Below are 60,190 nucleotides of genomic sequence, written 5' to 3' on the forward strand. Positions count from 1 at the left end.
AAGAATTTATCATGCAAGCATCATCTCATACTTGTAGTAAACAGAAACGTCAGAAACAAGCTGAATACCCGAATATAGAGAAGTCTCTACTCTAATGAAAAACTATGAAAATAATGGATTTTAAGGCAAGCAGTGGTTGGCTAGATCGATTTAAAAAGCGGCACGATATCACATTTAAAACAAGTAAGGAAGGGCTAAGTTCGGGTGTCACCGAACATTTTATACTCTCGCATGATAAAGTGATAATCGAGATTTCATTATCCGTCATTTACATATTTTTCAAATACCGTATTTTTGTAAAGTTTTATTCCGCTATCATCATTGGTTCCTAATGTATATATTATACAGAGAAGGCATCAGATGGAATTCAAAATAGCGTTATATTGGAAGAAGGCGTGGTTGTGAACCGATTTCACCCATATTTCGTACATACATGTCATCAGGGTGTTAAGAAAATATTATATACCGAATTTCATTGAAATCGGTATAGTAGTTCTTGAGATATGGTTTTTGGTCCATAAGTGGCCCATTTTCAATTTTTAAAAAAAGCTTGGGTGCAGCTTCTTTCTGCCACTTCTTCCGTAAAATTTAGTGTTTCTGACGTTTTTTGTTAGTCGGTTAACGCACTTTTAGTGATTTTCAACATAACCTTTGTATGGGAGGTGGGCGTGGTTATTATCCGATTTCTTCCATTTTTGAACTGTATATGGAAATGCCTGAAGGAAACGACTCTATAGAGTTTGGTTGACATAGCTATAGTAGTTTCCGAGATATGTACAAAAAAATAACCCTCCCTAATGCGATCCTTTGTAACAAATTTCACTTTAATATCTTTATTTATGGCTTAGTTATGACACTTTATAGGTTTTCGGTTTTCGCCATTTTGTGGGCGTGGCAGTGGGCCAAGAAATATGTGTACCAAGTTTCATCATGATATCTCAATTTTTACACAAGTTACAGCTTGCACGGACGGACGGACAGACAGACATCCGGATTTCAACTCTGCTCGTCACCCTGATCACTTTGGTATATATAACCCTATATCTGACTCTTTTAATTTTAGGAATTACAAACAACCGTTATGTGAACAAAACTATAATACTCTCTTTAGCAACTTTGTTGCGAGAGTATATAAATGTGCGGCGAAAGTTCTTCTGTCAGTGAAGGCGTATGCTATGAATGGAAGAAAAAGTTGAGTGATCTGATAAAAGATTACGAACCTAAGGATATATTTAATGCTGATGAAACTGGGTTGTTTTATAAATGTTGGCCAGACCGAACCTATTGCTTTAAAAATTAAAAATGTCATGCAACCCCTTGATATGGGTATTATAAAAGATTTTAAGTCATTATACCGTAAGGAAATGATTATCATTGATGAAAAGAAAAAGTTTAATTGCACAATATTAACAGCTATGAAAATTTCTTATAAAGCTTGGAAAAATATTAGCACATTGTGTATACAAAACTGCTTCCGTGCTTTCGGTTTCATTAAAACATTAAACCAAATATGCCCTTCCCTAATGCGATCTTTTCTGCCAAATTTCACTTTAATATCTTTATTTATGGCTTAGTTATGACAGTTTATAGGTTTTCGGTTTCCGCCATTTTGTGGGCGTGGCAGTGGGCCGATTTTGCCCATCTTCGAACTTCACCTTCTTATGTATGTATACGTGTACCAAGTTTCATCATGATATCTCAATTTTTACTCAAGTTACAGCTTGCACGGACGGACGGACAGACAGACATCCGGATTTCAACTCTACTCGTCACCCTGATCACTTTGGTATATAAAACCCTATATCTGACTCTTTTAATTTTAGGAATTACAAACAACCGTTATGTGAACAAAACTATAATACTCTCTTTAGCAACTTTGTTGCGAGAGTATAAAAACTTGAAGCAATCCCAAAATAACAAATTACTTTAAAACTTGAATTTTTGTTATTTTACTTTTACGTTTCTAATCATTGGCTTAATTTTTTGTTATTTTAATTTTATGTTACTGTTTAATTCGTATTTAATATATACATAAAATGTACAAATGAATGTATGTAATTATCATGATTTGTTGAGTCCAACAATAAAGAAATATGTAAACATTATCCATATAAAAGCCCCGTTAATTTGAATTTTTCTTTGTTCGTTAAATGGCAATCTCGGTAAGTCGAACTCCCGCGTAATTCGTAAAAAATATGATCCTCGTGTCATTACGAATTATCGCGACTCGACTGTACTTAACTCTTTATTACCCATTATTTTCGCTTACAACTTTTTACTTGTGTATATCTCGAATATATGCTCTATACAAGGCACTCCAACCAGCATCGTTTGTGTCTGCTGCTCAATCTGGCAGCCCTTATATAGTTTATACCTTCGTAAAAGAATTTTAAGTGCAATACATCAACTTGAATTTAAAGTATCACGAACACATTAGGGGTATTCTCTTGCTCTTGCAAGATTGCAGATTGCAAAAATACTATACCGAAATATACAAGAGCACGAGAGCACCCATTGACGATGCTGGTCTTTAAAATTTAAATAGAAATAATAAAATCCATTTAAAACTTATCTTCCTCAACAATTTAACGACGTAATATGTCTTTATGTAAAATGGCAACTACGACAGGGTTGCAATTATAGTTTTGCGTGACATTGCACGCAAATATACATAGCTTTTGGTCTGACATATTTTACAGCCCTTGCAAATATTTTTCTGCGTGTGTTTGTTGTTGTGCCGTTGTAAATCTGCAATTCTTGCACCGTGCACCGGGTCTTACAAGAGCAAGAGAATACCCCTATTAAACACACGCAAAAAATTATTTGTAATGGCTGTAAAATATGTCAGACCAAAACCCATGTTTATTTTCGTGCAATGGCACGTAAAAATATAATTGCAACCTTGTTTTAGCTATCATTTTACATATAGACATTTACGTCGTTAAATTGTTGAGAAAGGTAAGTTTTAAATAGATTTTATAATTTATATTTAAATTATAAATGTTACAGTTTTTTTTTGTTAAGAATGAATGCAGAAGGTGCGCCAATTTACAATAGTCATTTACAATAATTTGACCGAATCAGCTGTTCAGATATTACTAGTTTTTACAATGGGTGCTCTCGTGCTCTTGCACATTTCGGTATAGGATTTTTGCATTTTGTGTCATCGTGCAATCTTTCGAGAGCAGGAGAATCCACCTATTATATTGTAGAATTTGATAGTATATACCTATTTTTAATATGTCCTCATAAGGTGTTATATTTTATATAATAATGTTATCTGAAAGTCATTGAAATTTTAAATGTTTTCAGTACCCTATAGTCTTTGTGGCATTGGTTCTACTGCTTTTCAGAGTGGTTAGGTCAAAGGCCCATCTCACTTGGAGCAGTGAGGTTATCTACGCAATAAAATTAAAAAATGTCCATGGTTTATAAATTTCATCGAAGAAAACATAAACTGTTAGGTATTTCAGTGAACAGCCAAAAATACTTGGATGTGCGCAAAATATCAAAAAGAAGCACAAAACTAAACAAAACGAATGGGGTTTTTACTATTTTCTTATCTTCATATTCTATTTAAGAAAAATTATGTGCAAGCGATCAACTAAGGAAAGGGGATCTGCAAAAATACCGTTATTTATTTTCGCTTCTGTTGCACTCGTCCTCCCAAAACCGATATTTTTTACAAAACAAAACACGGGTCTTTATGTCGCTTCTTCATTCGCGGCTGGGCTAGTTTAGATTCAAACTTATGTATGTGCAAGCCTCATTCTACTTTTATCTGCCTACAACTCATGCCTTCGCTAGTTGCTAAGTGATGAATGCGTCTTTCGCTTCCGATCCGTACAACGTGGCATTCTTACCAAATAATTAAAATTAAAAGTAGTTAATTATCTTTCTATTCTCTCGATTTAATACCTTTAACTTACTTCTTTTTCAATTAACTTCGCACAAATAAAGATATGTTCATTTTCTACTAACTATATAAATCACAATCCCTTCCCTAACGAAGCATCTCTAAAAATCTGTATTCCTAGCAAGTTGCCAAAGGGGACTGCATATTTTTATACTCTTGCAACATGTTGCTACAGAGTTTAATAGTTTTGTTCACCTAACATTGTATGTATCATCTAAAGCTAAGCGATATAGCCGTCCGTCCGTGCAAGCTGTAGCATCAGTAAAAATTCAAAGATCTTATTGAAACTTGGTATGCGGGTTGCGTAGTACGAAAAAACAATTACGAGTCCTCCGATAGGTGTAATCGGACCACTGCCTCGCCCACGAATCGCCATTAAACGAATACCTATAAAGTGCTATAACTAAGCAAAAGCCAAATTCGCTTAGGACAATTCTTATAAGAACTATTACCAACACTATGGAAATAGATGATCTCGGATGATAACTCCCCATATAAAATTACTACTAAAAGCGGGATAAATTAATAACCAAGTACGCCAGAGACATTAAATTTGACCCCCAAGGTACTAACAGAAGTTTTCAAGACCGGAGCATTTTCTTTTAGAACCATAAGAAGTGATCTAGTGACTGATGCCCAGAGCATACTAAAATTATGGAGGGAAAAATTTTCCAGCCTGATGAATGGCAGTGAAAGCATAACACCATGAGATGGTGAACCCGATTCCCCAATCGATGACGACGGAGCAGACGTTCTATTGCCCGACCATGAAGAAGTTCGAATTGCACCTCATCAATGTGGCGTTAAGCCTGGAAAATCAACAACTGACCAGATATTCACCATGCGCCAAATCTTGGAAAAGACTCGTGAGGAGTGAATCGACACAAACCGTCTGTTCGTCGATTTTAAAGCCGCCTTCGAAGACACGAAAAAGATCAGCCTCGATACCACTATGTCTGAACTTGGTATCCCAACGAATCTAATACGCCTGTATAAGCTGTCTTTGAACAACACCAAAGGCTCCGTCAGTACCGGGAAGAACCTCTCCGAACCTTTCGATATCAAGCGAGATTTCAGACAAGGAGACTCCCTATCGTTTGACTTCTTCAATCTATTGTTGAAGAAATACGAGCTGCAGAACTAAATAAAGATGGTAAAATCTTCTATAAGAGTGTGCAGCTGCTGGCATACGCCGATGGTATTGCTGGTACATCTGAATATATACATATGTAAATATATACATATTACTTATGAAATATATTTATCGATTGCAAGTAGTGTCGTAGTAGCAAAGGACGTTGCCTAAAGTTCTCAATTAGTAAAAAATCTTCAAACTAATGAATTTTTTCATTTAATTAATTTTACGAACGTATTTAATAATTCAATTAAAAACGTTTGTTTTGAGCTCCAACTGTACAAATTTTACTTTCCGTTTGGCACAGTAAAATGTAAAATTTGTTTACGGCATAGGAACATTTTTCACCCCAACCAAGAATCTCAGTATATACAGTAATAAACCTTTTCTTTGTTCACATACATATACTCACCTCCAGAAAATCTTAGGGTGTTGTGTTACACTTTTTTTGCTACTTTCATGGTAATCAGGGTGTTGTGTTAGCATTTAAACTACATATAAATTTTAAATTTTGATGACTGATACTTTAAAAGATATTAAATAATACATGTGTTTACGTTATTTAAGTGATTATATTGAATTACTAAGCATATCTGTTCAATTTTATTGGGATATTAGTTGTTGTTTAATGTTAAATCAGTTTTTTTGTGTAATTTTTAAACACGCTTCAAGTATTTCCAAATTTTTACATGCAGTAGGATACAATTCTGGGTGGTAATTTGTCGTTTGACATATACAAATTGACAACTCGTTAGCCGTTATAGGAAAACATCAATTGGAAATTGAGTTTGAAATGAAAGATATGTCGAAGTTTTTAATAAGAATACATATTAGTGTTAATAATAAAGTTTATATTAAAAATCGTAGAGCCTTTTTATTGCTGCGAAAATTCACAACCCGACATTTTAAAATACTTTTTGTAAGAATTAGAACATATTTTTCTTTAAGAATTTTTAATAGGCAGACAGCCAGCTCTCATTTTCGGCACATCAAATTTTTGTGCATTTCACATAGGTAACCACCTCCCCCTTCTAAAAGTTAGCTTCTGTATTTTAATATATTTAATAAAGTTGTAGGATTTTGGATGCATCTATTGTGAGAGCTTAGAAATCTTTATTAATTATTAAATTATTTTGTGCAATATTTTTATTTAAATTTTTATGTAAATTGTTAAGTATGTTTATTTTAAGTTGTAAAGGCCTATTAATTAATAATATTTTGCCAATTTACAAAAGTGTTTACTTTTCTGTTTACAATTTGCAAGCCATTTGACAGTTTTTCACTCTTGTTCTTCTCAACACGGAACTATGACGTTTCGTAATGGCGGTCGTCGTAATCTTGTATTCTATCATTCTTGACCCCAACTCAACACAGAAAAAAACGTTACCATTTGGCACACAGCCAATGTACTGAACATTATTAACTACCTGATTACATCTGTTTGTTTGTTTACCATTTTTTCTTCAAAAACTACATCCGCACATAAGAAATTGGGTTAGCAATTAATAAATATTAACCATACGCAAACAATACCAGAAAAAATAACGGTACCTACTAGATAACTGCATTTGAAGTGTTGCCAACGTAAGTGTACAGTTTTTTCTGCCAAAATGTGAGATATTTTAATTTTTTATCATATTCAATATATATTTATTGTTAAAATTTTATAAAAATACGAAAAGTCCAACAGAATGAATTGAATACCGACTATTAATACTTTCCAGACGAAATTTATGACGATAATTTCGATAACTAAATCCTTTGCGGTTGAAAGAAATAAAATGAAGGCGTTTTAATATTTTGATGTAAATTCAAATCAGTAAAAGTGACTTCTAAATGTTATAAAATATTTTAATTCCGTATCTTATTTTCATCCTTATTCACCATTTTTTAAAATATTCCCATTATACTATGCATATTAAATACCAAAAATACATAACAAAATTAAAATTCCTCTACATATCGTATATATAAATTTGAAACCGAGCGCTATTGCAACATGAAGAGAATTTCAAAATGAAAAGGAGTGCTGAAATGCGTAGCAGCGAATAAAAAAAACAAACAAGAACAAAAAGCATACCTCCCGAGCACGAGCGGCACGGTCCTTTCGCCATTCCTCGTCGCCTCCTCGCCCACGAAACACCGGTTTGGGTGGCAAAAGAGTTTCGCACACAGAAAAGTTCCTTCGAAGTCAAAACAAATGTATGTATGTATGTATCTCTGTACGGTAGCTTACCTATTGTTCTGTCACTTTAATTGTGTATAAAGAAGTTATCCGGTACTAAAAATAACTTTATACCCGGAATTTTAACTTTATTATTTCAAATGTTTGGCAATAATGCCAATTAAGGTAAGTACAAACATTTTATAATGCAACTCTGTGATATTTTTCAAAAGAACTTATGGAATAGGAACATAACAGTAGGGCATTTATAATATTAATACAAAATTGCAATTGTTGGTATCAAAGACAGCTTAATAATGAACTAAAATGAAAAACTATTTTATAACTTTGTAATCAACATATGTATATATATTTATATACACTTTGCTATTATAAAAAGTAATGGTGTATAAATAACAGATGGCAAAAACCTTTTTATTTTGACGGTGCCTGTGTTAGCTCTTTAAGTTTGATTTCATTTGTTTCAGTCAGCAATTCATGAATGAGTCCATTTCGCTGGGTTTACTTGTTGTCAATTAGAGTTTGACGTTTAATGTCGGTGGTGAAAAATTTCTAAAAAAAAAAGTTTCTTGCAAAATTTTTCGATTCATTTGCATTTTGGGTTTACAACATCTAATTGCGAACTGCTTGTTAAAAAACCACTATAAATTTGATGGTTTAAAGATAATTTATCATATTGAGAAATTATCGAAATCAAACCTGTCATAATGTGAAAAGCAAAAAACAATTTGTGTACTATACGTGAAATTCAAAATACAGAACTGTACAAACGACTTATAACAAAGAAATCTTAAAGAAACCACGAATTTTAATCGATCTAGGCCTATAAATAAGTGGCAAAATACTTTTGTAATAATCTTCCACCATCAACAGCTTACGTTATTGCAGACGACGTGTCCACGCCCACTGAAAAACCATAATTAAAACATGAATAAAAGCTGATTTCAATGCAATATGTACATATTTGTTATTATATTAACTCTTAACTGTGTTAGACCCAATATGTGCAGTATATTACCAAAAATTAATTATGCGATATTTAAATTAAAATAATCTGAATTCCATTTGAAGTAAGGCAACAGCATTTTCATATGTGTGTAGAAATCAAACAAGAAATTAATAGATTTTCACGGTGGAGGCAAATTGGTTGTGACTCAAAAATTCAAACGATGTCAGCAGAGCTTATTCTACAAAAATTCGAGCTGCTTCTTCAGCAACTTTAATAATTACTGTTTTTCAGATGGTGACGAAACGTGTGTCACTAGACTGACTGGTTATGGTATACTTATTAGTAGTAACTTACGTTTGATTACTTTTTTGTTACATTCATGTCATTCCAGTACTACACATTAGAAGTCGAAATCGATAGTTTTTGGATTGTTGTGAAACGTTGGTCAGTACTTAAAATTATATTGATATTAAGCATTGAGCGTTATGCTTGACAAAAGTCAAAAGAGCTCCTAAAGCTTTATTTGTTATTAATTTAAATAAAACAACAATTAAAAATAAGTGAAACTCTTTTTACTCTGAATAAATCGGAAATAAATAAATATACAAATGAGTGCAACTATGAGACAACAAGATGGGCAGGTGGGCTCGCGACCAAAGATGAATGCTTCTAGTGACTTATTGACCAAGGATGAGAACGAAGTTGTCTTCAGTTTGCTGGGCAAAAAGTGTCAGGTGAGTAGTACACACAGTTATATTTCATATATTCGTAGCTACATATGTAACAAAACTTGCACATATCACATCCGAATCATTGGATCAACCGCAGTTAAAAAAAAAACAATCAAAATATAATATAGTGAAAAAACGAAAACCTTACTAACAAATATTTATTTATTAAACTGAGGCGAATCGGCAATGTACATTTGAAAATATAGTGGTATTTAAGAAAAATTTTATTAAATCTGAGTAATAAGTAGCAATAGCTTAGTTAGTCAATAGTGAAATCAATGATAACAGTATATATTTATTTTTATCAATAATTCCTTCAATTTTAATTTTAACAAAGATTTCTTTATATGTGTTGCTTGTTTTAGCAGAAATCATAATATTTTAAATAATACATGTTAGTTATGTCTAATAAGATTTCGTTAAATATTTAGTAAAATAAATTTTGGGTAGAAAATTAACGTTAGTCCTAAACTTCGTAAAATTGGTAGTTATTTCTTATATCATCATACCTGGTGTTATCTTGAAAATATTTGAGCCGCACTGATAATATTATGTACATATTTATTGTAGATTTCAACGTATGTATGTGTAGATTAGAAAATATCAATATCTACAAACTATTTAACTCATATATTTGCATGAACGTAAGTATAAATACAATTGGTTAATTACAGAAATGCGATAAGATAAGTTATAAAATTCGCTATATTTAACTTTCCACCATCACAATCAACTAAAACTGAGTATTATGGTTTTTGTTCAAAGCATTTTATGGAAATATGAAGGAAAGTTTCAATTACACATTACTATAAAAAAACATATGAATATTTATTGTTGGAATTCTCAGAAATCATAAGACCTTAGCAAAAAATTCGAACAGCCAAAATCCAAATAAAACACCCATCTAAAGAAAAATTACTTTTTTAGTATTATTTTGGTAATAGTACGAAATGAGAGTAAGTTAAGATTTAAAATGTGTTTTTATCATAGTAATTAAAGTTTGAAATTTTTACACATAATAACACCTATCTATCTATAAAGACAATGACATATTGAAAAATAAATATTATATTGTTATCAAATTTGAATCCTAGTCATAGTATTTAGGTTGCACAATGCGGAAAATAAATAACTCAACTCATATGTTTTACGCTGCGGGGTTCACTCTGTTAATTATTACAACTGCTTAGTTCTGATGGCCGACATTGGTCTTAAAAAATCACCTGTGTAATCACGTCTACTTCTGGTCTTATCGATTTTCATACAATCTTTCTCTATCATATGGTTATACTCATATATTTATATTATCATATATTCAAGTAAATAAGCTTTATGATTTTTCATAACACCTAATAGGAATATATCCATTAATAGGCTTTGGTTTGTTATCAATCTACAGTGTACAATTTATTTATTTGTTTGTTTCTTTTGCGATGCTCATCCGATTTGTTAGTTAATAGTTGTACTAATGGATACTGTCCCACTTTTCCAAAGCTAATTCTATTATTTTGCCAAGTTGTTCTTGAAAATAAGTGCTTACTATGTATAAAATATTTTTACTCCTACAAGTACATTCGAGTTATCACTATATACCTGCATGAACAAAATTTGCGATAAAACGCACTAACGAAAACAATTAAAGTGATTATGACACTTATCAGAAAGTTGCAAACTTGTTTGTTTAGTGTGATTTTTGGCATGAAGTTAAGAAAAACATGACTAAAGTATATCATGAATATGGTTTTATTTTCTTTTCAACATTTTGAAGTAAATTACATAAATGTTAGTATACAAATGAAAAATTATTGACGAAGGTCAAGAAGTAGTTTATCCAAAAAAAAAAAAAAAAACATTTAATAATATTACAAACAAAACATCCTTTTAATTGGATTCAAAAACCATTTGTCTCCTTGATTGTGGGAAATTGTATACATAGGTTTCAAAATTCTCAAACATATTACACATTCTTGTACAAAAGCTTCAACATCCCAAATTTCAAGTTACTCAAATTTAATACATATCAACAAAGATAAAACCACCTTTTTTTGCTTTGAGAGTGTTTATTTGAGGACTCAATAAAACCAAAAAACATATATTTTGAAAGCTCTCTCAATCTAATTTTTCTAATTAGACTTACTGTCGACAAAGTATTACATAACATTTTCCATTTCGATATTTCACCAATACCTACAATGGAAAATAACATTTTCAGCCAAGGTCAAAAAACACAGTTACAAAATGCTTTGCAAACAGCAAAAAGACAATAGCAAATTTATTGATTCGACAAAATGCAGGTTAAAGTGTGGCGCCACACATAGACCGGTTGGCCTACTGCATTCACCGCATCCAAATACAAAGCGCGCATAAATAGCAACACAACAATGGGTCAAAAGGCACTTTGAGTGCCAGGTAAACAACTCATTATTGTAATGCTCACTGATATAATTAAGTTGAGAATCTTGTCTAACCTTACGTTGATGCAAGTTTATTTCTTGTGCCAAATAGTAATGCTTGGAGATTTAGGTTGGGGTACCAAGCCACGAATATTAATGATATCAATATTTAATTATATCAGATTACTTATATTGGAAGTCATGAATATTTTTAAAGAAGTCAGAAAATGTAATTTTCACTTTAACATTAAAATACTATTTTTTTTGGAATGTTGTCGTGGTTACGGTGTTTGGTCGCATAGAAATCTTACTTCGTTCTGGTAGAATTTTTCGACTTTTTACAAAATTTTTGTTTATTGCGACATCCACATCAACTTTGCAATTATTGATTAATTAACTTCTTAAAATATTAGTTATATACAACATACATACATATGTAAACTTAGAGACCAGCAAACAAAAAAAATGCCTATCTTGACTTAACCCCTTAAGTACATGTATGCTCTTTTCAAAACAGGCTCCTGCCAAACACGTTGCATATTTTATAAGAATACATAAATGGCTATAACAAGTACATATGTACATATGTATATACTTTTGCATGCACACAAGCACAAGCAGTATTATATGCATGTTTTTGGCTTGTTGTCCCTTGTATGGCATGTATGGCCGACTGTGTTATGAGGAGTGCAAGGATCGTTCATTTTGAGACGCTACTGATCTACTAGGTTATGCCAATAATATATTTATAAATAAATTTATCTATAAATTGACAAATATGACGTTTTGAAGTGAGTGGGATAATCTTCCATGCGCTAGCTAAGTATATAATATACATACAGTAGAGGCCCGCTAATCCGGACATGGCCTAATCCGGATTCCACTGTAATCCGGACAGGGTTAAAAAACTCAAAATTTCTATTATGTCCGTTGTAATCCGGACCGACATCCTCTATCCGTATTCTCTAATCCGGATCTCATGTTTATTATTCACTACATTCGCTTTTATGCTTTATTGGTTTAAATTATTTTTTGTTTTATTGGAACATGTGTATTATTTGTTATAATAAACAAACAGAAATTTATAAATATTTTTTCATAATACATAGTTCTGATATGTCTTTGGTAATCCGGATTTCCTTATATTCCGGATAGGGGCCGGTTTTAATTGATCCGGATTAGCGGGCCTCTACTGTATGTATATAACTGTCTCAAGTTAACATTAAAGTTTATAAATATTGAATCTTCGATTTTACGATTTATATCCACTTTCATTGCGAAAACAAAATGGATTTTTGGTTATTTTTTTGGAAGGGGCATGTTATTTAATATATAAATACAAAAACTGCATTTACAGATTTACATGTACTTTTATAATCGGAAATTTTATTTTGTAAAATAATGACTTCCCAAAAAATTTTAAATTATTGTCAAAACCTTATTTCTTTCATAATTTCTGGGCAAATGTATTTTAAAAGGTCGTGTGAAATTTTTAGCCATTTCAGAGAAATTTTCCACACCGACTCTGAAAACAGTGTTGCAGGAAAGTGGTGTTTAAAATTTTGGAAACCCATTAAACTAACTTTAAAAATTCTTGCAAATACGCTCATATATCTGAAACTATTTGCCGGATAATACTTTCAAATATATGTATGTACATTTGAATTACAGGAAATATATCGATGTTTTGAAATTCACAAGCTGACTTAACCCCTTAAGGTAAAAAAACACCATATAATATTATAACTTTAAAAATTTGAAATTATATTTTGGGGTTTTTAATTTCAACATGACTACTATTATGACATTAAACATATTATAACAAAGGAGCTCTTAATATTATTATATTATATTTACATAGTTTTAGTTATGAAAGTTTTTTAAGAAATTGCAATTGGACGACCAAATACTGTAAGTATACATATATACTACTATATAACAGTCTCCGGCCGGATTAAAATTTGTTTTTGCTAAGTTATAAATCTTATTTTCAGAGCTACTTATATTTTATTAGAAATCCTTTATTTTTACATACTTGCTAAAACGAATCTATTGATCACTGGGTGGTGGGCAACTTTAACACTCTTAATACGCTTTGGTTATAGCTTATTCAACACCATACACTATGCTTACAATGTTGGTGTTTTTATTTTTGTTGGGTTGCACACAAGTTCCATTGACATTGCCAAATGTTTCTCTGTACGCTGATATGATTTTTACGTGCTCACAATGTTAAAATCCGAATACATAAGAGTAACCAATAACGCTGATTGTCGCGCGCATGCGCAATCCACACCTCGAGCACTAAGTTACAAGTAAGCGCTAAAGTAGTCTTTTCATCTTTATTGGTCAATTGCAAGTGAATGTTGCCTTGTCACTTTACAACTAAGATGCATTGATATGCAAAATAAACTATTTTGTCGCATGTTCATTCGAACCATTCATATATATTAGTATGTAGTATATAAGCGATCATCCACAAAAACATACCCATATTATGTCTACCACTCTTTGCATTCCCATTACTTCTGCACGACGCTAATACCCAAAGTGGGCAAATTAAATTGAAAGTGCATAGTCAGAGTTTAGACGCGACAGTACAGTCAATCGGGAAAGATATGCGCATGACCGGCAGACACCATATTAAAATATACGGCATTCGCATAGACAGAGTTTCTAATGATCAAACAAACAAAGGTTGTCAAAACAAAGCACACTAAAATGTTTAATATTTTTTTACTCTTCTTAATGACTTTGTAATTGGCTACTTAGTGAAAATTGTGCAGAAAATGAAAGTGAAATTACGGAGTTAATCGATTTTATAATTTTTGTTATGTTGCAGACGTTAAACACAGCAGTGGTGCAGATCTACAAAACGGAGGGTTCCGCACATTCGCATTGGAAGAAGAAGCATACTGGTGTCGTGTGTTTTGTAAAAGATAGCGCGAAAAGATCGTATTTCTTACGAGCTTACTGTTTAATAAAAAACGAACAGATATGGGAACATGAGTTGTACGACGCCATGAAAATGATAAAGGCGCGACCTTTTCTTCTCACCTTCGAAGGCCAAGTAAGTCACATTAAATTAATAGACGTTAAATAACATTAGGAATGCGCATTTTATCCTTGCAAATATGCTTTAGTTTTATTTTAATATGGAAAAAATATTACTGCCAAATTGAGAATAGTAAACCGGATGCTTGTCCTAACTAAAAATTGCAAAATATTATTCCTAAATTATATGAAAAAATTCATATTTCATAGTTTTTAGGATTACATTTGAAAAAAAGTATAAATTTTCACAATCTTATTTTGAACTTCATCAAATTAAATTTTGCAATTATTTTGTATTAATACTAAAAAATAAATGAGAATTATTCCAAATTTACTAAAGAAAATTTTAAAGCCCAATCGCTTCTAATTTTAAGGCCACCACTCACTATATGTATTTGTATTGATTCATATTGACTCTGCTCTTGGAAACAGCGAAGAAAATATCAAAAAAAAATAGTTAAAAAAATATACAATAATATGCTTCTATGTACATATATCCATTAAAAAATATCATTGTGTATTAATATTGGAGTTTTTACGGAAGATAATCAAACTAATAACAAAAATTGTACTCATTTTTCACTAGGATGGGCACGTAGGTTTGAATTTTGTTTCTGAGGAGGAGTGCGATTCCTTTTATAGAGCTGTGGACACAACAATTGAGACGAGAAATCGAAAGAAATTAGGTTAGAGCTCTGCTTTACGTCAATTTTAAAATAGTTTAATATAAAAATGTCATAAATGTTTGTATTCAATATTTTATGCAGAAAAACGGAATCGTGCTAAAGCACAAGCAGCCCCAAACATTCCCCCGCCGGTTAATAGGGACTCTACGAGACCAACGCCTGCGATCAGTCAAACGACAACGGACTCTAGCGTGCAATTGCGAAACCATCCTCAAAAAATTAATTCGGTTACACTAACTCCTGGACCTAACCCGGTGGCAACATCAAAGAATTTTCTCAGCAGTAGTTTTGGTCTCTCAGGCTCATCATCCGGGAAGGACAAGAAGAGAAAAGTTACAAAGGCTGATATAAGTACACCGACAAATTTTGTGCACATAAGTCATCTCGGTTGGGATGCAGATAAGGGTTTCGATATAACGGGCAATGAGAATGACGAAGTACTCACAAGTTTCTTTGCCAAAGCTGGTGTATCTGAAAATGAGCTGAAAGATCGTGATACGCGTGCATTCATCTACGACTTTATTCAGAGTAATAATGTGTTAGCATCGGTAAAATCGGAGCGCGTTGAATCGCCAAAATCTACTGCTCCCGCTGTGCCTCCACCTGTGCCAAGCCGTCACCAGCATGTAAGTTAAAAAAAAAAACAAGAAATGGTTCCTTATATAAATAATAATATTTATGAATAATTCAATCGCGATCAGCACCAAAATGGTTCAACTGTAAGCCAAAGAACTGCACCACCACCACCGCCTCCGGCAAGACAACCGCCTCCTCCGGTGCCCACAACAGTGCCAGGTGCGACACGTGCACCAGCACCACCCACTAGACCGCCACCCATAAACGTCGCTCCACCCCCACCAGCACCACCTCAAACCATAGTGGCTGCACCAGCCACAGCAGTAAGTCTCTCAACAATTTCCCCCAAATGTATTTTGGTAATGTTTTTTTAAATTACAGCCGCCTCCTCCACCGCCACCGCCTCCACCACCACCACCGGCAATAACAGAATCACCATTAACAAATACGACTGATGCACCGGCGGTAGAAACAAAGCGACCAACAGCAACATTGCCAGTTGTACCAGACGTTCGGAGTGCGCTCCTGGAGAGCATACGTAAGGGCAAGACATTAAAGGTATTTAAAAATATTAAAGTCATTTTATATATGTAAATAACCGTTTTCATTTGAATGGTTGCAGAAAGTAGATACGACTGCACTAAGCACTGGCAGTGGGGATTCTCATAGTGATCTTATGTCCGAAATTCGCGGCGGATTTGAATTGAAGCCGTCACATGATCGCACGCCAGCTAATCGCAATAGCGATGACGCCACTGGTCCCGCCGGTAGCGATGCTCTGGCGGTCGCTTTAAGACGAGCATTGCTCGAACGGGAACGCGTCATGCAGCCGTCAGATGATGAAAACGACGATTCGTCTGGTAATGACGATGAATGGGAGGATTAAATGCTAAATTGGATAAGTAATTTGCAATAGAGTTGTGATGTAAACATCTGTACGTTAACAATGAAAGAAATTTATAAACGATGAAAAAGATTGCATTATAAAGTCCAATACTTCATTGATATTTCGTTAACTAATTAAATTCTATCTAATGTATCTATGTATACATCTGTTACAGCGATCTACCATATGCATATGTATGTGTAATTACATATTTATACCCTGAAATTATAATTTGACGTTTGTAACATCCAGAAAGAAAAGTCATAAAACCTATAAAATATACTTATGTATGGTATATGTAAACGATCAGAATGATAAACTGTATGTATGACTGTATATACGCGAAATACTCTCTCAGTACTTTAGATATCGCTCTGAAATTTTCCACACGTCTCTCCCAAAGAAGCTGCTCATTTGTCGGAATCGCCAACGTCGAAACACTATAAAATATAGCTGCCATACAAACTGCACTACAGCATATACATAACTTTCATAAAAACGAATTGATCAAAATCCAGTCTTTGTATGCAAAACTTTTGTATTTGATAAGATATATTCATGAAATTTGGTATGGATTATTGTCCTACAGTACAATTTCCGAAGAAATTGTGTAGATCGGTCCGGTATAGCATACAGCTGTCACACAAAGCCCTATAAAAATCATACTATAAATTTTATTATATCCTTGTAAAAAATGCTCCTGTGAAAGGTATTATGGCTTCGGTGCTACAGAAGTTAATGTTTTTTCTTGTTTTTGTTTAATTTATGGTTTCTGGAAATTGGTAATGCCAACAGAAATAATATATTGAATAAAGGAAAAATTATAACTAAGGTGAGCGTAAATAAAGTTTAGATATGTTTCAAATTATTATTTCTTGTAATTCTAAAATACATGACACAGCATTGGGTTTATAAGCAATAAAGGTTGCCATTGCAATAACGCGCCAGCCTATTGCTACACATTTCTTAAAAAAAAGCATTAAATTAATTGTTGACAGTATACTTACATACATAGTACAGATGTAAATTGCATATCCTTGCTCAATTAGAGGTTTAATTCTTTACCACTAAGTAGCTAATGTTAGTATAAAGATATAAAAATATTTTTATTTATGAACAAATCCAAAACAAGTGATAGACTTAGGGAATGTTACTTGGAGTAAAACAAATTTTAACTTGTATAGCATAACAAAAAGTCGACTTGAAAACTATAAACTATTGTACAAAATAAAATATATAAATGTATATTAGTAAATGTGAAACTAAATCTGAAACATAGTAAACCCAATGAAGTGGTGAAGGGAAGTATACGCGTATGTATCGTATCGTATGTTAGTTAGCAAGATGAATTTTTAGTACTTTTACAATTGGGAAAATACTTGTATACAAGAAGACCAAAAGAGAAAAGCTTTTAGGGTCTGAAATCATACGATCAGTACATGAACACTTCTTAGCATAATTCAGAATGAAGATATAGATATGTACGTAGTACATTAGTTCTGATTTAAAAGAAATGTTGAAAAGAGCAAAAGCGAAAAACTTTAAAAACATTATTAAAGCCAGTTAATTAATATTTTAAGATTCTTCTTTTCAATTTTACATTAATTACGTGCGTCTGTATTTTGCGATTTTGTTATTCCTCTAGACGTTTAACATGTCCGAAAGCACAGCTTTGAGTGACTGATTAATCAAACAAATAGCTTAAAAATAGTATTTAATTTGACTTAGGCGTTCATCGATGGTATTTGAAACTTTGAAGTAAAAAAGCAAATCCTTGAAATCTAAAAGAGTTTTATTTTAAATATAATTTTAAATACCATATATGTACATACATAGGTCATTGGTGTGCCAAAAAGTTATTCATAGATTTTTAAAAATTATAAAAAATGTAGAAATTAAGTAAATTTTGAAGCTAAGACAAAACGACTGGAGGCAAATGATCTTTACGTGGAGATCAGCTTCAATTCCGCAAGAACAATAATTACTTCCTTGCAACTACATACATACTTATATGGCACATGTGAAGTTTTTCGAAATTCAAAAAAATTATCTTTTGCGTTTATAGGTATGTATGCATTTAGTTAAAATTTGAAATTCTTACTTACATCACTTTTGCAAAGGTGCCTAGATACCCAATTAAAAAAGATGAACATTCTATTTTACTATACTGCAATTTCAACATACACACACACTTTAAATGTTTTTATTATGATATGAAATTATTTTTTGCCAATATCAGTAAAGAAATTGTGATTGTGAACTTCACTGAAACAGACCAGAATAAAACTGAGCTAATATTAATTATATTAAATAAGTATACAGAAAAATTGATTGCACCAGCTATAAAGATGCACCCTGTATACAACGTAGAGCAATTAAACTCGAACAAAACCAAAATTTATTCACACTGAGGTGCAAAGTAAAAACTAAATAAATTTAATTAAAAATAATAAAGAAGCAATACTACTAAATGTATATGTATATATACAAGCATGCACACTCATACTTACATATATGTACATACATAAAATTTATTTGCTTTTGAACTCTAGGTGTATAATTATTAAGTGAAAAAATATAAGTTACAGTTAAAAAAATATCACTTTTTCGGAAGTTTTCACTAGAATCGTTTAATTTAGCACCAATATTAACCATTATCTAATATAACTTAAGCTATGTAAGTTACTTGGTAACAAGAACGCATTTAATGCAAAAAATTAGTCATTTCTTTAGAGTGTAAAGAATTAGTTGCTATACAGCTAATAAACAAAAATCAAGTATGTATACATATTATTTTATAAATGTCAACTTATGTCATTTCTGTCATAAATTCATATTGCTGACTATTATTACATATTGAATTAAAAATAAACAGCAAAATATTGTTTTGGTGAAATATTTTTTCAAACGAAACTTCTAAGATTATTAACATATTTATTACAATTATATGTATGGTTAACCAAGTTAAAATATAATAAATAAAAAGATATTAAACTTACCAAAGATTTCTACTGTTTTGTTTTTGTTGAATTCTTAAATATACGTTAAGCCAAAGCGTACTAAACCCTAAACTCTTAAACTTTCCGCTCCCACGACGGTCGAATTTTTTCTTCCCCTACGACAACAACAATAAATCCTAAACTCTGGGCTTAAAAAGCCTTTAACAATTGTTGGCTAGAGTATTAAATTATTATTGCCCAAAAGATTGAAATTCGAAGGTCAGAACTTAGAATGTTATGCCAGTTTATTTACCTGTAAATTGTTTTATTTTATAATCTCTTTTCGGTGACCATCACTGATGCTGGGAGATAATATAGTGCCTTACTCTGTGAATGGAAGTCACCTTGTCGTGGTGCATGGGTTAAGTCGCAAGGTATACCCGATGTTCATGTAGATAGTCAGAAGCATGCGTGCGGCAACCAAGAGCTGCCACCTCCTAATCCAGGTTGTTAGTCGAAACCGTGTTGTCATACCGTACGGTCGCATTTTTTTTTCTCTCGCTAGTGCTGTTGTTGAGCATCTGCATTCTAGCGGTGTCTGTGTTATAACGCTACTTTACAGTTGTGCACTAAAAACTTGTTTACTGTTATTTTCTCGTTGTGTTTATGTCTTATTGTTAACTTGTGCTACATTCCTACATTTTTGCATACATAAGAAGTAATATTCTCACAATGCCCCCTGGAGCCAACAATCTGGATAATAGGTTTGCCCTATTATCCTCAGCCCAGAAGACTAAAAGAAAAAAGCCTGAACAATCAACGTTGGAACTATTTCCGGAACTCCCTATAACAAAGAAGGATGACCCCAAATACCTCGTCATTAAGTCGCGGGATGCCAGTAAACCTATTACATCCATCTCCTGCTTCGCGATTTATAAAGGTATTCAATCTATCAGTAAAGATATTAACAACATCTCGTCACTTCGCGATGGCAGCCTACTCCTCCTTGTAAAAAATCAAAAAATTGCTGATAAATTCCTTTTCACTAAGAATCTACCCGGTGCAGGTGCTGTTGAAGTCGCTCTTCACAGCACCCTTAACTCAGTCAAGGGCACAATTTATGCCCCCTTTATTTGCCAACTTAGCGACGATGAAATAATTGAAGGTCTCAAGGAACAAGGTGTCTCTGCAGTCCATAAGTTTAACAAAATGGTTAAAGGCGTTCGTGTACCTACTGGTGCCGTATTATTAACATTCAATAAATATACACTTCCTAACAGAATTGAAGTAGCCTGGAGAACCCTAGATGTCCGTCCGTACTACCCTAATCCTATGCGCTGCAAAACTTATCAGCTATTAGGACACACCGCTAAACACTGCGATAAATCTCCTTCCTGTGTCATTTGCAACCTTCCTCCTAACCACTCTCCACCTTCTGATTGCACCAGAGTTTACTGCGCTAACTACGCAGGTGAACACCCCTCGTCCTCAAATGCTTGCCCTAAATTTATTCAATCGAAAGAAATATTAAATATTAAAATTATACACAAATGCACCATGCGGGACGCCATTACCATGTATAAAAATCAACTTCCTTCCACCCCATCCCCCTTCTCCTTCGCCAACGTGGCAAAAATGCAAACTAACAGCGATATAAATACAAACTCAAAAAATCCTAATAAAGATAATACTTCAATATCAAAAAATTCTAACCTCAATAATAACGCAACAACAACTAAAGCTAACAACGATTCATCCTCCACCAACAATCCATTGCATCACATAGAACTTCCAGAAACTTCATAGAACTCCCCTCTTCTATACCCCCCACCCTTGAATTCTTTCCCCTCCCCATCTTTCTCTCCACTTTCTCACATCTCATCGCCCTCCTCACACACCTTATCTCCCCTGGCATCTTTTGCCATCTCTCCTCTTGCTCATAACACCTATCCAACCTCCTCCTCCCTTTCATCTCCGTCACCCTCGTTGATGGAACAATAAATTCCCATAACCTCACATTATTACTTTTTCTTTATTTTTCTATCCATGTTATCCATCCTTCAGTGGAATATCAACGGATACTTAAATAATTACATCGAACCTCAGCAATATTATTAAATGAAACTCATCTTGCCAACAATATTGTGGATCATACCCCCAAGGCATATATAGGTTATTTTTATAACCTCCCCAGCAATACCACCAGCAAACAGGGAATAGCCATTCTGATCAACAGAAAAGTACCACATAACACCCTCCCCCCTACTCCTTCAAACATCTCCTCCCTCTCCATAGAAATTCTTTCTCCTTATAAACTCAACATTACTTGTACCTATTCTCCTCCTAATGAATCTTTCACTTTAAGTGATATCTGTCATCTCTTCCCGTCTGGATCTACTCCTTTCTTACTGGCCGGTGATTTTAACGCTTGGAGCCCCCTTTGGGGGTCTTCCTCAGCTAATCCGAAAGGTCGAATTATTGAAGATGTTATACTTAGTTCTAACTGCTTTGTTCTTAATGACGGTTCTCCCACCCATTTTTCCACTCACTCTTCCTTTACACATATTGACCTATCGCTTTGTTCCCCATCCCTACTAACCAAAACCGAATGGCTCCGGATCGATGACCTACATGGTAGCGATCACTTCCCCATTCTTTCTAAAATTTCCTCTTCCCATCATGCATCCCGGTTTAAGACTAGAGTATGCTTTAAAACAGACTTGGCTGATTGAGATAAGTTTGAACATTTCTGTGAATTTCATTCCCGTCTTTTCCCCACTTCATCCAATATCCATCAGGAGTCTTCACGTATTCAAAAAATTATCCGTTCTGCAGCCAATTATTCCATACCTCAGTCCTCCTCTAAATCAGTCAAACCTGCACCTCGTTGGTGGAATAGTGAACTTTGTGCGTTTAGGCAACAAAAACAATTTGCTTGGCACAAATTCAAGCGCACTCGTTCAAATGCTAACTTAATGCAATACAAAAAATCTAATGCGATTTTTCGTCGTAAGGCGAAAGCTGCTAAAGTTCTCTGTTTTCAAAAGTTCTCTAGCGAAATCAATTCCTCTTCTAACCCAAAAAAGATCTGGGCTGACATAAGGAGACTGTCTAGTTTAACCTCCTTTTCTCCGATTTCTTTCCTCAATTCTCCTCGTGGCAATCTTCTATATCCGCAAGATATAGCCTTAGAATTTGCGCTTCACTTTTCCAACGTTTCCTCGGATTCCAGTTTTTCTCCTGAATTTTCCTCCAGCAAACTGTCCGTTCTTTCCTCCCCTTACCTACCTCCCTCGAACTTGTCTTCTTCAGCTAGGTTTTTAGATTCTGATATATATCCATTCTTGAACTCCTCTTTGCACTCTCTGTAGTTAAAGGCAAAACCCCTGGGATTGATAAAATATCCTACCATATCATTAAACACCTCCCACCCTTCCTGCTATCCCGTCTAATTAATCTTTATAATAACATCCTTCGGACAGGCAACTATCCTCTGCTTTGGAAGACCAGCGCTGTCATTCCCATTTAAAACCTGGTAAGCCTCCCTGCGAAGTCAATAGTTATCGGCCTATATCCCTCCTGCCTTGCCTAGGAAAACTAATGGAGAAAATCATTGCTATCAGGCTATCCTGGTATGCGCAATCTCACAATCTTATTCACCATAACCAGTTTGCATTTAAGAAGGGGCTGGGGACGTTAGACGCTCTTCTGCATCTTGACCAATTTGTCTCTGATGCATTATCCCACAAAAATCATGTATCGATACTTTCACTTGATTTTTTGAAAGCTTTTGATCGGATTGGTATACACGTGGTATTAAGGCAGCTTAGAAAATGGAAAGTCGGCTCACATATGTATATATAACTTTGTTAAATCTTTTCTCTCTAAACGTAAAATTAGTGTACTTGTTTCTAATGTCCGATCCTCTATACTACCTCTTGATAATGGAACACCCCAAGGTTCCCCCCTTTCAGTCATACTTTTTATTATCGCATTTGATGAAATCAGTACAATTTTATCTGTCTTCCCTAATATCAGTCACCAAATCTATGCTGATGATTTAGTATTATTTTCTAATGCCTCCGATTTGTCCGTTGTTACGTCTTCCTTTTCTAAAATCTTATCCCCCTTAATCCATTGGTCCGGTTCTTCGGGCACGTCAACTTCTTCCTCTAAATCTAAGTTATTACATATTTGCAAGAAACATCATTGTAATACACCCACACTTACCGTTAATAATATAAATTTAATCTGTACAGATAGTTTTAAGTTCCTAGGCTTAATATTAGACTCTAAGTATTCATTTAAGCAACATTGTCAATATGTAAGAACAAGTAAGGAAGGGCTAAGTTCGGGTGTCACCAAACATTTTATACTCTCGCATGATAAAGTGATAATCGAGATTTCATTATACGTCATTTACATATTTTTCAAATACCGTATTTTTGTAAAGTTTTATTCCGCTATCATCATTGGTTCCTAATGTATTATACAGAAAAGGCATCAGATGGAATTCAAAATAGCGTTATATTGGAAGAAGGCGCGGTTGTGAACCGATTTCACCCATATTTCGTACATGTCATCAGGGTGTTAAGGAAATATTATATACCGAATTTCATTGAAATCGGTGTAGTAGTTCCTGAGATATGATTTTTAATCCATAAGTGGGCGAGGCCACGCCCATTTTCAATTTAAAAAAAAAGCCTGGGTGCAGCTTCCTTCTGCAATTTCTTCCGTAAAATTTAGTGTTTCTGACGATTTTTGTTAGTCGGTTAACGCACTTTTAGTGATTTTCAACATAACCTTTGTATGGGAGGTGGGCGTGGTTATTATCCGATTTCTTCCATTTTTGAACTGTATATGGAAATTCCTAAAGAAAACGACTCTGTAGAGTTTGGTTGACATAGCTATAGTAGTTTCCGAGATATGTGCAAAAACTTAGTAGGGGGCGGGGCCACGCCCACTTTTCCAAAAAAATTACGTCCAAATATGCCCCTCTCTAATGCGATCCTTTGTGCCAAATTTCACTTAAATATCTTTATTTATGGCTTAGTTATGACACTTTATAGGTTTTCGGTTTCCGCCATTTTGTGGGCGTGGCAGTAGGCCGATTTTGCCCATCTTAGAACTTAACCTTGTTATGGAGCCAAGAAATACGTGTACCAAGTTTCATCATGATATCCCAATTTTTACTCAAGTTACAGCTTGCACGGACGGACAGACGGACGGACGGACAGACAGACATCCGGATTTCGACTCTACTCGTCACCCTGATCACTTTGGTATATATAACCCTATATCTGACTCTTCTAGTTTTAGGACTTACAAACAACCGTTATGTGAACAAAACTACTCCCAATTTACCCCACCAAAGGTATCTGAAATTATAATATTTTATTTATGTTATACATTTCAAATGGGGTAAAAATATACTAGGGCATAAAAAAACATCAACATACCGACTACCTACATATGTTACCTCGTTGCGTTATCCATGTCGTTGCTGTCTGCAGCGCAACTGGCAGGAAAATCAATTCATTATCCCACAGTGCAAAACTGGTTTTTTCGCTCTCAATAGCGACTGAAATAAGAGCGTAAGAATACGTGTGCTGAGAGTAACTGCTCATGTGAGTCAAAACGCCCATGTATGATTTAAACATAATCAAGTATCTTTCATGTAAGCGCTCACTCATTGGCCCGGCTCTACTGGTAAAGGTCACCAAAGCTCTCATCTTATCAATAATTAATTACGGCTTAGAAATATATGGACACCATTCTATGTAAAAATCATATCAACACACACACTCTGACACGTATACGATCGCCAAAGATTCAATCATCGTTATACAAATGCGCCATGTTTGTGAAAGTAAATGAGTTACCGCATAAAATAGCTTTACCTTGGAGTATTAAACACCCCCCGTGGCGTGTGAGTGTAGCCTCATTTGTTTCTGATTTAGTTCAACTACGAAAGAACAATACTTCTAGCAATGTTTATAAAGCCCACTTCCTGAAAGTAACAGCTCCTCTCAAATCAGCTGGTTGGAAACTTCTATTCACAGACGGATCAAAAGGTACTCACACCTCCTTCGCTGCAGTTAGTGAAGATGAAAACCCTATTTCCTATGGCCTGCTATTTTCTTTCTGTTCAATATTTACAGCTGAAGCTACCGCAATTCTTAAAGCTGTTCAATACTCAAAGCTAAACAAAGGAAAATATATTATCTGTTCTGACAGTTTATCCTGCTTTCTAGCTTTAAAAAACTGCAATAACTCCAATTACATTATGTGGGTTCCCAGCCACTCGGGTATAATTGGAAACATGTTTGCTTACTCAATTGCCAAGGAAATGTGTCACTCTCCCACTATAACCTCACCATTTTTCGTTAAGGGCGAAATCTACCGGCTCATCGCTCAACTGAGAAGCACTAATTTAGCTGTTGATTGGATAATTTACAATCACCATTACTCAAGAATTAACCCAAATCGCACGAAACCTAACTTTCCGACCTCTCTGCCAGTCAATCTCATCACTCCGTACGCTAGACTCCGCATTGGACACACTATCATTACCAATGCACACCTTCTGGATGGTAGTCACATCAGCCAATGTCCCTTTTGTGAGTCAACGGTTAGTGTGCTACACCTACTCGTTTTTTGTCCTGCTCTGGACAGCCTCAGACTTAAAAACTTTAACAATGATGATCCTGTTCAGCTTTTAATGAACCCAACTATTAGCAACATATCTAAAAATTAGTTATCTGAAAGATACAGATCTCCTTCGTTGTATTTAAACAAGTTTCTAATTTTTCCCACCAGTCAGCCGAAAGCCTATGATGCTAGCACTACGTACTGCTTTAATAAAATAAAATAAAAAAAATCCAGGTTGTTATCAAAATAAATATTGCTAATGTTTGTATTATGAATTTATTAGTAATCTATGTATATTATGTAATTATTATTTTTGATACACTTTGATTACAAAAAAATAATGTACTTATAATGCTTTTCACGTTTGTATTTAATTTACAAATTGGCAATATGGCATTGCTATATGCTAGAAAATTATTTTAACATACATTTCATTAAAATGTGTTTATGGTGCAATGAAACACGCGCCATTTTTGATGCACGTAATGCCTTCAATCCACAAAACTTAATATTCATAAAAATAATATATATCCAGTTGGGCCTTTAGAACCAATTGCCACATAAAAAATTGTTATATACATATTTTGTGTATATATATGCAAAAATAAATGCTACTCTGGTAGAGTAGATTGAGCTCATGATTAGACAAAATGGTTCTTGTAAATAACATGTTTACGTAATTTAAGGTTAATTTTCTTACCTAATTTAATAATTCAGCTTAAGTGCTACATTAACCAACAAAAAACTGAAAGCTATAATAAATATATATAAATCCTCTGACAAGAATTAAATAGTACATACGTATTTTTTATACTTTGAAAAAAAATACACATGATGGTTAAACATATAATACAAAATAAAAGCTAAAACATGCCTAATTACACCACTTTTTTACTGAATAATAGCAAAAACCAGTTGGTGTGAACGCTTCAAGCCCAACTAATAAAAAATATCAATAGCCTAATTCTAATATAACTTCCGACTCTTTGTAATTTTTTCACATAGTACCTAACCCTTGCTGTTTAAAATGTTGGTTCGTATGCCTAATTTATTTCTATTTTCATGTTATATCAGTTGTTTTTCTATCGCTGGTATCTGTAATGTTTCGTCTATCGGTGTCATTGTCGCTGGAATTGGCCGCATTCGAGCTCGCAGCTGTTGTTGAGGCAACATCGTCTTGTAATTCGCGCTCAATATTTGCATTATTGTTATTTTCGGCGATTTCATTAATGTTACTCTCATCCATCAAGAATGCATTATTGATTATTCTGCTTGGACATGTTCCCTCAATACTGTCATTGGCACTATCACAGCATTCTAGTTGGTTTGGTGGAACGTCAGTATGTGGTTCTTGTCGTTGCATCTGTGCTTCGGCTACGCTTTCGTTCATAAGGTTTTCGGCCTCTTCAACGTTTTGTATTGGCGCATTCAATGTAATGGATTCATCAGCACCAAGTACCAATCCTTGGATGGCTTGTGCCTCGACCACTTCTTGGTTAAGAAGATTCTGCTCTTCTTCAACCAAGTTCTCACCCACCAGTTCAACCGGATTGTTCTGCGCAAAATCCAAAGCTATATTTATATTCGAATTTAATATCGTTTGTGACGAACCCATGACTGATACGGTATCTACTCGAACATCAGAAAATGGCTGAGCATCAAGAAGGGCATCTTTGTTTTGATTTATCTCAATGCTCATCGTATGTGGTTCTGGATGTGTATCAATGATATCACTACGTTCGTTGTTTCTTATGTGCCTGCTTTCAAAAACATCCTCGTCCTCTGTCAGTTGCCCGGCAAACGAAGGTGGAAAATTGTCGATCAACTGATTATCATCTTTTGAAAAATTATCAAAACTGGTCGAACACCCAGCAATGACACTTGCTATTTTTAATGCTGGCATTTCAACAAGAAGTTCTTTCGCACCGTGCGAATACTTTATTTCATCATGTGGCGTAGCTATAGCATTTGTTTGCGGGAATCTCTCAGTCACCCCACCGTCGGCTTGACTGTAAATGTCTGTTATCATTAATGGAGGTGCTACTAAATCTTCATTACTCGGTTGCGACACATCAGAATTCATTAGCAATGCACTTGTGGTAGGGTCATTTACTGAAGTAGTGCTATTTAAATCGCACTCCGATTTCTTTTGTTCGTCGCTTCTGCTTTCCTTTGGCTCTCTCACCAACATATCGTCAATAACTTCATTTTGTGATTCCGTTATCTTAAGCGTACATGCAAACTTATCTTCAGAACCGTGCATATTTTCACTTGACTCCTGAACATCTGTTGCTAACAGCGGCGGCATGTCGAGTTCACGATACTCGCGTTTTTCTTCTTCTACTTTTTTAATGCCTACCCAATCATCATCATCGCCATCATCTTCCTCATCTTCATCGGTTTCTTCATTATACATACTATCCGAGTCCTCATCGTTTTCAGAATATTGAGATTCTTCACCATTTGTTCGATTTCCGTTGGATATGGCATTTGCCACGATATGTGTATTTGTCATCTCGACGTCGGACACATCAAGGTCTTTTTCTTGTTTGATTTGAATAGTTGCGAAATCAATATTATTTAAATATTCCTGCTCAGCCATCTCTCTCACGGACAATTGTAATGTCTCTGCCGCGGAAGAATTTGTAGCTGACTCATACGCATTAAATATATCCTCATAACCACGATCAACTGGTTCAGGTTTAATTTGAATTTGGGGAAGGTACCCCAAATTGGCTTGAGAAATACCACTGTCGAGATTTGCGCTTATCTTATTAACTCCTGATGTTGACTTGTATGCCTTCGCCGTTCGCGCCGGTGTCCCAATCTTCTGTTCTGCACGTTTATATTTAACAACTTTATGTGCGGTTTTCTCAAGTTTACGTTGCACCATAACTGGGATATTAGAATTTGAATTTTCACTATTACAGTCTGATTCTCTCTCAATTTCACTTCCTTGTTCATGTTCCATCTGCACACCACAACTAACGCTAGTGATTTGAAATAAGCGATCTAATTCAGCTTTGTTTGGTTTAATATCCTCAACTTCGCCTTCAACACAAGTAGGTTGCACTGTCGCTGCTTCACTAGTTTTATCATTAGCTTTGCCTTGGGTACCGGACTCAATATTATCGCCGAATTCAACGCCACTTGAAATTGCAGATATTTGGAATTGCGGTATTGGAATTGTGGTCATGACCGTTGGCTCTAGATGTACCGCTTCATTACTTTCTAACTTATTACTCTCATATTCCTCGTCAGTTTCGTCCAGTTGCTCTTGTTTTACAGGCCTTAATAACTTTTGATTTGACACAGTACCACCACCAGCTTTAGATTCGTCGTGCACAGACCCATTCCCAGACAAAAGGTCATTTTCATCCAACTGAAAGCAAATAAATCATATTACCATTTTTTCATATTTAACTTCAACTGTTTTCAATCTTTTGTTGTACTTACCTCCTTATCTTTACTACGCATTGCATCTTTCCGTTTTTTCTTCTTCTTTTTCTTTTCTACTCGGACACTTTGTTCTTCGACAATCGATGAATTTAATGTGCCATGTTCTTTTTTGATTTTCAATTTTAATACTGGCATTTTAGTAGTTGTAGCTAAATTCTCATTGTCTACGTCAATTACTTCTTGCTTAATATGCACAGCACTTTGAGCAAAACATTCCTCGGCTGGTTCACGTTTGATTGCCACGTCAGCTGTTTCACCTTCACCATCATTTTTCGAATCATCATCATCATGCTCGTCATCATCATCATCATCTCCATGGTGGTAACCGTCATCGTTTGTCATATCAGCCTCCTCCGCTGTGTTGGCAGTTTCATTGGATGGTGCTGGTGTTTCGGAATCAATTCCTACATGCACCTCTGGCTCATGCTTAATGCTCACCAGTACATCTAATGTTGATTTTAATAAGTTATCTACCCTTTTAAGGTCTTTTCGAGAGACTCCTTTTTTACTGCCCTTCTTTCCGGACATTTTTCCATCGTCAATTTGTGTTCCTGTACCATCATTGGTATATTCTGTTGTGGTACAACCAAGACTAGCAGCCAGAATTTCAGGGGTCGAAATACGAGTTAACGACACGATTGGCGTCATTTCCAACGATATGCCAGCGTTGCGAGCAAACGCTTCGGCAGCAGCAGCCTCTACTTCGTTTTCATTTTTAATACGAATTGTAGATTCGGCTGCGAGAGCAGCGACTGGTATATGTTTTGAGTAATTCAAATAAACTTTTGCACAGTGAGCTGCATGTCGCTGATACTCAACCTCATTACGTAATTGACGATTACAACCTGCACACTTTTTAGTCCGTACTGCACATAAATGTGTATTATAAAGAAAGTTTGTTAAAAAAGTGTGATGACATTGAGGACATTCACGATCAAGCACCCACAAATTTGGAGGAATTTCCACAGTGTGATCCCGTAGATGTCTGTTAACAAGAAGTACTTTTAAACTCAAATCTGTTTTATGAAAAAATACCTATATATACCTTGAATACGCATAGGAACTTATCAACGATTGGCCACAATGTCCACATATGTAAGGCGTTTTACTTAACTTATGCCATAACTGATGACTTTTGATGTCGTTAGTTTTTTTTATAGTTTCATTGCAAGCGGTGCAAATATATCGTGGTATGTTTGGCATATGTACTGCCCCAATATGTTGATCCAATTTTACTTTGCTAATAAACCCTTGATCGCATATATTGCACACATGTCGAAATTTCATGTTATACGCATTCGTAGTTGTTGGTTTCTCCATATCCATGGGTTCTTCTTTTCTGCGAATATTTAGAAATATAATTGTCATGAAAATTATACAGTACAATTGTTTTCTTCATTATTGAAAATTTCATATTATATTTTAGATAACCCATAACAAACATACTTCTTTTAATACTATATATTGTTATTTATACATAATTACATTTCCTCCTTAGGCTTTAAACTTTTATCAACTGTTTTCCCAAATTTCCCTTTCTTTTTTGTGTCTGGTGGCTCGTTTAAACGTTGCTTTTTATTTGTCAGCACTATTGGGCCGGTTTCCCGCTTTATTTCCGTTGTTTCCATTCTTGCAATTATCTCATCTGATTTTCGCTTACGTCCACGTTTTACACCAGCTTCATCTTTTATATCAATACTAGGTTTAACATCCGCATTAACGATCTAAAACATAAACACTTTAAAATTATGTTTCAACTTCTGTAGTTTTTACCTTTTTCTGGGCCCCGCCTTTCAATCCGAGTAACTTCCTCGTCTGAACATCTGTGGCATAACACATTTCACGAAATTCATAAAAATCATTGATTTTATCCACGCAAAGTCCACAAACACTTTGAGGCATTCTATCATCCTTACAAACCTAAAATAACAATTGAACAACTTATTTCATGTAAGACAATTTATACATGTTGTATATCGCTTACTGTAATGCCAATGCATTGAATAATTTTTTGGTGCAGTTTCAATTCGCCGTCACAGTCTACCGGCTCTTGATCTTCTGTATTAGCATCCAAAATGTCGAACTTGTCCTCTCTATCGATTCCACAAAGACGACATATTTTATACAAATTCGCCTTCAACGCTTTATCTATCTTGAATGCAAACGACATTCTCACACAAACCGAGGTTTTAAGAAGTTAAAAAAAATAGCTATCGGGTTTGCCCAACATAAAGGACTAATGTAGCTAATTATTTTACAATCAATAACTGCGTTATTATATTTAGTAAAAAAAATCTCTATTAATTAAGTATTGTTTAACAACAAAACAAAGGATCGGTCAAAAAATCAATTCTATTAAGACATTTCCAATTAATTTATATGAAATAGTGAAAATTGGAAACACCACCGCACACGAAAAATTAGACTCTCAAATTGTCATTACAATTGTGAACTATTGAATAAAAGAAGAAGCGTTAGACAACAAACTCAGGGTATCCGTCAGTCTTTATAACTTAAAATTATGTCTTTACACAAAACATTCGTTAAGTCGATTTTCAACATTATAGAAAAATTGGTTTCCAACCCAACTGCATTTTGGTTGAAATTTCGAAATTCGGTAATATGATAAAAAAAATTTCGGTTGAAGAATTGCCAATCTTGTTAAGACTTTCACTCTGTGCCAGTAGGGGTGATTAGAGTATCAAAAAAATTTCAACAGCTAACAAGCAGTTCATGTTAAACATTGCTCAATTTATTTAGGAAAAATATTAATAGAAAATTGGTAATTTATAATGGGAAATTATAAATTTCAATTTACACTTGAACTTCCCTAACTTGAATCACCATTCGACTTAAAGAGAGTTCCGGAGGGAAAATTATATGAAATTTGGCTTCGATTTATAGAAGTTCGAGTTATGGATGTTCAAATCATTTAAATTAGTTATTACGTACAAATCCATAGAAAGGTGAACAATTTGTTCAGCTAGTGAAGCCAAATACTAAAACTGAACGAGGCAACCAAAAATATCGATATATTAAAATGAAATTATGGGACCGTAAGACACTTCGATCATAAAGAATCGAATATACTATTCCTAGGAATATACTCTTCGAGTATAATTTAATTTGTGAAGCTTCAGTTGCTTTAATTCTAAGTTAAATATGTGTCCAATACTCTCAGAGCTATATTGTTTTCATCCATCCGGACGACGGGATGACGGGTGACTTGTAGAATTTGGTCCAATTTACTCGAGAGAGTACTTTACTTCTCAATTGCCTATTTAAGCTTAGTACGCAGCTCTCAAGAAACGTAAAAACTTCATATAAAAAAACGCTTAAGAAACGGTCAAGATACTTTCCTGCGACAAACTTACTTGTGCTAGTACGCAGCTCTCAAGAAATCTAGTACCAATTCTTGATACTTTTTTCAGTAAAATGTGAATATGGCAAACCTGGTTTTGCGAAGAAAGATCAAATCAACAATTGTTTCTTGAAGGAAATTCGAAGTAATCGTCAAATTCATCCTAAATTAGTTGAAATCATTTTTATGAAATATATTCCATTTTGAAATGTTGTATAAAACCTACCAATCATCAACAACATTTCTTAAATCTCAATGAAAATATTTATGTTACCATATACATACATACACACATACATATGACGCACAAAGTTTGTTTTCTTTGTTTATTCTCTCTTGCTCTTCTAATGTAGATCATTCACAATGCGTAACCAGCTGCCAAAATTACTTGAGAAATAATGTATTTTTTTCTTGAGCAATTACTTGAGAGCTGCGTACCAACCTTTAGTCCGAAGTAGCACCTGTTGGCAAGAGTTATTCTGCGTTGGATTTGGAGGCTGACCTTGTTGTTGATGTTAATGCTGGTTCCCAGATAGACGAAAGTATCTACGACTTCGATATTATAACTATCAACATTGACGTGGGAGTCAAGTCTCGAATTCGACGACTGTTTGTTTGAAGACAGGAGATATTTCATATTGCTATCGTTCGCTACCAGACCCATTTGCTTCGCTTCCTTGCCTTTTTCAGTCTGAAAGCTTAGTACGCAGCTCTTAAGAAACGTAAAAACTTCATATAAAAAAACGCTTAAGAAACGGTCAAGAAACTTTCCTGCGATAAATTTACTTGTGCTAATACGCAGCTCTCAAGAAATCTAGTACTAATTTTTGATACTTTTTTCAGCAAAATGTGAATATGGCAAACCTGGTTTTGCGGATAAACATCAAATCAACAATTGTTTCTTAAAGGAAATTCGAAGTAATCATCAAATTCATCCTAAATTAGTTGAAATCATTATTATGAAGAATATTCCATTTTGAAATGTTGTATAAAACCTACCAATCATCAACAACATTTCTTAAATCTCAATAAAAATATTTATGTTACCATACACATACACACATACATATTACGCACAAAGTTTGTTTTCTTTGTTTATTCCCTCTTGCTCTTCCAATGTAGATCATTCACAATGCGTAACCAGCTGTCAAAAATTACTAGCACAAGTAAATTTATCGCAGGAAAGTTTCTTGACCGTTTCTTAAGCGTTTTTTTATATGAAGTTTTTACGTTTCTTGAGAGCTGCGTACTAAGCTTAATAGCAAAAAAGAATTGAATCAAAGAACATAAAACCAGAGAACGTAAAATCAATTGTTTAATTTTCTCTGCTCTAATCACAAAATACTGTCTCAAATACATATGTAACCTGATAGTAAGTAGAAATCACATATCTCGGGACCAGCTCTACCGACACATAAAATTAATAATTAATAATAAATAATATTCTTCTTCTTAATTGGCGTAGACACCGCTTACGCGATTATCGCCGAGTTAACAACAGCGCGCCAGTCGTTTCTTCTTTTCGCTACGTGGCGCCAATTGGATATTCCAAGCGAAGCCAGGTTCTTCTCCACTTGGTCCTTCCAACGGAATGGAGGTCTTCCTCTTCCTCTGCTTCCCCCTGCGGGTACTGCGTCGAGTACTTTCAGAGCTGGAGTGTTTTCATCCATCCGGACAACATGACCTAGCCAGCGTAGCCGCTGTCTTTTAATTCGCTGAACTATGTCAATGTCGTCGTATATCTCGTACAGCATATCGTTCCATCGAATGCGATATTCGCCGTGGCCAATACGCAAAGGACCATAAATCTTTCGCAGAATTTTTCTCTCGAAAACGCGTAACGTCGACTCATCGGTTGTTGTCATCGCCCTAGCCTCTGCACCATATAGCAGGACGGGAATTATGAGCGACTTATAGAGTTTGGTTTTTGTTCGTCGAGAGAGGACTTTGCTTCTCAATTGCCTACTCAGTCCGAAGTAGCACCTGTTGGCAAGAGTTATCCTGCGTTGGATTTCTAGGCTGACATTGTTGGTGGTGTTTACGCTGGTTCCAAGATAGACGAAATCATCTACGACTTCAAAGTTATGACTGTCAACAGTGACGTGAGAGCCTAGTCGCGAGTGCGACGACTGTTTGTTTGATGACAGGAGATATTTCGTTTTGCCCTCGTTCACTGCTAGACCCATTTTCTGTGCTTCCTTGTCCAGCCTGGAGAAAGCAGAACTAACGGCGCGGGTGTTGAGGCCGATGATATCGATATCATCGGCATACGCCAGCAGCTGTACACTCTTATAGAAGATGGTACCTTCTCTATTTAGTTCTGCAGCTCGAACTATTTTTTCCAGAAGCAGGTTGAAAAAGTCGCACGATAGGGAGTCGCCTTGTCTGAAACCTCGTTTGGTTTCGAACGGCTCGGAGAGGTCCTTCCCGATCCTGACGGAGCTTTTCGTGTTGCTCAACGTCAGTTTACACAGCCGTATTAGTTTTGCGGGGATACCAAATTCAGACATCGCGGCATAAAGGCAGCTCCTTTTCGTGCTGTCGAAAGCAGCTTTGAAATCGACGAAGAGGTGGTGTCTGTCGATTCTTCTTTCACGGGTCTTTTCCAAGATTTGGCGCATGGTGAATATCTGGTCGGTTGTTGATTTTCCAGGTCTGAAGCCACACTGATAAGGTCCAATCAGTTTGTTGACGGTTGGCTTTAATCTTTCACACAATACGCTCGATAGAACCTTATATGCGATGTTGAGCAGGCAAATCCCACGGTAGTTGGCGCAGATTGTGGGGTCTCCTTTTTTATGGATGGGGCATAGCACACTTAAATTCCAATCGTTTTGCATGCTTTCGTCCGACCATATTCCGTCGGCCCTTGCCGCTTTGTTGTTCTTCAGGCGGGCAATTGCTATTCGAACTTCTTCATGGTCGGGCAATGGAACGTCTGCTCCATCGTCATCGATTGGGGAATCGGGTTCGCCTTCTCCTGGCGTTGTGCGTTCACTGCCATTCAGCAGGCTGGAGAAGTGTTCCCTCCATAATTTAAGTATGCTCTGAGCATCGGTCACTAGATCACCTTTGGGGGTTCTACAAGAGTATGCTCCGGTCTTGAAACCTTCTGTAAGCCGCCGCATTTTTTCGTAGAGTTTTCGAGCATTACCCCTGTCGGCCAGCTTATCAAGCCCTTCGTACTCACGCATTTCAGCCTCTTTCTTTTTCTGTCTGCAAATGCGTCTCGCTTCCCTTTTCAACTCTCGGTATCTATCCCATCCCGCACGTGTTGTGGTCGATCGTAACGTTGCGAGGTAGGCAGCCTGTTTTCTCTCCGCTGCGACACGGCACTGCTTCTCGACGTCGAACCTTCCTTGTGTTTGTTGGCGTGCGTTTTTTGCTGCACAGAGGCGGGTGCGAATCTTGGCTGCAACAAGATAGTGGTCCGAGTCGATGTTAGGACCTCGGAGCGCACGCACATCTAAAACAGTGGAGACGTGTCTTCCGTCTATCACAACATGATCGATCTGGTTGGTGGTTTTTCGATCCGGAGACAGCCAGGTGGCTTGATGAATCTTTTTATGCTGGAATCTAGTACTACAGATAAACATATTTCGGGCCCCGGCGAAGTCAATCAGCCTCAACCCATTTGGGGATTTTTCGTCGTGGAGGCTGAATTTACCGACCGTAGTGCCAAAGATATATTCTTTGCCCACCCTGGCGTTAAAGTCGCCAAGCACGATTTTGACATCGTGGCGGGGGCAGCTCTCGTAAGTGCGCTCCAAGCGCTCATAGAAGGCATCTTTGGTCACATCATCCTTCTCTTCCGTCGGGGCGTGGGCGCAAATCAGCGATATGTTGAAGAACCTCGCTTTGATGCGGATTGTGGCTAGACGCTCACTCACCGGAGTGAATGATAGTACTCGGCGACGGAGTCTTTCTTCCACCACGAATCCAACACCAAACTTGCGCTCCTTTATATGGCCACTGTAGTAAATGTCACAAGGACCTACTCGTGTCTGTCCTTGTCCCGTCCATTGCATTTCTTGGACGGCGGTGATGTCAGCCTTTATTTTCGCGAGGACATCAACCAGCTGGGCAGCGGCACCTTCCCAATTTAGGGTCCGGACATTCCAGGTGCATGCCCATGGTCGTCATCAAAAGAGGGGTCTCTCATCCGAGGCTGATTGTTGATTTTCATTGGTAAGATTTTTTACGAGGCCGGTCCCAAACCCAGCGCACAACCCTGCGGAGGGGATGTTTCGCTTTCTCACATTAGCTCGCCTTCGAACGGATGTTCTTAAGCTACCCATAGGATACTTGGTCAAAGACCGGAAGTAGTGAGCTGCTTGAGCCATATGTAAAAGAATCGTTTCTGGCCACTCCCAAGTGAATGGCGATCAGAGAACTTTCCTCACTTGCGTGAACTTCTACACATGACTCCATCCTCCATATTAATACTTAAAAATATTAATAATTAATAAGTCTTAAAAGTTCTTGTTTTCCATTTTGAATATACTGACACTTCATTTATAGAGATCATCATCGAATGTCGGTTTTACATTTTGTAAGCTATTCAAACCTGCAAAATTAAAAAAAAGGTTCTCAATAAATTTAGTAATTATTGTGATTTAAAGTCACAAGTCTCTAAATTTGAGGTTTTAATAGCTGTATTCTGTAACCAGTCTCTAGTCTCTATTTGAGGCATTTTGAGGTAAAAACTCAATTTGTGACTTGTTACTATTCACTAAACAGTCTTTAGCGTTAGTCTCAAAATATTGCCTCAAATTTGTGACCTGATAGTTAGCAGGTCACAAGGCTAAAAAGAACTTTTGTCTGCCATTTTGAATATACTGAATAGAAATCATCGTAGATATTAATCGATTGTCGTTTTTTTATATGTTGTAAGCAACTCAAACACGAAAAGGTTAAAAATAAATAAATTTTACATAAACTTAGTAAATATTATGAAACAAAGTCAACATATAATTTAATTTTTATTGATAATTATGTTTTTTGACTATGTTATAGAAAATTTATTATTTGTTGTCGACATATTTATAGCGGGATTGTGTAACCAGTCTCTAGTCTCTATTTGAGACATTTTGAAGTAAAGTCTCAATTTATGACTAGTTACTATTCGCTAAACAGTATCTAGTATTAGTCTCAAAATATTGCCTCAAATTTGAGACCTCGTAGTTAGCAGGTCACAAAACCAAAAAGAACTTTTGTCTGCCATCTTGAATATACTGAATAGAGATCATCATAGATATTAATCGATTGTCGTTTTTTTATATTTTGTAAGCAACTCAAACACGAAAGGGTTAAAAATAAATCAATTTTACATAAACTTCGTAAATATTATGAAACAAAGTGAACATATATTTTTATTTTTATTGATAATTATGTTTTTTGACTATGTTATAGACAATTTAATATCTGTTATCGACATATGTATTTATTTTCATTCAAGTGTAAAAACATCTCAGAATAATGAAATGTAATAGATTCTGTGACTGTCATAGAATAGTAAAATCGTCTCAAGTCTCAAAAATTGTCTCTAACTTAAAATCTCAAATTTAGAGACTTGAGACTGTATCACCGTACAGAATCGCACGATTAAAATCTCAAATTTAGAGACTTGAGACTGTATCACAATACAGAATCGCACGGTTATTTTCTTTCAAGTGTAAAAACATCTCTGAATAATGAAATGTAATAGATTTTCTGACTGTCAGTTACAGAATAGCAAAATCGTCTCAATTCTCAAAAATTGTCTCTAACTTAAAATCTCAAATTTAGAGACTTGAGACTGAATCACGGTACAGAATCGCACGGAAAGTCTCAATTTGTGATTATTTACTATTCATTAAACAGTCTCTAGCGTTATACCATGTTCAGACCTACACTTAATCACACTCAATCTAGTGGTTTATCCCACTAATCTTATAAATTTATCAAGATTTCGCCATACAGAAATGACAGTTCAAAATAACTTCATCGGAGTGATTTGAAACTGATCCACGCTAAATCTCTCTGTGCGACTCTGATTTTGCGCCATCTATTTGGCAGCATTGGAAATCTATTACATTATCACAGCTGATTTAGGCACTACAAAAAGAAAAAAATGTAAACAAACAAATTTTTATTAGAGCAATTAATCAAAATTCTGCTGAAAATTTACTTCCCAAATAAAAAATTGCGTCCATTATTTCCATTATATGGAATATATTTAAAAGAATACGGCTTTTATTACAAAATACTATATCACAATGTTTTCTTTTGATAAATATTGAGCGATGTAAATTCTTGAATGGCAAAAACAGCTGTTTTTAATCTTTTCAACCGCAGTAAGAACACTATTGGGGTATGAAATGCCTATATGTAATCTAATCTTTTTAATTTTCGGTCTGAACATGGTATTAGTCTCAAAATATTCCCTCAAATTTCAGACCTGATAGTTCATAGCAGGTCACAAAGCTAAAAAGAACTTTTGTCTGCCATTTTGAATATACTGAACAGAGATCATCATAGATATTAATCGATTGTCATTTTTTATATTTTGTAAGCAACTCAAACACGAAAAGGTTAGAAATAAATCAATTTTACATAAATTTCGTATATATTATGAAAGAAAGTCAACATATATTTTAATTTTTATTGATAATTACATATGTTTTTTGACAATGTTACAGAATTTTTAATATTTGTTATCGACATATTTATTTTCATTCAAGTGTAATAACATCTCTGAATAATGAAATGTAATAGCTTTTTATGACAGTCATTTACAGAATTGCAAAATCGTCTGAAGTCTCAAAAATTGTCTCTAACTTAAAATATCAAATTTAGAGACTTGAGACTGTATCACAGTACAGAATCGCACGGTAAGTTAGAGACAATTTTTGTGACTTGAGACGATTTTGCAATTCTGTAAATGACAGTCATAAAAATCTATTACATTTTATTATTCAGAGATGTGTTTACTGACAGAAATCGTCCGGTTAGTCTGACCTTGCCGGATCTAAACAATCGATAAATTCGCAATTTTGATATTATATGGAAAATAGTTTATTAAATGACTTTACAAATATATCATTAAAAACATTAAATCTTATTTAATATATTGTTAGGGCTCTTTTCAATATAGTTTCTTGAAACAAAAAATTTTCGAACATTACATCTATCTATATTATTACATTATTACATCTATAAAAATACAACCCTGGCACTGACAATACATAAAAGTCTAGATTAGTTTTTTATTGCATAAAAGATGGCGTCCAAAGAAGATAACGTTTCTGATGAAAATTTAGGTAATTACACATAAAGTTAATCCGCACAGTTAATATTCGTTAATAAAACTATATAGAGTAGCATATTAAATTAGCGGTGACAAGAGTTTACTTTTTATAAGCAAGCATTTTTTATTTCCGTCTTGAAAATTGGCGCATTGATGTCTACTTGTGACATCTTAGTAAGATAAAAACGTGAACCTCGTGAAGTTTGAGATAAAAAATAAAATTAATTTTAAAACTTGATACATTTCTTTAATATTGTGAAAAAAGAATTCACTTATATGTTTGAATTTCAGGGCGACGAACGAGATCTGGAAGGAAAGTTGCAGCACCTGCCTTAAATCCAACACCAGCACGTTCGACCAGAAGAACCAAGCGAAACATACAAGAGCAAGTTAGTAGTTATATATCAAAAATAATAATCTTATAGTAGTCATTTTCTGACATCAATTCTATATATAATAAAATTATAAATGATGAAAAAAGCTTGTGTTGGTGTAAGTGTGGCGAAGTTCCATTTACACATGATTTGCTAGCGTAAAGATGATTTCAAGCAAGGGCCAACTGAATTAGTTATCTAAAATTTTAATAATCGAGCAAAATGTGAATTGATGTTAAAGAGCTTTTTATTTAGATTACAGAAACAGACGACGAGTTGCGGCAAACTAATATAGAAAAGGAGGTAAATGCCGTTGAACCTCATTCAGACGTTATAAAAGAAATGTTGGAAGAAGCAGCACAAGGCGTTATAATTGAGAACCCTAATGAAGATGGGAATGATTTAGTCTATCAAGAACAATTCGTGGAAAGTGAAGAAATAGTTGAGGAGGTTCCACAAGATGATGACTGTATTGTATATGAGGAACAAGTCATTGAGGAGGACCATCAACAAATTGATGATGATATTGAAATGTTCGCTGTTCAAGAGGAAGAACAAGTAATCACAGAAGCGCCCATAATAACTGATACAGGCATCGACGAAAAAAGTTCATCTTTTCCTTTCGGGCCAACTGGGGGACAGTCTGAGACTTCAGAAGATGTACAAAACGAAGATGGCACGAATGAAACTGGTGCAGTAGAAAGTTCATTACTGGCTTCTTTAGCTGGGGACAACGCGAATAGCTTACCATCAGTTGGTGGAGGCGAAGAAAATGATGTCAAAAAGGAAGATTTCGAAGCAAAAGTTGCGGCAGTGGAGGCAAATTGTGAAAAAATGGAATCGGAAGATTCACTTTCTGAACCAGCAATAGCTGAAGATATTGGAAATGCCGCAGAAGGAAGTGATGCAACAATTGTAAATACGGAATTAGTTTCAGAAGATGAATTACCATTACCAACGAAGCCAGAGATAAATGACGCAGAAGAAGTTTCTGATGATGAACTTCCAGCACCTAAACGAGCTGAATTACCTGCCGATGCAGAAGTAATATCAGAGGATGAGTTACCCACTGCAACCTTGCAAGCAGAGAAGAAATCACCTCCCTTGTCACCAGAAGTCTCAAGTAAGAGCGCTTTATTAGAGTCAACTTCTAAGGAATCAGTAGGTCAAAAGAGAAAAGCTGATGATGGGGATAAAAGTGATTGCAAATACGATAAACAGCGCAAAGTTGAAGAATCAAAGAAACGGAGCGAGGAACAATACAATCCAATGAGCCCAACATCAGAAAGTAACGACGCCACACCTATTTCCTCAGTGGAATCGAAGAAAAATAAAACAGATGTTAGCTCAGTAGGTAAGCATTTCAAAGGATCTAGAAAACTATCCACATTAGAATAGGTCGGTCAAATATAGAACAGATCAAAAATGAATTACTTCGATTTTATGTTTTCAGAAAATGAGCACAAAGAAAGAAAAAAGGAGAAGGAGAAGGATCGGGAGCGTGAGAAAGAAAAAGAAAAGGAGAAAGAAAAAGAACGTAAACGATTACCCGATTTAGATAAATATTGGCGCGCAGTCAAAGAGGATCCTGCCGATTTTACCGGCTGGACATATTTATTACAATATGTAGACAATGAGGTACGAATAAGTTAAAAGTGATACGCATTAAATTAAAAAATGTAGCAAAGCTAATTAGTTCATTAATTGATTTTAAACGCGCAGTCTGATGCCGAGGCAGCACGTGAGGCTTATGATGCATTCCTTTCACACTATCCATATTGCTACGGATATTGGCGCAAATATGCAGACTACGAGAAGCGAAAGGGTATAAAGGCCAACTGCAACGCGGTGAGTACTGATAACATTCCGTTCATGAATACATTTGCAATATGTTGTATTTTTCAATATGCAATTTATTATAATTTAATAAAATTTAAAATTAATAAATGGAATTACAAAAACAGAAAAACCTCAAATCGAATACAGGGCAGCGAACTTTTTAGTGTCTCAATGACAGTTTTCGGTCTTAAAATACAAATGTTAACTTACACTGTCACTTTTTAAGAGTATAATAATGTTTATTCTTTTTGTGGGCACAATAAGGCGGGTCATGATGTTACAAAAAATCTTTTTTGATATTGGCAATGGCTATCTTATACCACTTTTTTTTTTGTAACCAGTTATTTGTAAACTTAATCCATGCTAAATTATATGAGTATTTTAATATATGTGAAATCAGCAGAAATATATAGTATTTCACGGAACATTTCCGCGCTTCGGGGTGTATGTAACTATTTATGTTTCTAAAGAAAGAAGAAATGAAACCTTCAATATTTTCTGTCGGCACTTCACTTAACTAAGGCAGCGAAAGCATTAATTTTGCTGAAATACATCACGTGCAGGCCATGCGTAAGTACAAATGGCGTTTTAATGAAGTATTTGTGAAATAAAATTATTTAAGTTATTAGGTTAAGTTAAATTAATGAAAATAAAATTTATGAAAAATTAATATTATTTATATATTTATATAAAATCATAAATTCCAGCTTCGCAAACAATGTGCACTGGTGTATTGTTGAATGTGTGTGATTCCGTTTGTTTTATCCAATAGCCTCCAACTCCCTTTTTACAAATTTATTTTTCATTTCATTAAATAATGATAAAATTGATGATAATAATTTAGACTAACTTTTATTAACAAGTTGAATGGATATTTTTTCCGTAAAATATATCACAATTTTATAAAGATATCTATCACATTTAAATTTGTTTAAAACTGTTTAAATCAGTTATTTACCCCTTCGATACAGAAGTCCGAATTTTCTAATCAAAGACCATTAGCGTATATTTCAGTTCGAATATTTTGAACTTGGTGATTTCACATTCGTCAAATTAGAATTTTTTAAGATCCAGTTCCAATTTCCTCCTCACCTCTTCCTTGACACACTATAGTATACACGCACAATACGAAACTAAACAGAATCAAGCTAAGTATCTGTGGATTACATTTTGTCAACTAAACTTTTGCAAACATTCTTTCTTCTCTTTTCTATTCACCTCAATTAATGGTTTTGCGTGATCACTACGACTTCAAAAACATCAAATACTACAATCAATATGCACAACAATCCACACGATATTATATTAAATGCAAATTAACGCCTAAAATTTAGGTATTCGAACGCGGTCTAGAAGCGATCCCATTATCTGTGGATCTATGGATTCATTACTTAGCACATGTAAAAAGTAATCATGCCGAAGACGAGTCGTACATACGTTCACAATTTGAGCGCGCTATAGATGCATGTGGGCTAGAGTTTCGTTCCGATAAACTGTGGGATGCCTACATTAAATGGGAAAGTGAATCCAAACATTACCAAAATGTTGTTAAAATTTACGATCGTTTGTTAGCCATTCCAACTCAAGGCTACAGTGGTCACTTTGATAAGTAAGTATTATAATAATTGACATGTTAAACATTTGTGTACTCTAATTTTTATACTCTTGTAACCAGTTGCTACAGAGTGTTATAGTTCTGTTCACCTAACGGTTGTACGTATCACCTACAACTAAGCGAGATAGAGATAGGGTTATATGTATATAATGATCAGGGTGACGAGAAAAGTTGGAATCCGGTTGACTGTCTGTCCGTCCGTCAGTGCAAGCTGTAACTTAGTAAAAATTGAGATATCTTGATGAAACTTGGTATGCAGGTTTGTTAGTACAAAAAAAGTTCGAGTTCGTAGATGGGCGTAGCCCACAAATCGCCATTAACCGAAAACATATAAAGTGCTATAACTAAGTGTTGAATTAAGATATAAAACTCATATTTGGCAGAGGGGATCGCAGTAGCCAGGGGCACATTTGGAAAAAAAAATTTTGAAAGTGGGCGTAGCCCCGCTCTCTAATAAGGTTAAAGTATACATGTCCTAAACCACTTAAGCTACAACAACAAAATTCGCTCATCACGAATTTTATAAGAACTCCTACCAATATTGTGAAAATCTTCACTCACCATATAACGGTACCGTTAAAAACTACTAAAAGCGCGATAAATCAATAACTAAATACGCCAAAGACTTTAAATTTTACCACCGAGATGGTATGAGAGATCTTTATGAAAGCCGGTGTGAAAATTGGACAATGAGCGTGGCACCGCCCACTTTTTGGTAAAATCTCATATATCCAGACCCGATTTCGACAAAATTTGGTATGTTGTATTATTATACCATGAACAGGGTATATTAAGTTTGCCACTGGGGGTTTGTAACACCCAGAAAGAAGCGTCGGAGACCCTATAAAGTATATACATATATAAATGGTCAGTATGTTGAGCTGTGTTGATTTAGCCATGTCTGTCTGTCAAACTGTCCGTCCGTCTGTCCGTCTGACTGTATATATATACGCACTAGTCCCTCAGCTTTTAAAATATCGTTTTGAAACTTTTCAAACTTCATTTTCGCTTCAAGAAGCTGCTCATTTGTCGGAACTGCCGATATCGGACCACTATAACATATAGCTGCCATACAAACCGAACGATCGGAATCAAGTTCTTGTATGGAAAACTTTCACATTTAACAATGTATCTTCACAAACGTTGACACAGATTATTTTCTAAGGAAACAATGTAGTCTCCGAGGAAATTGTTCAGATCGGTTAACTATAGCATATAGCTGTCATACAAACTGAATGATCGGAATCAAATGCTTGCAAGGGAAACTTCCTCATTTACGATATATCTTCACGAAATTCGGTATAAGATATTGTTTATAGAAATAATGTAATATCGGAAGAAACTGTTCAGATCGGTTCACTATAGCATATAGGTGCCATACAAATCGAACGTTCGGAATCAACGGCTTGTATGGAAAACTTTTGCATTTGACAAGATATATTCACGAAATTTGGTATATATTATTTTCTAAGGCAACAATGTAATCTCCGAAGAAATTGTTCAGATCGGACTACTATAGCATATATGTAGCTTCCATACAAACTGAACACATAGTTACTAAAAGAAATGCACCTGTGAAGGGTATATTAGCTTCAATGCAGCCGAAGTTAACGTTTTTTCTTGTTTCATATATCTATGTCACGTTGTGAAAATGAGCGAAATCGGACAATAACCACGCCTACTTCCCATAAAGCACAACTTTAAATTCCACTTCATTCGTTCAGTTTCCAGTAAACAAATCAAGAAGCAATTAATATAACGGGATAAAACTTTGCACCAATAATTTTTTTAGTGTGTGCTATCTCATGATCAAAAATTATTTAAATCCAATAAAAACTGTTCAAACCCCAAGGTACCGAATATTTAGACCCCGGTACCTATAGTTGACTTTTGGTCGAAAATGTCGGTCAATGTGTGATATATATAACTGAAATTAAGGGATAATCCTTTTCTTATAATGGTATGTCTGTATGTTAAAACGGGTTGAAACGGACCAATACTTCCCTTAGCCCCAATATGCTTGAAAAAAGTTTTTCGAACTTCCGGGTGACTTTGTACCGCATATATCGGCGAATATGTGAGTTATCTCAGTGGAAATAAGAGAGCGTGTTGTGCACATAGCAGTGTATCTTTGTGCCAAAAATAGTTAAGTTTGAGCAAAAACTTGGCCTAGCCCCCATATAACTAATATTAGGATTTTCGAACATCCGGCTGACTTTCCTCTATATGATTGGTTTTACACCTAAAAGTATTTCCCCTGCTTTGATTTTTGCAAGTTGCAAGAGTATAAAATGTTCGGTTGCACCCGAACTTAGCTCTTTCTTACTTTCTTTTTTAATCATTTTGGGACAGACAGCAAAGGTCATGTAATTGATAATTTAGTTCGTCTAATGTTACTACTTTTAAAATATGTAATAATATTGTACTGCATATTTAACAATGTTAAAAATTAACTTTTGTATGGAAATGTATGTATGTACGTCTACGTTTTTTTTTTTTTGCGTAGATTTAAAGATTCAATACATACGTAATTCATCTAAATCAAAAGTGTCAAAATTGTTTGACATATTCAGATATAAAGATTCTGATTATCTGATTGTTACATTAAATTTCACATTCCAGTTTCCAAGACTTAATAAACCAGCACTCAATTTTGAGTACTATTAGCACAGAAGAGCTCAGAAAGATTCGCTTCGAGCTTCGTGAAAGCAATTCGTCTCGTTCTTCAACGTCTCGATCAAAGAGTCGGCGAAGTGTTTCAAAGGATAAGGAAAGAGAAAAGGACAGGGAAAGCCGTGATGAGAAAAAGGACGATGAGTTGAGCAGCAAATCACCAAATGCTAAAGATGCTGAGTTTATCACAGAAGAAATAGCAGCTATTTCAAATAGTGATGTTCTGGGTGATGATCGCGACACAGACGTTGCCAGCCACATAGATCTTGGCGATGCCAGCAACATCAGCGAAGAAGAGGAAACCACTATCAAAGACAAAGTTATATCAATTCGACGCAAATTGCACAAAGCCACCGTTACAGCAGTAACCGCACGTTGGACGTTCGAAGAGGGCATAAAACGTCCATATTTCCATGTAAAACCACTCGAACGCTGTCAGTTAAAGAATTGGAAAGATTATCTTGATTTTGAGATTGAAAAGGGTGATCGTACACGAATATTAGTACTCTTTGAACGCTGTCTTATAGCGTGTGCTTTATATGATGAATTTTGGCTGAAAATGATTCGATATCTGGAAACACAGTTAGATCAGCCCGGCATTGTGGCTATTACCAGCGATGTTTATCGACGCGCATGTGAAATCCACCATCCCGATAAACCGAGCTTGCATCTAATGTGGGCGGCATTTGAAGAGTGCCAAAATAATTTTGACCGCGCTGCCGTGGTACTACAGAGCCTTGAAAAAAAATGTCCGAATCTGCTACAAGTCTCTTATCGCCGTATTAATGTGGAACGCAGACGTGGCGATATGACCAAATGTCGGGAACTCTACGAATACTATATAAATACGGCAAAGAATAAAACAATTGCTGGAAGCTTAGCGATTAAATATGCACGATTCTTGAATAAAATTTGTGATGATCTCGATGGTGGTCTACGTGTATTGCGACAAGCACTAGAGAAAGATACGGCAAACACACGTGTTGCTTTGCAAATGATAGATTTAGTTCTGCAGCGACCGAGAGTAGATGAAGATGAGGTCGTACTAATAATGGATAAATTTATGGCACGGGAAAATATGGACCCGGAACAGAAAGTGCTCTTTGCTCAGCGTAAAGTTGAGTTTTTGGAAGATTTCGGTGGAACGGCAAAGGGTTTACAAGATGCTCAGCGCGCTCTCCAATTAGCATTAAGCAAAGCAAATGAAGCCAAGAAGAAGCGGTGAGTGCAGTTTAGTGCTTAGCATTTGTTTAATAACCGCTGGTATTTATTAAATTTTTTTCGTTTTTTTTTTTTGTAGGGAATCAAGCCCCTCCCGAAAATCCTCATCGAACAGCAAAGAAAGTTCAATGTCAAATTCAGCTATTTCCTCGGCATACAATAATGGTACTAGCGCTACTACTCCGAGCTATAACTACAATTCCGCAAACTCGGCTTATTATGGACAACAAAATAGTGGGGCTTACACAACGCAACAATCCTACGATGGTTACTATAACCATTGGCAGTATGGATCTAATTATGGAAATTATGGGCAATGGAGTGGCTATGGAAATTATTATTAAATATAATGAATTTCTCGAAGATTCCTTTAACTGCTCACGTTATCAGGCGCCTCACCACTTTTAACTAAATTGGTTATTAATGTTTAAAAATATTTTTAGTAATAATACTATCACTATGTGTAAATTTTTAAGATGTTCTGTTGACAAAGAAATACAAAATACATTTTATACACCTTATTCTTTTACATAATGCATTAAAATGACCCATATACTTGCATACATACTGGTTGTTCATGTAAAGGAGGCGCCGGCATGAATTTCTTAAAACTGAAGCTGTGGACTTGATATGGAGACCAACTGAAAAGTACATACTGGATACGATGGCTGGATAAAATATCTTAAAGGAATGAATCCAAGCTCTTCAACAAACATGATGAATTAACTTAAATTATTCTTTAATATATGTAAAATTGGCACATTATATTCTTTAATTGTCGATTGTACTTTTTGGACACATATGTATCTGTATACACGCGCTAATTATATGATGATGAGTACACCTATGAACGAATTTCAATTATGCATCTTATGTTCCGTGCGCAACAACACAATTATATCTTAATTTGAGCAAATGGGAAATAATAAATTTTAAACAATAAAAATAAAAAAATATTGTTTTATTAAATGTTTATGTGCCGAGGGTTCCTGTCCTACCATTTTAGTGGAAGCTGCGGAGCAGGCGAGCCTCGTCAGCCAGTTCATTTCCGGCTATAACCTTGTGACCGGGCGATAAGGGGCAGTTGATTACGAGCTGATAGGCTGTTCAGCCGTTCTGTACAGTCATCATTAACGATTTAATCTCTTAACCAAAGATCGCTTTGAGAGCCACTTCACTATCGCTACACACAGACTTATAGTGGTCCTGCGACTCCTGCACTAATTCCCTCCGACGTTTTCGAGTCGTCCATGCACCAGTTGATTGTGCTATCCCAAAGCAGTAAGTTGAGAATGAAATCATTCCATGCTTTACTGCTAAGGGTAACTTTAAACTGTCAAAGTTTACTCTTTTATCATCCCTTGGGAGAAGAGCCAGTGATATATCAACTCTTAGGGCTTTCATTTTTTGAGACGAGATTACCTTTTCTCTCTCCAACGTTTCTGCTGTCATTTGAAGCAATGTATGCTTGGTTGCTAGATTGATTACTAGGTGAAGCGGTGTGAATTCCAGCACGACTTTAAGTGCTGGCGTCGGTCAAGCCGCTGCAGCTTCGATAGTTGAAATCCTACCGAGGTCTGCAATGCTTTTAAAGTCAAACGCCTCCGATAATTGTCGTACGGTCATAGTGTACATCTCCCTAATATTCCTTGGCTTGCAGCCTTTGCTCTTCAAGTTGTTTTGTCCCTCCAGAAGCCTCCCTCCATAACCTTAACAGTGGCAGTCTGTTTGCGCGTACTGCGCCAGAGTAAATAGCTCCCTCATCCACTAGCATCCGTCTGGAAACCTAAAGATTGCTTTGACCGAGGTGTTGATTGCCTTGTTTTGGTTTCTAACGAGCCTGAGAGCAAACTCGTAAGTCTGAGAAGGAACATCGTCATGTTATACATGGGCGGAGTGTCCTCTCGCCTCTTCGCGCTTAGAACGGGACCATTCCAGCTTACCAGCTTGGGAGCCATTAGCCAGTTAGCACTCCTTTCGTTCTTGCAATCCACCTGCAATATACCACCCTTAAAGTATAGTACACCTCATGAAAGGATACTGCGTTTCCACATCACCTATAACCTCTTCCATGAGGAGATCTGGAATAGCGGTAAGCTCCTCCGACTCAGAGTCTCCGCCGGGTTGTTGATATGGCTTTTAGAATATCCGCATATCTGCGCTGTCCACCACCATCCGAGGGGGATTCGATGCGGAGAGTTGGCTTCTGGTTAACTTTATACAATAATTTGGAAAGGATGACAGGAGATATTTTCCCCTTGCCCTCGTTCCCTACCAAACCCATTTGCTTTGCTTCTTTGTCCAACCTAGAGAAAGCAGAACTAACGGCGCGGTTGTTATGACCAATGGTATCGATGTCATCGGCGTCGCCAGCAGTTGTACAGTCTTGTAGAAGATTTTACGTTTTCTATTCAGATCTGCAGCTCGAATTATTTTCTACGGAGTAGATTGAAGAAGTCGCACGAAAGGGAGTTTTCTTGTCTGAAACCTCGTTTGGTATCGAACGGCTCGGAGAGGTCCTTCCCAATCCGGACGGAGGTTTTGGTATTGCTCAACGTCAGTTTATACAGCCGTATTAGTTTTGGATATCAAATTCAGACATAGCGGCATAAAGGCAGCTCCTTTTCGTGTGTGTTTACACCAATAAAGATGAAAAAGAGAATTGATCAAAAGGTCGGCGATATGAAGCCTAGATCAAGGTCTAGACCAATTTCAGTCACATTAAACGCTGACCCGCACAATTCACATGACAACTTGTCGGCTTAATTTAATTAAAATATCAGACAGTCAGAATAGACTGTATGGCCTATAGGTCGGAAAAATTGGAAAATTCTAAGAAATGAATATTGTCCATACAAAATTTTTTTCTTAAAAAAACGAACGTCACGATGTCACAGCACGAGTTTTAAAACAACAGCTACGATGTTTGATGGACTTTATCGTGAAACCACGTATGTATGTATATATTGTGCTGTTACATAGATGCTGGATGTACTCTGTTGAGTGGCAAAGAAGAGATTTGCCGATTTATATGTCTGACAGTAAATAAACGAAACACTATCCACGGGCTCTTCTTTCGGAAATGCAAACTGGAAATGATGGATATCTACTCTATCGGCGGAGCTCACCGGACGACAATTGTTCTGCCACTCAGTTTAGAAGAGTGAATATCGAAGTTGACAACACATGAATCGAACCATATTCGCCAATATTGTCTAAAACATTCCAAACTTATATCATTGTTGAGTACTGTAGTTCGGTAAAATCGATCAAATAGGTTTGCAAATATGTCACCAAAGGTAGCGACATGGCCTTGAACGAAATAAGATCACCAAGTATCATATGGCTCAATACGTGAACTGCAATAAACCGCTTTAGATAATATTTTCTTTTGCAATTCATAAACGTTCTCCGACTGTTATGTATCTCGCAGTTCATTTAGAGATGGCCAAAGAGAGTATTTCAACCCAGCAAGCGGAACACCACCATCGACAAAATTGACGAGTTTTTTCTCAACTTACGCTAGTGATCCGCTTGCAAGAACATTGCTTTATTCGGAAATGTCTAATTATTATACATGGAATACATCGTCGAAAAAACGGTTAAGCAGAAAGCAATGCCAACCAGGATATGGACATCTAAGTATGTTCTCAACTAATACATTAGGACGAATTTACACAATCTACCCGAAAAACCACGATTGCTTCTACCTTCAACTGCTATTGATTATTGTACGCGGTTCAATTTTATTTGAGTCATTGCGTACTGTGAATGATACGGTGTTTGCGACTTTTCGAGAAGCATGCCAGCAATTACAATTGCTGAAACATGATAATCATTGGAATCAAACAATGGACGATACGATAGCAACTTCTCATGCCATTGAAATTCACACAGTTTTCGCCATGATCATTGCGACAAGTCAGCCTTCAAATCCGCTTGAATTATGGGATACGTATCCGTACAAAAGTGACATTGCCGAAAACATTTTACATCGTATTCGAGTGACAACAGGGAATTGAAAATTGCGAATGAACGATGAAATTCATATGTCAGCACCAAATCGGCAAATCAGAGATGTACTGAATCGTTAATTGGAATGTGAGGGTGCATAAGACAGAATAACTTTGGAACAACAAGTACAAAAAATGGTTCCATCATTGAATTAGTAAAAGAATGCGTATGATGAATGGATGAAGGCTGTCAATGATGGAAACGGTGGACTATTTTTTCTTGATGCAGCCGATGAAACTGGGAAAACGTTCCTGATGTCTTTGATTTACAATAATACGATCTCAAAATGACATTGCGTTGGCTCTCGCATCTACTGGAACTGCTGCTATGCTACTAGAAGGTTAAATATGCAAATTAATGGAACATCTATTTGCAACGTTTCAAAGCAATTAGCTATGGCAAAAGTGTTGAAGAATTGTAAACTGACAGGATGGAATGGATCACAAACAGTCTCTAAAGAACTGCTAAGAATTGAAAATGGGCAAATTTCGATTGATACTTCCATTGGTTTGATGTCAATTCCACCTGCCATTTGTCAATTCACTTCAACGAAGATGAACTCATTACGAATGTTTATCCGAACATTGGCCAAAATTATCGTAATTACGATTGGTTGAGTGCATGCGCAATTTTAGTTGACAAAAATACCGATGTTAATGATTTAAACTGGGCGATTCAAAGTCAAATCCCGGGAGATTTTCTCTCATACAAATCGATCGATCGTGTTTAAAATGAAAACGAAGCAAAGAATTATCCAGTAGAATTTCTAAATTCTTTGCATTTGCCTGGCATGCCGCCGCATCATTTGCGTCTCAAAGTGGGATCTGTCATTTCGCAATCTGCATGCGCCGAAACTGCGTAATGGAACCCAACTGATTGTAACGCAGCCATCGAATAATATGATAGTTGCAAGAATTTTGAAAGGGACTTACAAGGGGGCAGGATGCTTGATTCCACGAATTCTGTTGAGTACCAAAGATTTGCCATTTCAGTTCAAACGTATTCAGTTTCCAGTGAAACTTGCATTTGCTATGACAATCAACAGATCAGAAGGACAGTCGCTGGAAGTGTGTGGCATAAACCTCGAAATGCTGTTTTTTACACGGCTAACTAGCTATAAGTACGTAGGGTGCTCACGAGTTGGAAAACCATCTTCTCTGTACATTTTCGCACCAGAACAGAAAATAGAAAAAGTTATTTATCAAGATGGGTTACATTGAAAAAAATTTTAAAATCAAAGAAATGATTTTCAACACGATATAAATTCAACTTTATTTCCTTTTCAAAACACATAATTTCACCCAGGGCAACGCCTACAGGATCAGCTAATAGCGTATAAAGATAACTCGTACATGGACCGACATATAGTCCGCTAAAATCATGAAAATCATGAAACTACATTATTCGTAGTTAGAGGTAGTATTGACTCGATTTTATCCATTTTTGGCTATTATTATTTTCAGGAAAGGTACTATCTGAGTTTCATTAAGATATTCTACAGAGCAAACGATACATATGCAGGGCTGGCTTCTTCTTACAGAAATGTTTCTAATACTTTATAATCTTCCGACTTACTACTTCAATGTTTTTTTAATGTTTAAAATCCTCCAATCTTCAGTTAGTTGGAACTTAGAAGTGAGTTTTCGAACTTTGACGGCAGCGAATGCTTCAATAATAGTCTGGAAATCTAACTTCTTGCTTCATTCTGCTTTTCAAACGTACCTTATATACATTTCCCAACGTTGAGTGCTACCACTGGAAATATTGAAACATTTCTGAACGGCACTTAAAAAAATTGTTCTTCAAGGACGGCATTCTGCGGATTCGACTCAAGCATTATTCAGCGTGTGGGCATAACAAGGCGAAGGAATTGCGTATTTACATTGATTGTGATTTTGCATTCCTTTATATATGTACTTATATACATATATGCATTGTATTTACCGCTCCAAAAGATTTCTAACTTGTATAAATATTTATTTTTTCGAGAATAGGGACCCCTTCGAGAACTCCGGACACGAGGAAATTAAGTTTCTTGAACTTTAACCATTTTGAAATTAAAAAAAAAATAATAATATGCCTCTGATATACATATTTATAAAGTGAATTATAAGCACATTTAGTGGTTCTCAACATAAGGTGAGATAATAAGTTTAATGTATATATCCCTTAAACTACTAAAGCTACAACAACCAAATTCGACCAGCACAATTATTATAAGAACTCCCACCAACAGTGTGAAAATGGATGACGGTACTGTTTGAAAAGCGCAACAAATCAATAACTAATGACGCCAGATATATTAAGTTTTACCTCCAAGATGAAATGAAAGGGTTTTATGGGATCCGATTTAAAAATTGGACGACGAACGTGGCACTGTCCACTTTTGCGTGAAATCATATATCTCGAGATCCGACAAACGTGTATGTGCCTTTAAAATGTGACAGCATGAAAATGGGTGAAATCGAACAACAACCATGTCTACTACTTCCCATGTAACACAATTTTAAATGCCACTTGATTCTTACACTTTCCAGTGCATAAATCAAGAAGCAATTAATATAACGGAATAACACTTTGCACGAATAATGCCTTTAGTGTGTGCCACCTTATGACCAAAAACAAAAGTTGCTCAAGCCCTTAGATCGAAAATATTGGTCAATGTGTGAGATATATAATTGAAATTCAGGGATAATAGTTCTCTGACAATGGTATCCCTGTTTGCAAAAAAGGGTTGAATCTGTTAAACACTCCCGTAGCCCCCATATACCTTACATAAAGATTTTCGAACTTCCTGTTGACTTTTTACCGCATATATCGGCGAATATGTGAGTTATCTCCTTCCTTACATGTTTTTAATTCATTATTAGACGGTCTCACATCAAATAATATAAAGAAACATTACAAAAATTATTTCGACAATATTCAAAGCTACAATTCACCACATGTTATGGTCAGTTCGGTCGCTAATATTTCTGACACAATGTTAATGGGAATTCATCAAGACCCATGGTCACAACATTTGTATTTTGCCCAGTTGTATTTTTACGATGTCGATACGGCTGTTAAATATATAATGCGCGAACAATCAAATAAAACTTACGATGCTGTTTTAATGAGACTGTTTCTGTTGGATTCGATAGAAATAATCCATTTATTCGTTCATTTCGTACAATGAAGGAACACTGTGATAAGAGTACGCAATGTATAGAAACAGAAAGAGATTTGTATGGCAGTTACCACGAATCGGGTACATATATACGAAGACAAGGAGTAATTGTAGCATTTTGCATAAATCTCAAAAACTATTATTGGAGGACATTGTTGATATGTACATACATATGTTAGAATAGAAGGCTACATTTTATATAACAGAATCAAGTTTGAGAGCAGCTGTATATATTAGCAATATTATAGATTATTTGCAAAAGAATCAAATAGGAAATGTTAGCCTAGGTCAGGCCTGTCCAACATACGGCCCCCGGGCCACCATCCGGCCCGCATAGGCCCTTCATCCGGCCCGCCATCTCTTAGAGCCTTTGGGCATCTCAGTTGTATAGGCCTGAAACACGTGATGGATAAAGTAGTGCAGACAGGTCATTTTTACGCGCAAGAGGGCTTAACCACAGACAGTTCCAGGCTTTTCTGGCTGATGTCGGTTCAGATCACGAAGACATTGTATACTTCAGTCGCGTTCGCTGGCTCAGCAGAGCAGCTACACTAAAACGATTCTATTCCCTGCTGGACGACTTAAAGATTTTTCTTGATAACAAAGACCAAAAAATTACTTTCCTTACTGATGAGCAGTGGTTGGCTGATCTGGCTTTCGTGGTTGATATAACCAAATATCTTTCTGAGCTTAACTTGAAACTGCAAGGGAAAGACCAACTATGCACACAGTTATACGAACAGGTTCTAGCTTTCACAAAAAAGCTTTTGTTGTTGGAAAAGCAGCTGGAACAAAAGCAGTTGATTCATTGGGAGACCTTATCTACAAGAAAGCAAGATACCTTGGATTTTGACAAGTACGTGTTGATGATACAAAGAATAAGGAACGAGTTTGACGACAGATTCGCTGACTTCAAATCACAAACTCCCTGCATGAAAGAATCCATTTCAAATCCATTTGATGTTGAAATTGAAGGCGCTGCGCTGAATTCACAGCTGGAGTTAATAGAATTGCAAAGCAGCTCTCATCCAAAAATAGCATATAATAATTGTCTTCCAAACTTAATTGAATTTTACAAAAAGTATATTACACCCAGTCAATACCCAAACCTTACTAAGCTGGTTATTCAACAAATTTCTTTATTTGGTAGTACATATGTTTGCGAGCAGCTGTTTTCTCGCATGAAATTTAACAAATCAAAAACCAGATCATCTTTATTAGATAGCCATCTTAAAGGCATTTTGCGCATAGCCACTTCTAAAACTCCAGCTGACATAGATGCGCTGTGCAAACAGAAAAAATCATTAATTAGATTTTAAAAATAAGAATAATGCTAAGGCCATAGTTACATTAATAATAATATATTAAGATTTATGTGATGCTGCTTTTTATAAATAAATAAATATACCAAAACAGAAGGTCATTTTATTTTTTTTGGCCCGCTACGGTTTTGAAAATGCTAAACCTGGCCCTTCACAAAATTATGTTGGACGGGCCTGGCCTAGGTCATAAAGGGACTTTGCCTTCGTCTTCCACTGGGTCTCTGAGAAACATGTATCAAAATTACATAGATGCAATGTCAATTGTTCAGCTCTTGGCAAGCCATCGTTTGTTACAATGACTTTTAATCCGAATTGACCGAATTGAATTAAGTTCTTCTTCTTCTTCTTTGGCGTAGACACCGCTTACGCGATTATAGTAGAGTTAACAACAGCGCGCCAGTCGTTTCTTCTTTTCGCTACGTGACGCCAATTGGATATTCCAAGCCAAGCCAGGTCCTTCTCCACTTGGTCCTTCCAACGGAGTGGAGGTCTTCCTCTTCCTCTGCTTTCATCCATCCGGACAACAAGACCTAGCCAGCGTAGCCGCTGTCTTTTAATTCGCTGAACTATGTCGATGTCGTCGTATATATCGTACAGCTCATCGTTCCATCGAATGCGATATTCGCCGTGGCTAATGCGCAAAGGACCATAAATCTTTCGCAGAACCTTTCTCTCGAAAACTCGTAACGTCGACTCATCGGTTGCTGTCATCGCCCAAGCCTCTGCACCATATAGCAGGACGGGAATTATGAGCGACTTATAGAGTTTAGCTTTTGTTCGTCGAGAGAGGACTTTACTTTTCAATTGCCTACTCAGTCCGAAGTAGCACCTGTTGGCAAGAGCAATCCTGCGTTGGATTTCCAGGCTGACATTGTTGGTGGTGTTAATACTGGTTCCAAGATAGACGAAATCATCTACGACTTCAAAGTTATGACTGTCAACAGTGACGTGAGAGCCAAGTCGCGAGTGCGACGACTGTTTGTTTGATGACAGGAGATATTTCGTTTTGCCCTCGTTCACTGCCAGACCCATTTTCTGTGCTTCCTTGTCCTTGATGATATCAATATCACTACGCTGTACACTCTTATAGAAGATGGTACCTTCTCTATTTAGTTCTGCAGCTCGAACTATTTTCTCCAGAAGCAGGTTGAAGAAGTCAGAGGAGGATGGAGTCATGAGTCATGTGTAGAAGTTCACGCAAGTGAGGAAAGTTCTCTGATCGCCATTCACTTGGGAGTGGCCAGAAACGATTCTTTTACACATGGCTCAAGGAGCTCACAACTTCTGGTCTTTGACCAAGTATCCTCTGGGTAGCCTAAGAACATCCGTTCGAAGGCGAGCTAAAGTGAGAAATCGAAACATCCCCTACATAGGGTTGTGCGCTGGGTTTGGGACCCAATGAAAAGGATTGAATTAAGTTAACAGAATTTATTCTATATATAGTGATATATATATATTAGGGTGTGTCCTTCTGAGGCAACCTTTTTTTTCAACTGAAAAACAGGCTAAAAACTTTCAAAAATGTGAAAAAGAAAGTCACTCAAAAGATGAGCTCTTAATATTAATATTAAGAGGTGCCTATTTCAAATTTTCTGTTTTCCATATAAATTACATGCAAAAAAAATCATTTTTTTTGTGGTGGTTATTGTGCGGAGGTTATTATATGTGCACGCGATGGCTGCCAGTAGGGATGGTAAACTCGATTCCGATTCTACTGGAAAATCGAGTTTTTTTTGTAAACTCGTAAATGAATCGATTTTTTATAATCGAATGTCAGTTGTATTATCTATGTATCAGCAATGAAGCGATTCTTAATCGACTTCGACTACTTTTTTTTAAGATCGATTCCGAAAAATCGATTATTTTACAACGGTGGATTTCCCTGAACCCATATTCAACAGTATATTCCCCAGAAAGCAATGCTTTATTAACACACGAAATACTATATGATCCATTTTTTTGTAAACTAACACAAGTTGCTTCACAAAAATGTTATATCTCATTAACTAATAGTTATAATCCAACTAATAGAAATCATATAGATGGTAGCAGTTGTATTATCTATGTATCAGCCACAGTGAAGCGTGGACGGGTCCTCTAGTATATATATAATAATATAATAATATCAATATGTACATGTATAACAATTTAACAGTTAACGTTAAGGAAAGAATGAGAGAGAGAGTTCAACATTTATTTGTTGTAATTAGTAGTAAGTTATATTTAAGAGAAATTAGATTAAGCTTGTAACATTTGATGTAATAAATTATAGTTTTAGTTTCATTGGCGACGAGGAAAACCTGTTATTAAGAATAAAATTTTTGGACAGATTCAAATTTTAAAATTCTTAGTACATATATTAATAAGTAAATAAAAACAAAATACGTAATTTCTTTTTAAATAACATAAATAAATGAAATAAATAGACTTGTTTGAAAAAAAAAAAACAATTGTACCAGTGCTAAAACAAACAAAAAAATACATTTTTACAAAAATTAAAAAATTAAAAAAAAAAAGTGAAATACGAGTAAAACAAAATAAGTTCAAAAGTTTGTGGGAAGTTATAGGTGTTTTTAAATTGATAACTTTTATAAAACTTATAAATTCCCTAATATGTGCGGTTGACGGTGACCTCTAGCAAGGTCACCTGGGCAAAGCAACGGTATCCACAAGACAGCATAACGATCACGTCTCGTCAAGGACATTTAAAACCCAAGGGCAAGCAAGGTGATACCTGGGCAAAGCAACGGGATCCACAGCAAACAGCATAACGATCACGTGACGTAAGTACAATTTGCGACGACAAACACGACAGGAATCGGCAAATCACAGCAGCGCAGCAGCAAGTAGAAACAAATTGACAGCAGCGTCGTTGGCCGCAGTGGAGCTACAACAACATTGCAAGTGTTCTGGTAGCTACCGCATTAACAACGAAGAGATATAAATATAAATATATATGATAAGTATAAAACGTTGGTAACATACAAATATACCAGCTCTTACTAATAATATACAAGTACATACATTTATTACATATTATCTATACTAATATTATAAAGAGGAAAGATTTGTACCTACATATTTTTGTATGTTTGTAATGAATAGGCTCAAAAAGTACTGGGCCGATTTAAAAAATTCTTTCACCAATAAATGCTACATTCTTCCAATTTAACATAGTCTACATTTCATTTTGAAAAAATTAGGATCCTTGGTAAAATTTGAACAATGTAACCGAAGGTGTAGAAAAATGAGTCTTAAAATGTCTTTCGTCGAATGCGCTGCCGAAACTCTTAGCGAAAGAACAAAATAATGTACAACAATATTGAAGAACATCATAATGTCTACAAAAAGCTCCGCGGTAGCATATGTCCAACTATTGTAGTTATGTCACAACAACAACTTTTTTCATTTTAAACATTAATGAAAATGCATGAATCGCCAAACCGTATGTAACATAAAAAATAAAACAATGCGTTTTTATAAGCAGCGCTATGTGCTTCTGTTGAGCTTTATTACAAAACTGACTACACTTAACTTTAAGGTTTATAATCTAACCTATGCTTGAGCCGGCCTACGTGACCAAAGATGCTTGGTCAGCTAAAAGGGTTTGCGCGTGTAGCGCTCACCTGCAGCTATTTGGTTTTGGGGGAGAAGACATGGTTGCGCGTGTTTCGCTCACTTAAGAATTTAGCGGATGCGCGTTTAGCGCAGTTGCACTTTTGGTTGTAATAGGACTCCAAAGTATGCAAACGGT

General features: G+C 35.6%; 3 protein-coding genes across 6 annotated transcripts; 2 read left to right on the plus strand and 1 right to left on the minus strand.

The window, feature by feature from the left end:
* The first annotated feature begins 7,745 nt into the window (after positions 1 to 7,745).
* Positions 7,746 to 19,284, plus strand: LOC126754133 (actin nucleation-promoting factor WASL). 4 transcript variants are annotated; one of them, XM_050466040.1, is made up of 8 exons: positions 7,746 to 8,306; positions 8,577 to 8,919; positions 14,152 to 14,379; positions 14,950 to 15,049; positions 15,131 to 15,675; positions 15,751 to 15,948; positions 16,007 to 16,183; positions 16,248 to 19,284. In XM_050466040.1, exons 2-8 carry the CDS (start codon positions 8,794 to 8,796, stop codon positions 16,509 to 16,511), a joined length of 1,638 nt encoding a protein of 545 aa, XP_050321997.1. In that variant the 5' UTR covers positions 7,746 to 8,306; positions 8,577 to 8,793; the 3' UTR covers positions 16,512 to 19,284. The 4 variants fall into 4 exon arrangements, with proteins under 4 accessions (XP_050321997.1, XP_050322018.1, XP_050322026.1 ...); XM_050466061.1 differs by having other exon boundaries at positions 7,746 to 8,192; XM_050466069.1 differs by having other exon boundaries at positions 7,746 to 8,114.
* A 7,074-nt stretch (positions 19,285 to 26,358) lies between these two features.
* On the minus strand, positions 26,359 to 31,973 carry LOC126756243 (uncharacterized). The gene is made up of 6 exons (XM_050469181.1): positions 31,545 to 31,973; positions 31,334 to 31,480; positions 31,046 to 31,284; positions 30,606 to 30,899; positions 29,558 to 30,545; positions 26,359 to 29,483 (listed from the first exon to the last, which is right to left on the minus strand). Exons 1-6 carry the CDS (start codon positions 31,728 to 31,730, stop codon positions 27,162 to 27,164), a joined length of 4,176 nt encoding a protein of 1,391 aa, XP_050325138.1. The 5' UTR covers positions 31,731 to 31,973; the 3' UTR covers positions 26,359 to 27,161.
* Positions 31,974 to 40,116: 8,143 nt separating this feature from the next.
* LOC126756275 (pre-mRNA-processing factor 39) lies at positions 40,117 to 48,792 on the plus strand. Its single transcript, XM_050469228.1, has 8 exons — positions 40,117 to 40,222; positions 40,501 to 40,598; positions 40,839 to 41,937; positions 42,037 to 42,221; positions 42,306 to 42,431; positions 43,757 to 44,031; positions 46,660 to 47,931; positions 48,011 to 48,792. Exons 1-8 carry the CDS (start codon positions 40,183 to 40,185, stop codon positions 48,273 to 48,275), a joined length of 3,360 nt encoding a protein of 1,119 aa, XP_050325185.1. The 5' UTR covers positions 40,117 to 40,182; the 3' UTR covers positions 48,276 to 48,792.
* Positions 48,793 to 60,190: the final 11,398 nt, after the last annotated feature.

Source organism: Bactrocera neohumeralis, chromosome 2 (genome assembly GCF_024586455.1).
Source record: "Bactrocera neohumeralis isolate Rockhampton chromosome 2, APGP_CSIRO_Bneo_wtdbg2-racon-allhic-juicebox.fasta_v2, whole genome shotgun sequence".
In the NCBI taxonomy this organism is placed as follows: Eukaryota; Metazoa; Arthropoda; class Insecta; order Diptera; family Tephritidae; genus Bactrocera; species Bactrocera neohumeralis.

What these genes read in the sequence shown, in the direction of transcription:
- LOC126754133 (XM_050466040.1), top strand. Translation starts at nt 8,794, where the DNA reads ATGAGTGCAACTATGAGACAACAAGATGGGCAGGTGGGCTCGCGACCA. An exon ending in TTCTCACCTTCGAAGGCCAA is followed by an intron (nt 14,380 to 14,949) that starts GTAAGTCACATT and finishes ATTTTTCACTAG; the next exon opens with GATGGGCACGTAGGTTTGAA. An exon ending in TGCCAAGCCGTCACCAGCAT is followed by an intron (nt 15,676 to 15,750) that starts GTAAGTTAAAAA and finishes AATCGCGATCAG; the next exon opens with CACCAAAATGGTTCAACTGT.
- LOC126756243 (XM_050469181.1), bottom strand. Translation starts at nt 31,730, where the DNA reads ATGTCGTTTGCATTCAAGATAGATAAAGCGTTGAAGGCGAATTTGTAT. An exon ending in TTCAATGCATTGGCATTACA is followed by an intron (nt 31,481 to 31,544) that starts GTAAGCGATATA and finishes TTGTTATTTTAG; the next exon opens with GTTTGTAAGGATGATAGAAT. An exon ending in AGTTCCTATGCGTATTCAAG is followed by an intron (nt 30,546 to 30,605) that starts GTATATATAGGT and finishes TCTTGTTAACAG; the next exon opens with ACATCTACGGGATCACACTG.
- LOC126756275 (XM_050469228.1), top strand. Translation starts at nt 40,183, where the DNA reads ATGGCGTCCAAAGAAGATAACGTTTCTGATGAAAATTTAG. An exon ending in AGCGAAACATACAAGAGCAA is followed by an intron (nt 40,599 to 40,838) that starts GTTAGTAGTTAT and finishes CTTTTTATTTAG; the next exon opens with ATTACAGAAACAGACGACGA. An exon ending in TAAAGGCCAACTGCAACGCG is followed by an intron (nt 42,432 to 43,756) that starts GTGAGTACTGAT and finishes CCTAAAATTTAG; the next exon opens with GTATTCGAACGCGGTCTAGA.